Raw genomic sequence first — 64,990 nt, forward strand, 5'->3', positions numbered from 1 at the left:
TCAAGTCCAGAACCATAGGTGCAAAGTATCCTGGAAAACGTAGTTGCTAGCCTCCATCCTTTTATGATACAGGAGAGAATAAAGAAGAACATACGTGAAGCCAATTGCCAGGAATATCGTACCCAGGATACCACCTGATCTTACAAGTGAGAAAAGAAAAGCTTCCCCTGGATTCTTCCCTCTTCCTCAACTTCTACAACCAGTCACTTCCCAAGTTATCTTCTAAGTACATCCTCTTCCTTCCAGCTCAACTGCCATGTCATACACAGCCCAGGCTGCTGTCATCTATCGCCTGGATTACTGGCATGGCTTCCTAACCAGGCTTTTTCAAGGCCTCGACCATCACCAACTTGTCTTCTAAACTGCCTTTCTGAGATGCAAATTCTTTTGTCAGTTGCACGCTGTTTGGTACCTGGTTTCCCGTGAGCTACAGAATAAAGCACAAGCTCCTCTAAATGGCTCACAAGGCCCTTCATGACCTGACAGCTACCTTCCTCCCCAGGCTTATGCCAGATTCCCTCCTAGCTCTCGTCCCTCTGCCAGTCCTGCCATTTACCCTCCAATCACTCCAAATTTCTAATTCCCTGCACGCGCTCTGCGGCCTCACAATGCCATCTTCACACGTTACTTTTCTAACTGGCAGACCACGTTCTCCTCTGCCTAGAGAATAATTTTTCCTCGTTCACACACCAGATTATCCAGAATTATTTATGTGACACCTAAGATCATTAATCACTACGTACTATTTCAGTGCCTATATTGGGGAACTTAAAAGGCCAGAGAGTAGATGCTCTCAAGTGGAATTGGCGTAAGATGCCCTAGGCATTCAATTCAAGGGCCAAACATCCTTCAGTAGATGACAGTTTGGTTTACATTCCTCTCTCCAATGTTCTCTGAAGGTTTCCTTTTAAGCATTACTTACAGTTGAAGAACATCTTACAGAGCGCTTTTGTAAATGAGTACCTACTTACCAACTCAGAGCTGAAGTGTTTTACCTTAACGTCTGTGCTGTCTAGGATTTTGTGCAATCCTCGTGTTCACCTAATTTATTGAGGACTGGATATTGGTGTGGACACTTAGGGTTCTCAGTAAGATCTGTTACCAAGCAATCTAGAAGTTTGACCTAGAGAGAGCATTTATATATTGGCTTCTCAGTGCTGCCTATTCTATGAGCTCCAAGAGAAGAGGGACAAATGTACACTCATCGTTGTAAACCCAACACTAATTACAACAGGAATGAATAGGCATAAAATACATTGCTGCAGAATGAATGAATATAAGGGGTCTGCATATTGAGTACATGAGATCTTCAAGATGAACTCAGCCCAATGACCGGTGAGAAGTGACACCAGTGCCCAGTAGCACTTGGTAACAGCACTACTGCTATTCTTCCTGAGAATGGCTTCTACTGCTGGTTTTGGAAGGTCGGTATCATGGCATAAAAGATCATCATGAAGAATGTTTAAATGCGGAGAGACACTTTGCTTATATAAATACCTTTTAAAACTTTATGTTCGTCTGCCTTACTGTATCATCTATTCCTATGACATATTGGAGAAATGAAGAAACTGCCTTTCCAAGGCTTGCGTGGACATACCAGAGTCTGTATTTCCGGCAGTTTCACAGTTGGGGTGGGTTTCCGGCTACTTCACCCGGAGGCCCTCTATCCCTATTTTCTTGTAGTTTTCCAGGTACCTCGACACACCTCTTGCTCTCCGTAAAGGGTTGGAACAGCTCAAAAAATAACTCTCCTGGAATTTGATGCCCATATGTATTTTTATTTACATCAACATTGGAAACTGTAGTATTCTCTAGTTATGCTGAAAGTATGGATCACGTTGTGTGGTCTTATTTGCTTTTGTCACTGTTCGGGATAGTTTCTAGAGGATGCATAAAGAGATTTGGATGTGGGAGACTTCCATTATCCTTAGAATACTGGGTTCCAATTTTTTTTCCCCATAACCAATTGATTTTAGAAACCCTCCATGTTACAAGAGATTAAGGGATGGCAGCATGGCAGTAAGAATACTTGCGACTGTCATACACCATTTCTACTTAACAGCAGTGTGACTGGACATGTGCAACCTTATGAGTTTGGTGATCAAGTAATAACCCAGTTCACAGTAGTCTGTATTAAGGCCTAATCATTAGCTAATGGGTGTTTCTCAAAAGGCAAATTATTCATCTCGGAGAACCTGGCTTTGTTCCAAATCCCAGGGGTCTTCTTCAGTATGCGTCATACACAATTAGTGATGTATTTTAAATGCACTGGACCCAGTGAGTCAAAAGCAGTGAAGTGCATAGCTGCTTGTATTGTTGCATTTACCACCTGGGTTTGTTTTGTCCTGGATCCCTACTCAAAACCCAACTTCTTCAAACTTTAACATTTATTCATTTTTGAGAGACAGAGGGCGCAAGCAGGGTAGGGGCAGATAGAGAGGGAGACAGAATCCGGAAGCAGGCTCCAGGCTCCAAGCTGTCAGCACAGAGCCCGACGAGGGGCTCAAACCCATAAACTGTGAGTTCATTACCTGAGCTGAATCAGACGCTTAACTGACTGAGCCATCCAGGCGCCCCTCAAAACCTAACTTCTTATCACTGATCATTGTAGCTTTTCCTAATGTATTTGTGTTCAGATTATAGTTCACTAGAGATCTTCATTTTGGTTCTGAGAAGTTATATGTCTTTTCACTTTAAAAAAAGATGAGGGGCGCCTGGGTGGATCAGTTGGTTAAGTGTGCGACTTAGGCTCAGGTCATGATCTCACAGTTCATGGGTTCAAGCCCCACATCAGGCTCTGAGCTGACAGTGCAAAGCCTGCTTGGGATTCTCTCCCCCTCTCTCTGCCCCTCCCTGACTTGTGCTTTCTCTCTCTCAAAATAAATAAACTTAAAAAAATTAACTGATCGGTAGGTAGATAGACAAACGGATAATCACATTGTGTCTGGGGTAAAGGGAACTTTTAAAGTGTGATCTTATCTGCTTTCTCATAATCACTTAGTTTTTCGTATACCCTTCCACTGTTTGGTATGCAAATATAAGCACACGCAAATGTTTTCTTCCTCTATACCCAAAATACAACATATTATATTACACATATTTCTGAAACTTGCTCTTTTTCACTTAACATTGTCTCTTTCTATATTAGGAATAAAAGTGTCCTTACTCTCTTTTGTACAACTTCTTAATATGCACAGTGTATTATTTTATCAGTCCCCTAATGATGGGTATTTGGGCTACAAAAATGTTTCAATGAATCACCTTTTTACATATATCATTTTGCACACACATGCAAGTATATTCCAGAATTAGGATTGCTGGGTCAAAAGACTGAAGTATTTGTGATTTTGGATAATAGCTGCCAAATTCTCTTTATATGAATTATACCAATTTATAATTCCAGTGGTAATGTATAAGAATGCTTGTTTCTTTAAAATCTTACAAAACTTTACCAAACCTTTGAATTTCTGCAAATCTGAACTTCTAGTTTGCACTTCTGAGATAAAGCATCTTTTTATACATGTAAGTGCCACCTGTTCTCTGCCTATTCATACATTTTATCCATTTTTCTCTTCAGTGGATGCTTTCTGATATTTAGAAATATTAGAGATTAGCCTTTTGTGAAAATTACTTGCAATTCTTATTCACATTTATCATTTGTCTTTTGACAAATGGTACTTTCTTGCCATGCAGACTTTTTAAGTTGGACTTATCAATCTTTTCTGGAATGGCTACTAGATTTTGAGTCATAGTTAGAAAAATCTTTCTTAATGTAACCATTGTAAAAGAATTAAACTAGAGAATAAGGCTAAACTTTCTGCATAACCTTTTGATCTGTTTACAAGGGATTTTATGCAAAATGGATCATGGCTACATAATAGGACCTACTTCTCAGCCATGGTCCCTTGCACAGATAATGTGATAAAGGACTGTCTTTAGAACTGTTTCCCTGACCAATGAGCTATATCAAATAGCCAAGAGGTTTATCAATAACAGCTTGTGGTCTACGAACTCAGGAAGCCCTTATTTGAATCAAAGGCCTTATACAACCTATAAGAATTAAAGCAGGAAATAATTAGCAGCTATGTTCACAAGCTAAATGAAATTTCATATGAAGTCTGAACAAAATTAATTGCTCATTTATAATATATAAATGGAGTGTTTGACATGAATGTACTGACTTTCTAGATTTCTGCTTGAAGGGAGAAGAGATGAAACACTGAAATTAATAGTATATGATGTATATAATTATATCCAAATAATATCACCTCCCATTTTTGAGTGCCTTCTATTTGTCAGATGTTTTACTTTTAACATTATAACGTACAGATCACCATTTCAGAAATGGAAGAGTATGACCCAGACAGATCAATAAACTGTGCCCAAGTTCAAAGAACTGTTACTTGGCAGAAATAAGCCAAAGCTTACATATTTTCCATATTACTATGGGTCTCCATATACACTGTGTGGCTTGTAAGCTTTCTCAATTGCCTGTGTGTGTGTGTGTGTGTGTGTGTGTGTGTGTGTGTGTGTTTTAATGAAAATGTGGGATCTTGTATTATGACGATTTGGACCATTACAAACATTTCTATGAAAAACTATAGTAATCTGTTTATTCTGGCTTGGAGTCTGAGTAACCTCTGTATCCCAAGGATATTAGCACAGTAGCTGACTGAATAAACATTCCACGTTTGCTGAAGGAGTGATATGAGCCTGTAAATCATGGTAATTAAGTTGCAAAATCTACACAATTCACAGTTATGTCAGGAAAAAAATTAATTTTGGTTTAGTATCTATGTTCATTTAAATTAGAAAATCTAAAGCAATAACCTGGAAAGTATTGCATATGGTTATATGGAATGAGCCTTCTATACAGAGTGTGAGAAAAATGAGACTAAAGTTGACCCCTGAAAAACATGGGAGGTTAGGAGTGCCAACCACCCCCCCCCCAACACACACATAGTTGAAACTCCACATATAAGCTTTGACTCCCTCAAAACTTAACTAAGAGCCTACTGTTATCTGAAGCCTTACCAGTAATATAAAGTCTACTAACACACATGTATTACATGTATTATACACTATATTCTTACACTAAAGTAAGCTAGAGGAAAGAAAAAAATCGTAAGAGAAAATACATTTACAGTACTGTACTGTATAAAAAATCCTTGTGTAAGTGAATCTGCCCAGTTCAAATCTGTGCTGTTCAAGGGTCAACTGTAATTTACTCTCCACATAACCTCTTTATTTTTTTTAAATGTTTACTTATTTGAGAGAGTGAGAGGGAGTGAGCAGGAGAGGGGCAGGGAGAGAAGGAGACAGAGAATCCCAAGCAGGGTCCACACTGTCGGCACAGAGCCCAACAGCGGGCCTCAAACTCATGAACCACGAAATCATGACCTGAGCCAAAATCAAGAGTTGGTCGCTTAACGGACTGAGCCACCCAGGCAACCTTCCATATGACTTCTGCTAGAAACTTTAAGCTAGTAGAAGAAATTATCTACAACTATTTCATATTCTGTGTATGCAAATTCCATGTCCTCTGCAGCTATAGAATGAGTTAATCGACAGAGTTAACAGTTGGTATCTAAGACCAGAAAAATTTTTATTTCATTTTCAATTATGTAAACCATCATTAGAAATTCATTATAGGGGCACCTGGGTGACTCAGTTGGTTAAGTGTCTGACTTTAGTTCAGGTCATGATGTCATGGTCCATGGATTTGAGCCCCACGTTGGGATCTGTGCTGACAACTAGGAGCCTGGAGCCCACTTCAGATTCTGTATGTCTCTCTCTCTCTCTGCCCCTCCCCTGCTCCCACACTTTCTCTAAGATAAATAATAAACATTAAAAAAATTTTTTTTGAAAAGAAATTCATTATAAATATACCTTACCAAACCATTAAACTCTCAAAATTACCGGATTCATTAAGTATTAATTAAGTAAAAGAAGGAAACTTCACTGGTTTTACCAACAAAATATTTCTATTGGCTCCCGAAAACGATTTTGGTTACTGTGTTTCACTAAACTAACAATCTTCTGTACGCAACATCCTTTGCTTTGGTCCCATGAAAAGCTCAAAGTGATTGTGAGAGCTAATTTTTTTGTGCTTACTAATAAACAAAAATAAAACACATGCATATGAGAAGCATCACATATTTAATGTCAAAGAATTTGAATTCAAGTACAAAAATTAAACAACACATGATTTCAACATTAAAAAACCATTAACACTTATTATTCAAACAACTATATAGTGAATGTCAAAAACAAAAGAAGCATAACTATAAAAACCTGAACTACATTAACAGCAAAATTATAATTTATTACTATAACAAATAATTAACTAAAATATTTATAGTTGTTTTCAAGGACCACAATGGTATACTGCTTTTTCTTGGTACTGCATAAAATTTGCATCTTAATCTTTTGTCCCTTCATTACTTTCTACATAATAGTTAGATGCTTCTGGTTATACAATTCTTATAATCTCTAATATAGATAGTGATCCTTGGTAATCAAATCTAGTATAACCATTCTCTGCAAGTGCTTAAATATTTGTGAAATGCCATTTAGCAAAATTATTATGCAAAAATTTAACTTAAACTACTGGGTTCTATTTCCCAGTCAGGAATTAGAAGTATTTAAAATCCCAAAAGTTTAAAAAGAATAGTAGTTTGCTATACCTTTATCAAGGGTAACCACTGAGTAACTTTTTAAACTTAGCATTTTTATAAGTTCTAGAACTGTAGGTTATTCAGAATTACGGTTGATGTTTCCTATGTTGAAATAAATATATATTTATCATTTTAAAACCAAATGTGTAAACCCGATTCTAAAATGAAACTAAAGTATTTTAGTTTGCATGCTTTACAAAGAAACTTTCATACTCATGTTTACAGTATCTTCTTCAGAAGAATGAGGCCTGATTGGAGATATATAGTCGCTGTCCAACATGGCTGCCATTAGCAAGTGATATTGTTGGTGACAAGGGATAGCTTGGATAAGAATAAGGCCTTGAAGTATAAGGAAGCACGCTGGGAGTCGCAGAAGAGAGGGTAGCACTAACAGGGGAAAGACTATTTATTGAGCTGCGACGGAAATTGTAGTCTGTAAATAAATACATGAACAATTATGCTGCACATCTTTATGGATACAAATTTAATTCAAAGAGACAAAGCGTTAAAACTATAATCACAGTTTAACATAATGTCCTAACATCCGAAATCCTGCTAATACTATTTTGCTGGTAAAGACTGAGCATTCACTGCATTGCAAGTTCTGATAGTTTTATCAGCCAGTATTATGTTTCTTTCACTGACTCAACGCTTCAGAGATATTACTAGAATGCGTTCTTGGATATCTTTTTCTTACATATCTTTCAATTATAAGCTTTGTGTCTTTTTGATCACAGAAAAAAAAAAAAGAGAACCTCTGATTTCTCTTGCTCCACAATGAAGCTCCTTTTAAATTTGGTTCTGATGCTAAGGGGTAGTCCATGGAGAAAAGATAAAAAACAGCAAATTCATATTTGCTTATTTTTTCTTGAAACTGTATTAGGCATCAAACCAGACGAAGCATTCTCCCCTGGACTGCAAAAACATTTGGTGTAAACTAACTGACCAATATTTCATTATTTAAATACTAATATAAACGTTTGTATAACTCAATACACCAATGTAACATTACAGTTCCTACTTGTACCATAAAACAATAAAATGAATCATGTTTATAAAATTAACTTCAAGAAACCATTATCAACTTAGAGTATAGAAAAACCCAAAAATTAAAACCGAATTATTTTTTTAAAAACCAATTATATTTGAAATATTACTATTCCACAATAAACATTCATCTTATGCACCAATAATTTCCTGCTTCATTAATTATAATGTTTATATATGTTTATGAATATTAAAGACCAAATTGGTAAATCTTGTACTTTCCAAAAACTCAACTATGTTCTTTAGGGTAGTAGAAGCCAAGGGTCTGACAATGACTATAAAATGATTATTTATAAAAGTCATGGTGTTTCTAGGAAGGAAAGAAAAGGAATAAGGTAATCCAATGTACAAATACGGTTTTTTTCTATATTTTCCTGGTATTATAGATGAGGCCTAAAACACTGAGCATTAACTGAATGTTGTCATGGGACTTAATATTTAGCCAACAGGAATGAGACCAACTGCAGGAGAGTAAGCTCAAGCAACATCAGTAAGGACCTAGTTAAGAAAAAAAATGGAAAAAACAAAAATCAGTTTAAGATAGGTTTAATTTCTAGCACCATAAAACTCTAACTTTATTAATTTTATAATCTTTTTATTTTTTATTAATGGTACCCATAAAATTAATAAAAGCAGTCTGTTCTGAGAAGAAAAATACATTAAAAATATCCAGTTCAAAATACTTTCAGCATTTTGAAATTGGATAAAGAATTACTCTGATACCATTTGCTTTTCTAATATCCAAAGTAGGATAAGTAGGTATCACAGAATTATTTTTCTTCTCTTAAAGGATCCACTTTGCCTGAAGGGTATGGTATTTAGTATTGACAGAAACCTTAATGCTCCTATAACTCAATTGCTTAAAAAAAAAGTTCTGATTCTCTCCTCCTAAAGATTATTACACAAATATAGTCAATTCCTTATTAGCCGTGTATCTACAATACAACTAGCTCTTTCAATTTTTAACAATGCAGCCACAGACAATATAAGTTAGAAAAACAGATCTTTTAACTGTTAGACTTCTCAGGGAAAATGTAGTTTTCAGAGAAATTACTTTCACTTGGGGCTGACATCCATTCAACAGTTAATGCAGCCTATTCACTGAAATATAAATAAAAGAGGTATCTTCAGGAAATCATTTCACAAAGAAGACAGCCAGGCAATTGGCTACTGGCATAGTACTTAGGTCTGAAAATGGGCATTCCTAATGGTCTCCTAGGTAAAAACACACTAATCAGCTGTGGTCTTCTCACATTTCTAAAGAGACTAAAGTACAAAATTAAATGTTGATTTTGAAGACTTTATTCATATAGGATAAACCAAGGAAAAAAAATTTCCCCCTGATACTACAAAGCTTAAGGAATGAAAGCTTCAATGTTTGTTAAGATTTTACAAGCATTTCAAAAATAAATTTTATTGCAATATAAGAATCTAAACATATTCAGAAAAACACATCTGGGTGATTAGAAAACACATTATCAAATAGTAACTAGTGACATAAACTTAGATAAGTCATGTTTTCCTTAGCTCTAACACACAATATATATCACAGAAAATAAAAATCAGAAAGAATCACTGACTTTTATAAAATAACAAATTAATAAGTGAGTCAAAATTCCTACCACATACTTAACTTGCCCATCCCTGGTTTTGTTTCCCAATGAACATCCTTAGCTCTTCAATCCCACTGTTTCTGCCTCAGACTGGGATCTACACTCCCCTTTCCCTTTCTGAAGGGAATGATACGAGTTTTACACTCAGAATTACTCAACTGTCTTAATATTCTTTTTAAATTAAGGTATAATTTACATACAATAAAATGCATACATCCTATGTGTTCATTTCAATGAGTTTTGATAATTGTATAAACTTATGCAAACAATACCTAAAACAAGATCTAACACATATCCACCAATCCAGAAGCTCCCTGTGCTCCCTTTCAATCAATAGCCCTTCTGTTGGAGGCAACCACTTTCTGATTTCTCACTATACCTTAGATTTGCCTATCCTTAAACTTCACATAAAATGTATTTTTTAAGTTCTTTTTATGTCCAGCTTCTTTCTCTCAATATAATTTCTAAGATTCATCCATGTATGTCATGTATGTCAGTAGTTTATTCCTTTTTTATTGTTCATCAGTATTGTTGTATGTATATGCCATGTTTTTTATCCATTTACCTGTTGACAGATAAATATTTGAGCTGTTTCTAAACTCTATTATGAATAAAGCTACTATGAGCATTCTTCCACAATTCTTTTTGTGGATGTATGTTTTCATTTATTTTGGGTAAATAACTGGGATTAAAATTATTGGATCATAGGGCAAATAGATACTGCTGCACCATTCTCCATGGTGTGACCATTTTACATTCACACCAGTAAACTATGAGAGCTCGGGCTGCCCCACATCTTCACCAACATTTGGTATTTATTGCTAGAGTTTTTAATCAGAACTATTCCAGTAATGTGAAATGGTATCTCATTTTGGTTTTAATTTGGATTTCCCTTGTGACTAATGTATTCAGTGCCCATTTGAATATGTTCTTTAGTAAGATATGTATCCAAGCCTTTTGTTCATTTTTATTGGTTTGACTTTCTATTGTTGATTATTATTAATAAAGTTTTTAACTAATCAAATTCTCTAATTCAAAATCATAAACCAGGGATTGGTTGAGTCCTCAGTAGCCTCTAATTCCAACCACCTCTTTTCACTGAAAAATGACACAGACAAAAGACGGTTGATTAAGTGACTGTTCAATATTCCCAGTGTTGAAGAAAAACAAGTTAAAAATTAGGCCTCCTAATTCCTAGGAAACTATTCTACTTGACCAAACTTTTTCACTCTGGCAATCTTGAGGAAAGTATATCAAGAGGTTGTCATGGCTAGGGGAACAGAAATATAGTAGATGGTGCGCTAAGCTACCTGGCTGCAGCTTGCACCTGCCCAGCCTAACACTTGTATTTCAACCCACACAGCTCTGCATTCCCTTGTTTTATATGCTACATGTTATCTAATAATTTCATTTCAAGAAAAGGCCCTTTTACAAAAGAAAAAAATGTGTGAGAATAACTTGCTCTAATATAGAGATAGCATTTTGATCAAATCCTCTAGAATTCTGTATTTATATCTTGAATGAATATAAACATTTTCACAGAATAACTTTGATCTATATAAAGACTAGCATATAGGCTTAACCTTACGTGCCAATTCTAATCAAGTAGTATGGCTAAAAGGATCCCAAATTCCAAATGATTTGGAAGCTGAGTCTAGAATGAGCAGGAAAGTGAATAGTTAGTAACTGTTGTGCCACTGACAGGGGAGCAAGTGCAGAGACTGGCAACACATTCGCCACCTACTTGTCAATCCCACTTTTGTAAGCGATGTAAGTTGGTCTACTACATTTCTCTGTCCGACACAAGAGATGAATACCACCAATACGTTTCTCAGTGAAAATCTATGCAATGGACGTAAACTGCTTTACTCCATTTGTGTCTAGTTTTTTTGTTTTTGATTGTCTTACACATCTTGAGCAAACACCATGGATTCTCTGCTTTTCTGCTTCATATAAAGAGGGAGGAATTCCTTAATAGAGACCTTAAGTTGTGTTCAATGAAAGTGTCTTCTTATATACTTATTTTGGCTTTTTCTTTTAGTTCGTTTCTGACCACACTCTTCAATTTTCCGTTAATAAGTATATTCCTCATAATTGTTTTTTTCTTCTCCTTGTTAACTATTTAAGTTCTACCTTCACATCCACTCCCTCTTTCTGATGTACCCTTTTTAGGTGTACAATTCAGTGTTTTTTAAAACATTCACGAAGTTGTGCAACGAACACCACTATCCTTTCTCACCTTAAGGTGATTTTCATCACCTTAAACAAAAACTGTACCTATTAGCAGTCACCCGCCCCCCCAATCTCTCCCCCAGGCCTAGCAACCACTAATTTTTCTGTTTCTATTGATTTGCCTATTCTGGATTTTTGATATAAATGGGATCATACAATTCATGTCATCTTTTTTTAACTGACTTCTTCACATAACGTTTTCAAGGTTCATCCATGTTGTAGTATATATGAGAACTTCATTCATTTTTATATCTCTTGCGTGAACATACCACATTTTGTTTATCCCATCAGTCAACGGACATTTACTTTGTTTCTACCTGTTGGCTGTTATGAATAATGCTGCTAAGGAATAATGTGTACAAAATTTTGTATGGACACATGTTTTCCATTCTCTGGAGTAAATAACTAGAAATGGGATATGCTGGGTCATATGGTAATTTTTCCAATGTTTATTTATTTATTTTGAGTGTGTGAGAGAGAGAGAGAAAGAGAGAGAGAGAGCACAGTGTGCACACAGGAACAGGGACAGGGACAGAGAGAGAGGGAGAGCAAAATTCCCAAGAAGGCTCTGCACTGTCAGCACAGAGCCCGACGTGGGGCTCAACCTCACCACCATGAGATCATGGCCTGAGCCAAAATCAAGAGTTGGGAGCTCAACTGACTGAACTACCCAGGGGCACCTTTTAAGGTTTAAGTTAAAAGGTTTAACTTTTAAACATAAACATAAAATTTTATGTTTAACTTTTTTAGGTACTGCCAAACTGTTGATTTTATGTTTAACTTTTAAACATAAACATAAAATTTTATGTTTAACTTTTTTAGGTACTGCCAAACTGTTGATTTTATGTTTAACTTTTAAACATAAACATAAAATTTTATGTTTAACTTTTTTAGGTACTGCCAAACTGTTTTCCAAGAAAGCTATACTAATTTACCCTCCCAAAAGCAATGAATGAGAATGAACCACCCGATTACTTTGATCTATAAAATGCATTTCCCATGCCTTTAACACATATCCCTACCTTTAATACATATTTGAATCACTTCTTTAGATTTCTTTGGGATCTTTATTAAAATGTCTTTAAAAATTTCCTCACGTCACCATTTTATTATTTCAATTTCTAACATTCAAACAGCCATAACTGAAATGACTCAGTTACTTTCTTTCACTGTACTCTAGCTGCCAAAGCGTTTTTTTAACAGGATTGTACATACCGCAGCACAAAAACATGACTGGGTTCAAACAGAGATTTTAAATACTGTATTATAATGTAAGTAACATTTATCATTATTTTGTACTCTCCATCCTAGTAAAAAATATCAAGAGCTAACTATGACGCAGAGGAAGGAATTTTCAAAATTGCTAATTATTAAACAACTTGTAGCCTATGACATACTTAAAAGTCATTAACTAGAAATTTTTAAGTAATACTTTTGGCTAATACATGAGTTATTAATATTATCAATACAACAGTTATTATCAAATTTACTGGCATTTTTACCTCTATTTACTTTCCTTATTACAATTAAATTCTGACCAAAAAACCCTATTTTTATCCTCTACTTAATTTTTGCTATAGGCGACTGACAGCAAAGAGCAAGAGGAAACATGAAGTGACCAATGTTTTTTTCTAAGAAAGACTAGGCTCACAGAGTAACTTAGGTCAGTTCTTCTGTTTTAAGAGGATATTTAGGAGGCTTTGAGAATGCTAATCTTAGTAATGGCAGCTAGATAAGAATGAAAGTTATTATCTCTAACTCCTTTCTTATAAAGTATGTTAGTTCTCTGTTTTTACTAGAGTAATTATATTTCTCAGATTCAGTTTTGGGGTAGGGTAAAAATCATCTGCTTTTGTTTTTAACCCAAGTAATTTTTTTTTTAATTCACAAGGTTGCTTTTCCATATAATTTTGAAAGAATAATTTGGGTTTCAAATTCTTACTGTGAAACTTTTGACAGCACATTACAATTTACATAATTTTCAGATATCTGTAATTTTATTTTTAAGAATTAAAACTGTTTCATTCCAAATTATCTAAAGATTGTAACTTAAACTACAGTGCCAGCAATCCGGTCACCTGGGAAAGAAGGCCGAAGGAGTAACGTTACATTAGGGATGTCAGAAATGTTTGTTTCTTGATTATGATATCATTTTACAGATGTAGACATAAATCAAAACTGACCAAAGTGTACACTTTAAATGTGCATTTTATTGTATGTAAATTATACCTCAATAAGGTTATAAACAAAACCCAAGCATTTCTTTGAGTTAGTTTCAGGGTTTCATAACCTATATCCCCATACAATTCAAGGACTTCAAAATAAGAATCCCTTAGCCAAATAAAATCTTGAAAAAAATTTAGTCAAAATGGATTTAACACTTACACAGATTGCTACCACAATGATTTTCAACATGCTAATAAGCATTATGATTTTTCCAAGGGCAGTATATAGTACACAGTTTTTCCCAAATTTGTCTGACCTTAGAAAGTCATTTCACTGAACAACTTTGCAAATCACTTTGGGAAGAACTTTTAATGGGGCCAATATGTGATAGGAAAACACTGAAAGCAAAACAGAAAAATTCTTGAACTATGTTAAACACAGTGATCACAAATTCAAATGCCCTCAGGGGCTAAAATGTAACAAACAAACAGAGAACTCAAAGAGGACCAAATGTAAAATAGGAGTCTAGCTATTTGTACTGAAATTAAACCAAGCTGCTTTCCTTGCAAAAAACGAAGGAGACCAAACCATATCTGGAGCTTCCAGTTTGCTACCTCTGTTTAATAGATTATGTCAAATTCCTTTTAATGACAATTTCTAAACCATTTGGAAAAGATTAACAGAAAAGGAACTGGTAAAACAGAAAATTATGATCTGAGCTACAGTTTATCTAGGCTTCAGTATGGCTCAAAAACTGCAGTTCCCTAGAAAAACTATCTAGGCAAAAGTAAAGAGAAGAAAAAAAGCCTTAGGAAAGATAGCAATTCTTTTCAAGTTTCATTTCTATCAGTAAAATTAGTCCTCATCATTCAAAATTTGAACTACAAAAACTTTTAAGAAGAGGTATTTCTGAGAATAGCAACACATACTTGAATTTATATGTTAAGATCTATAAAAATAAAGTTATATGCCTCAAGCATAATAAATAGATTTCCTTATACCTGAAGTGTGAATTCTATTAGGAAGTTATACTTGAGTACTTACTAAGTGCCAAAAATAACTCTACAACATCAGCACTACCTTAATCTTTATAATAGCCTTACAATAAGTACTATTATTTTCTTCTTTAACAACCAGGAAATTAAGGCACAGAAAGATGAAATACCTTACTCAAAAACACAGAACTAGTACATGGATTCTGCTCAGGGAACAACATTCTTTTTGCCTCAACATGTGAAAAGGAGTCTGAATGGTCTGAATGGTAGTCATTATTCAAACTATAAACCACCTTTAACAACCTACTAAAACTTCTCCTTCTCAATAGAAGGTTGGAAAAACTAAAGAGTGAATCCTAGTAAACATAACTTTTATTCTAAATGGTATCAAAAATAATTTTGGTTTTATTAGTTCAAAAATATAGATAAAAATTCTTCAGAGAAGTTTGAGAAATGCTGAATAATCTACATATGACATTCACTCCCACTACATCTACATTAAAATACTGTTTATCGTGTTTGGTGGTTCAAAATGTTACACTAGTATGTTTATAAGCTTTAAGAAGACCTGAAATATGGAAACTAGTTTAACTTTTTAAAACTCTGCTTAATGAATCTACAATTAAATAAAGTTATCATAATCAAAATATTTCACAAGCTTTCATTCGACAATTTAAAATATATCTTCTTATAACCATAAGAATAACTTGTAACTGACTTTCTGAAAACTAAATATATCACTTAACATTCCTAAAGACTTTTTCTTACCTGTTTATTTTCTCCAAATTCTTCTATATAGGTCCAGGCTGAAGAGACTGTGTTCCCTGTCTGTAAGCAGTGAAGACAGAAAAGAATGGAGTCTTTAGTTATCCCTAATCTTGGAAGTGCATGGAATCCTTGATAACTTTAGTTAAAAACCTTCTGATCAGTAAATAGGAAAATAAAATTAGAGAACAAAAGAAACAAGTGACAAATAATTTCTGAATTTCTGCAAAGATGAACAAAGAGAAAGGTATTCTAAACAAAAAGTCTGAGTTAATACATTACCAAAAAAAAAAAAATCTTCCTATACAAATTAAGTCCTTATTAGTTGGTTTTTCCAAGAAATACTACTCTACTAATAAAATAAAGGACTAAAAACAAATAAGACTGCCTAACTTCTGGTAAGTAGATAGCCAAAGAACCTAAACAAATGTGAAAAATATCAAAATCCTTTCCTTCGGTCTTAAAAAGATATAGATGGCCAAAATAATACTAAGCTTAAAAAAATGTTATTAACAGCTAAACTTTATCTACTTGAAGCCTAATGTAACCATATCTGTATAGTACAACTTTGGACATTCATACATGTTAGTGGTTACCTCTTTATATCCCTTAAAGTTTTCTGGTAGGGATGTACATCCAACTCCATGCTAAGATACTGTGCAAAAAAGTATGAACAAATGAAAATGTTCGATGATCCACACAGAATGACAGATTTTTAAATAGCCATCTTAAAGAGTACTCAGCAGAAAAAAAATTCACAGTATTTTCTTGATTTTTATATGATGAAATTAGATAACTTCAATCAACCCTCCTGGTGAGAATTAGAAAATGTAGGTAATTATTAAAAGCAAAAATATCCATCTGAAAGCACTGAGAAGGACCAAGAAAGACAGTGAAGAATTATGGGACCATAATCTTGGATTAGAAGGAAACCCAAAGTGGTTTACACATCTTTTGGAGGTGTGTTTCCCCTAGAAGGACTGACCAACTCAAGAGGGATCTGACAGACAAGGGAAGATAACAGGAGACAGACAAATTTCCGTGCCTTTTAAAAGCGCAAAATTAGAGCTGCGGAGCTAGTGATAAGGCATGCCTGGAATCTGAATAAAACTGAACTAGAAGTAGACCAACTTTTAAAGAGACTAAATTCAACTTCAATTCTTCCCAATTCCTGCCTGGATTAAGGCAATCTGGGATTGCCAGTCCCTTGGCCATCTTTCTGAAGCAAAATAAATCTCCTCTGAGTAAATGTAACAACATGCTAGCTTTCAAATTACCTCTATATTTTTCATATACAATATCTGACATTCAATCAAAAATAACCAGTCATACAAAGATAAAACAATGTGACCTAAAACCAAACAGAAACAACAGTTAACTGTAACTGATCTACAGGGAATTTAGATAAAGTTTTCAGAACTGAATATTAATAACTATGCCTAACATGCTAAAGGAAATAAAAGACTGAAAATTTTGAAGAAAAAATACAAAGCATAAAGAGTCAAATGAAATTCTAGAACTGAGAAATAAATCCAAATAAATGGTTTTATCGGCATGTTAGACACAGATTACAAAAAAAAAAAAAAAAAAGAATTCATGAACCAAACAAAAGGTCTGAAGAAAATACACAGACTAACCATACAAAACAATGAAAAATGTAGAATACATACATGGGATACACTAAAGAGGTCTAACATAGGTGTAATTGGAATACGATTATAAAAAGGAAGAAAAAATGAGACAAAAGCAGTATTTGAAAACAGATTAACTTGGAACTTTCTAAAACAAATAATTAACATTAATCTACAGATTTCAGAAGTGGTGAAGGGTCTCAGTTAAGATAAAGACCAAGAAAACAATATGTAAGTCCATCACCATGACACTTCCAAAAATCACAAAGAGAAAATATTAAAACTTTCCCAGGGATAGGGTTTATGGTTAAAAGGAGCAGTAAGTAAATTACCACTGGCTTCTCAACAGAAACCATGGAAGCCAGAAGACAGTGAGTGGAATTATAACTTCAAAGGGCTAAAGGAAATAACTGATTTTAAAAAAAAAAGTATATATATATATGTACATACATACATATATATATATATATATGTACATATAATACCCGTACCCGTATATACAGTTTGACAGCACATAACAATTTACACAAATGAAAAGGTACGTAAATCACAGACATATTCAGGTAAATAAAACTGAGATAATCTGTCATAAGCATATCCACACCAAAGGAAATATAATGAATGTTCTTTGGGCAGAATATAAAGAAACAATCATAGTAGAAGTTTAGAGATTTAACAGGAAATGAAGAGTAAAGGAAATGATAAATATGTAAGTGGTAAATGAATACAAATGTATATTAACAAAAAGCAATTATAATTAGGTATGCAGTGGTTAAAATATACAAATTTAAAACATATGGAAATACCAAGACACTATACAAACTGAAAGAAGAAATATGAAGATTCTTACCTTGTCTAGAATGTGGTAAAAGCATTAATTAGTATTAGATTTCAATAAGTTAAGAGTGGATGTTGGAGTTTACATACATATATATGTAACTACAAAAATTCCATGTATTTAGAATTTTATACCCAATTTCAAGAAGAAATCAAAACAAAATATTTTGAAAAAAATTATAGGGGCACCTGGGTGGCTCAGTCGGTTAAGCGTCCGACTTCAGCTCAGGTCATGATCTCACGGTCTGTGAGTTCGAGCCCCGCGTCGGGCTCTGGGCTGACAGCTCAGAGCCTGGAGCCTGCTTCCGATTCTGTGTCTCCCTCTCTCTCTGACCCTCCCCCATTCATGCTCTGTCTCTCTCTGTCTCAAAAATAAACATTAAAAAAAATTTTTTTTAAATTATAAAAATAAGATGCAGCAAAATATAACTGATGTAGCTATAACCATACTTTATGAGGGAAATTTGTAGCCTGAATATACCTATATTGCAATAACAGAAAGGCTGAAAACTCTAAACTAAGATCGAAGAGAAAAAAAACTTCCTATTTTTAGGAGGAAAGGTCTGGGCCAATCTCACTAATGAACACAGATGTAAAAATCCTAAATATCAAAAATGAAATTTCGCAGTACATTAAAAGGACAATGTAGGATTACCAAACTGCATCTTTTCAGAAATACAGGGTTGATGTTACATTGAAACATCCATGCAATTCACTACATTAAATGAATAAGAGATAAAAATAATGTAATTAAGTAGATGCAAAAAAGCATTTGATAAAATTCATCACACAACTCATCCTTGATAAAAGAACTCTTAACAAACTAGGAATAGAAGGAAATGTCCTTAATGTAACAAAGGGTTTCTATTAATAAAGGCTACAACAGGGGCGCCTGGGTGGCTCAGTCAGCTATGTGTCCAAGCTCAGTTCAGCTCAGGTCATGATCTCCTAGTTCGCCAGTCCAAACCCCACAGGGCTTGTGTTGAGTCCAGAGCCTGGAGCCCGTTTTGGATTCCAGGTCTCCCTCTCTCTATGCCCCTCCCCCACTCATGTTCTGTCTCTCTTTCTCAAAAATAAACATCAAAAAAAATTTTAATAAAAATAATAATAAAATAAAAGCTACTACAATAAACATCATACCTTAATGAAGAAATATTGAAAGTTTAAAAGGATACCTTCTATCATCATTTGTATTCAATGCTGGACAAGCGGTTCTAGCCAGTGCAATAAGGCAAGAGAAAAAAGAGAAGTTTAAGGATAGAAAGGAAGGAAAAAGTTCATCATTTGCAACTGACATGACTGTGTAGGTAGAAAATTTTAAATAATGTAGGATCAAACCATTAGAATCAAATAGTTTTATTCAATACATAAAAAAATGAATTGTATTTATACAAACAGGAACAATCAGAAATCAAAATTAAAAAGCACCTTTTACAATGGCATTGGAAAACATTAAATACCTACAAATAAATCTAATAAAAGATGTAGGAGAAATTTACATGGTAAATTATTGAATGTTTGGAGAAATTAAAGAAAGCCTAAATAAATGGAGAGATCTATCATGTTCATGGATCAGAAGTTCCAATACTATAAAATGTCATTTTTTTGCAAATTGATCTATATAGAAGCAATTAAATTTTAACCAGAGTCCCAGTAAGACTTCTTTTTGGTATAAACTGTGTATAAATTTACAATCTAATTGTAAAGTTCATATGGAAATATAAGGGCTGAGAAGAGCCAAGGTAACTGAGGGGAAAAGAAAGGATAAAGATACTCTCTATACCAAATATTAAGACTTTTCACAGTAATGTAACCAAAACAATGTAGTAAATTAAATTAGATCAATGGAATAAAGAATCCAGAATAAGGCATGTATGTGTAGATAGGTGTGCATGAGTGTACATACACATACATATACATAACATACTTGATTTACACTAATGATGGCATTGCAAAGCAACAGGAAAAGAGTAGTCTTTTCAATAAATAGTGCTGTGTAAATGATTATACATATGAAGGCAAAATAAAACTTGAACACATACTTCACACTAAATTTAAAGGATAAAAAATTTCTAAGGGGCACCTGGGTGGCTCAGTCGGTTGAGCATCTGACTTCAGCTCAGGTCATGATCTCACGGTTCGTGAGTTCGAGCCCCGTGTTGGGCTCTGTGCTGACAGCTCGGAGCCTGGAGCCTGCTTTGGACCCTGTGTCTCCCTTTCTCTGCCCCTTCCCCGCTCACACTCTGTCCCTCTCTCAAAAGTAAATAAACATTAAAAATTAAAAAAAAAATTCTAAAATATCTCATGAATTTGAGGTAAGCAAAGTTTTCTCAAGCAGGAAAGAAACTACTAAGTTTAAAAGATTGATAAATTGGGGCGCCTGGGTGGCGCAGTCGGTTAAGCGTCCGACTTCAGCCAGGTCACGATCTCGCGGTCCGTGAGTTTGAGCCCCGCGTCAGACTCTGGGCTGATGGCTCAGAGCCTGGAGCCTGTTTCCGATTCTGTGTCTCCCTCTCTCTCTGCCCCTCTGTTCATGCTCTGTTCATGCTCTGTCTCTCTCTGTCCCAAAAATAAATAAACGTTGAAAAAAAAAATTTTTTTAAATAAATAAATAAATAAAAAATAATAATAAAAGATTGATAAATTGAACATACTAACAGTAAGAACTTCTGTATTTTTCAAAGTATATACCATGAATAGAGTAGAAAGGCAAGCCACACAGAAGAAGGTATTTATTTTCAAATGCAGCATATTTTGTTTCAAATAAAGCACTTATAGTTTTTTCCCAGAAAAACACCAGATAGTAAGTTCTACAAAAGCACGTGTCTTTAGCAGATCATGTTTGTCTGATCAGTAAGAATTTGTTTTTTCCATCATTCACTCTCTAATCAATGGACTGACATCACTGCTACAACCCAGCTTGCTATTGAGCCTCTGACCTTTAGCCACATCTTGATTTTCCTAACAATGAGTTAAGTACTGCCTGGCTAAAATGCTGCAATGTCTTGATGAGAAAAAATAAGTAGATCAGGCAAAGCCATGGAAGTTATAAAAGCAAGCTAGGGCTAACTAGAATTAGTAAAAATGACTAAGAGAGGATGACACAACCCTATAGGATCTGTATATTCTGACCGACTCTTCTGACAACAAACTGGGTCAGCACCTCAGGCAGGGAACCAAAACTGAGTGAAAATGGCTTTTCTCTCTCCTAGCTCAGGCCACCAATGTCAAAGGTATTTGTAAAATATGTATCCGACAAGGGCTTGTATCTTAATAAAGAAAAAAACAAACAACCCAATATAATACAGAGAAAAGAGACTTAAAATAAGACATTTTCATCAAGAGGATACCTTAATGCCCTATTATCTTATTAAAAGATGTTCAATATTATTAGTAAACAGTGATATAAAAGTTATAATCTCAATGAGATAGTAATATATACTAACCAGAATGTTCAAAATTTTCAAAAACTAAAAGACCAAGTGTTGGCAAGAATGTGGGACAACCGAAACCCCATATACTGCTTGTGAAATGTAAATTTATACAATCACTTTGAAAAGCTGGCATTATGTACTAAAGTTTTAAAAATATGACCCACTTTTACTCCGAAGTATTCAACAGGAACGTATGCAAGAATCTTCACAAGGGCACCTGGGTGGCTCAGTCAGTTAAGCATCTGACTTCGGCTCAGGTCATGACCTCACCGTTCTTGAGTTTGACCCCGACATCAACATCAGGCTCTCTGCTCTCAGCACAGAGCCTGCTTCAGAACCTCTGTCCCCCTCTCTCTCTGCCCCTCCCCTGCTTGCACTCTCTCTAAAATAAACATGTAAAAAATTGTAAACAAAACAAAACAATCTTCACAGCATCGTTATTCAAATAGCCCAAACTGAAAGAAAGCACCTCAAACTTCTACCAACAAAAGAAATAGCACCTGGGTGGCTCAGTTGGTTAAGCATCTGACTTCAGCTCAGGTCATGATCTCACAGTTTGTGAGTTCAAGCCCCATGTCAGGCTCTGTGCTGACAGATCACAGTCTGGAGCCTGCTTTGGATTCTGTGTCTCCCTCTCTCTGCCTCTCCCTGGTCATGCTCTGTCTTTCTTTATCTCAAAAATAAATAAACATTAAAAAAAAGAAATAGCAAATAAATCCTAACATTTTGATGGAATACTGGAATCCGTGAGAGTGAATGAACAGTACTGCCACAACATGGACCAATCTTTATTCATAATGTTGAAAGAAGCCAGACAAAAAGTATGTAAAATGTTGTATAAATTTCAAAAACACAGAAGAGAGAAGGATGGTTTCCTTTGGGAAGAGAGAAGGTAATGTGTGGGTGGGGCTACAAAAAAGGAGCCTTTTGGGGTGTTGATATTTTATGTCTTCATCTGGTAGTTAAACAGACATGGTCCCTCTGTGGTAAATCACAAAGCTCACAGTCACAATTTGTGGACTTTTCTGTTTGTACATAATGTAATAATTTATAAAGTTAAAAAAGGAGGGAAATCACAACAGTTACCATTTGTGTATATAGTGATATACATATATGAGAAATTGATCATTTATAGTTACAATTAAAAAATAATACCACCGATTATAATACAAGTATGGTCAAGATAAAATAAAAATGATTCAGGGGCGCCTGGGTGGCGCAGTCGGTTAAGCGTCCGACTTCAGCCAGGTCACGATCTCGCGGTCCGGGAGTTCGAGCCCCGCGTCAGGCTCTGGGCTGATGGCTCAGAGCCTGAAGCCTGTTTCTGATTCTGTGTCTCCCTCTCTGTCTGCCCCTCCCCCGTTCATGCTCTGTCTCTCTCTGTCCCAAAAAATAAATAAATGTTGAAAAAAAATTAAAAAAAAATGATTCAGAGTAATTTAAAAACTATAATGGTGATTTTCAGTAGAGGTGCTAATTGAAATTATTACTAAATATGGACTCAGACTTCCCTCCATATGGCTTTCACATACTACCACTTGTAGTTTTACAATTAATTTTTTGTTAATCTTTAGTTAAATTTAACAGGAAAAATGCTGGGATTTAAACTGTAAATCTAAGACAATTACATTTCTGTTAATATACAGAAAAGATGATGATAATCCTCAAAGTAAAAGTAAAAACCATCAGCAGAATCTCAAGTAAATGTCAATACAAGGTTACTGCTAGTACTTCAATTTGCCATTTGTTAGCATCATTCCCTTGAAAAAGTATGACTGTTAATAAATATATTCCAAGAAATTACCTCAGAAGAATTTTTTTCTTTTTTTCCTTTTTTTTTTTTTTTTTTTTTACTTTCAGCTATATAACACAAGTGATTATTTAGCTAAGGGATTATTCAGTAATCAAGACACAAGGAAAAACTACGGAAACAAAAAAGCATGTCAGAAAGTCAATGGGATACATTAAAGCTCAAAGTTCACAGACAGGATCTTGTTTTCTATAAAACTGCAATCATTAGATACATTATTTTTAGTCTTCTGTTATGTAGGAATAAAGGCCAGAAAAGATAAACTAGTAAAACTCTTGCTAATTGAGGTATTGATTTTCATTGTATCCACAAAGACCTAACACTGTAGATACGAATTGTTCTATAAACATGTGATGAAGTTTTAAAAGTCACTTAAGACTAATCATATGAGCATACTGTGTATCTCTGAAGAAGATTTTACTGGTTATCAGTTTGAAAAAGAATTCTACATAAATTTTATAGTAACTGGTATGCAAAATGAAGAACTGTTTTTCAGACTCTCAGATATGGCATACTGCCATTTCTTTTCAAAACAGAAAATAACTAAATGCACAGGATTCCAGTATATTCCAAATAAGGCATCTATGTTAGCAACCTCAATTTTCAGGGCTTTTCCTGCCTTTAGAAAAATAAACTGAAAGAACTCCATCTTCTTAGTCTGTACCTGTGTAGAAGAATGAAGAAGAAATGCAAGCTATTATAACCTCAAGTTTAGAAATAACATACAATAAGCTACTGCCAATTATTTTCCATTTGTAGAGGCTTAACAAATGCTATAGATGGCACTAAATATAACTGTGGCTTGCGTAATGAACTTAGGCTATCAAATGGTCAATGAAAAGTATAAAATTGTATGTAATATGATCTAGTATATTCTATATTACTACAATCATAATCTCCTATTCTTCCACTATACAAATTTCATTTATACATATAAATAAAATATATACATCTTTAACATAAAATAACCCACATGACTCAGCCTATATATTAAGGGTTTCACTGTTTTGAAATACTCATTTAATCAGCATTTTAAAAACTAGATACTGATTATTTCTACTTAATTGAAATATAAATCTATAGTGTCCTGTTAACCACCATGCATAATGTAATTGTTCTGTACCTACCAACTCAGACATTTATTTTCCAATCTTTTTTTACTTTCTGCTCAAAGCACAGGCAAACTTTATTTTTCCTAAGAATCATTACCTTTTAATCTTACAGCATGTACATCATTTTCAATTATTTGAAAAGCACGACATGCTAAATATTAAATGCAGGAAAAATAATAACAAATTTAAAAAAAACTTATGTACAAAGTCCCTTGGCTTTACAATCCTGATGGATCAAAAATTTTATAACAGTAAATAGTAATATAAAAATTACTGAATTGTTGAGTAATATTATGAAGAACAAGAAGTACCAATTCTCAGTTACTGTGTCTAAGAAAAGCTTAATGTAAGAGGTTAAGTAAATGAAAGCAAGTAGAAGAATATTCTAAGCAGAGTGAACGACACTAGGAAAAGCCTGGAAGTACCAATAAGCATGGCAAATTCAGATGATCAAAACAAAGGGTATTTGTCTATGGTTAGGTAAGATGGGGAAAAACATTAGAACATTCCGAAAAAGAGAATGTGGAGTTCAGAGGACCTGATGGTACCACAACAGCAAGCCATTGGTAGGTTCCTAAGCAAGGAAATAACAATGAAAAAACACAGTTAAATATAAGTGGAGTGAAAAATTATATGGATGAATCATGTATTTAGATGTTTTGAATATAATCAGAGAACAAAATGAGAGTACCAAGCAACAAGGGGACCATGAAATAGATAGAAACAAACTCCGCCTATTTGAAATTCTGTCTAGCATCTGATAGATGGAAAAAAAAAAAAAAATTTTATCATCCACCACCTTGATACAACATATACTACTGATTGTCAATGCTTACCCTAAAGTAAGCTTAAAAATCCCAAAGTTAGCTTGTAAACAAGGTGTGTTTATAAGATCTTTGTAATTTAGAATGATTCATTTAGGCTTGAGAGATTTCTGAGGTCCGCACTACACTCAAGTGGTCTAATAAACCGGCTTGAAGGGCTGATAAGATAAAATGGTCTCTGAAAAGGAAGTAAAGCATGGACCAAAGACCCATCTCATTCATTTTAACTTTTACAAGCATAATTGGCCGAAAAGATCCTACAAATTCAGTCTGTTATCATATGCTTAACATTAGACTAAGGTCAGTTTTTCACTAGAATCATGTGAAGTTACAAAGAACAGCCTCTTAGCTAACTGAGGGATCCTGGGCAAATTATTTAATCTACTAAAGACTCAAGTTTCTTCATCTGTTACCTAAAAAGGTGTAGATATTAAAGTAATATTGACCTAAAAGAGGCATCAGAATAATATATAAAGGCATTTAGTATAGTACCTATGGTTAGTGTTCAAAGAATCTTAACTATTCTTACTATTACTAATAATATTTATTATCATAAGTGATTGGAAACTGTTGGATTTGTTTTCTGAATAAATATTATTTTTCAGTACTTATGTGGCACATTTTAATATACAAAAGGCACTATAATGGGCCTTTTAAAATTTTAATTCATTTAATACATACAATTACCCTTCGAGATAAAAACTGTTAACACTCCCATTTTATAGATGAGGAAACTGAAGAACAAAGAGGTTAAAATAACTTTTTCCAAATAAGTAATGAAGCTGGGATATGGACTCAGGAAATCTGGCTCCAAATGCCATGCTCTTTTAGTCTATGAAGCCTATATGCTATACAAAACTTAAAGTAGTGAATTTTATTTTGCTGAAATTCTTTCTAAATGCAATATACTATTAGCTGATTCTCTCATCTCAGATTAGGTCAGGTCATCCAACTACATCTTCTCATACACCCTGTACCTCTTCACAATGTTTACCAGAACTGTAACTGAGTATCTCTCTCAATGGAATGTAAACCCTATGAAGGCAGGCAGCAACTGGGTCTGATTCACTACAAATCCTCAGGGCTTTATAAAAGCAGTGTTCAGTATTTAGCTAATGAACATACATATTAACGAGGATTAACAGTTAATAAACCAAGTATGAGAAAAGAAAGCCTAAAAGAGTGAATAATAATAAACAAAAGGGTTATTCATTTAAGAATAAGAATGCCAAAACTTTAAGTCAAAGTTTCAAAAAGTACATTTTTCAGAGGACTTCAAAACAGCAAGCTAATATACTCCAGGCACTATTAAGGAAGATAATTCTGAGTTAAAATAGTCTAGTAAAGAATCTTACCTTTCCCCATACATTTAGCAATGTAAACATTTAAAATAAACATTAATTTTTTTCTTTTTTAACTGAGTGATACAGAGTTTTTAGTCCTTTAAAAACTTACACAGTTCTGGGTTATATTAAATCATAATCTGCCTCCCTGAAACTTTCCTCTATTAGATTTAATTCTAACCTGTGGAGCTTCATATTAAAGTCTTTCTTCCATGTACCAGCTCTTCAAACATTTAAAGACAGCAATCATATTTCCCCTATAAATATTAGTATTTACAGTCTAAATAGCCCCAAATTCTTTAGTTGTTCACTGTCCTACTTCACATTACAGAGTTTCCAGGTCCTCCATAGTTGTCAAGGTTTAATTAAACTCTGGGGCCCAAAAGAAAACATTTCAGATACAGTCTGAGCAGAATAAAAATATATGGTCTAGAAACTACACAACTTTATTACCCTGAATTACACTAATTTGAGAATCTCTATAGTATAATGACTCATTCTAGTTTTGACAAAATAATTCAAGTTCTTCCTCTTGGCTGACTAGCTAACTTTCATTCTTTGGCAGCTTATTTACTTAATTATTAAATAATGTTATAGAAACAGAAAAAGGTGTAATATATAAATGTACAGGTCACATTATTTAAAAAATAAAAACATGTACTCACCACCCAGGCTTACAAACAGAAAATTATCAGTAACTTAGAAGTCTCTCTTGCATCATTTCCAATTTCTCCTTCTAACCCTGAAAGTAATCTTGACCCTAATTTTTTTCATGATCCTATTTTTTAAGTGTTAATCATTCCCTTGCTTTTCTCTTTGGTTTTGTCACATATTCATACATCCCTAAACAATAAATTGTTTAGTTTTGCTTGGCTTTATTTTCCTATTCATAATTCCCCGTTGCTTCAATTCTTTCAATTTAAAATTTGAATCCTTTTGTATTTTACATACTTTTAATAACCCATATCTTTCATAGAATGAGGTAAGATTAAAGGGAATAAGTCATCCATTACCAGTTAAAAAAAAAAAAGAAAGAAAAAAGAAAAGACAGAGGGAAGATAAATATTCTACTTAAGTCCATGCATTCCATCAATATGAAACAATGCCATCCCTCCCCAATAAGAAGCTGAGCTGAGGGTAAGTTTCCAACTTTTCCTATTGAGTTTTATAATAGGATACATAAATTCCCTGAACTGATGAACTATACATTTAAACAGCATCTCAGGATAAATATAAATAAATAAGCCAATTATACTTGGATTATTTAGTTTTGGTTTATTCATACCCCATATCTAAATATAGATATTTGGGAGTGGACTACAGAATTTTTCTTGTCATAGAAAAACTCTCAATATAAAATATCAAATTAAAGAAGCTGAAAAAAAAATTACCTGAAATCTCAAGGTAATGAAATAATTCCCTCATTTACCAATTCAAATTAAAGAGTGGTTGACATCAACAATCCATTTTCAGAGGCTTTAGAGAATTAACGGAAGAGTTTGTCTATCTCTCTCCCAAGTCATGTTGACTAATGTAGTAACTCCTTATTTGCACATAAACTACAATAAATAAAAATAAGTAAAAGGAAATAAAAGTACAAAGATTTTTAAAAATCAGAGAGGTGAGATTTTTAAAAACGCTGGAATATAAATAAAAAGTAGATGACTGGAAAAAGAGCAGAAAAATCCCAGATATCTTAGATGCACTGCAATACAAGAAGTTAAAAATCTTAAGTCTACTACTAAGTAAATCATACGGAAAAAAATTTATGAAGTGAAAAAAGAAAAATAATCCTTTCATCACATTCAGAAAACCCCCTCAGAAGCTAGGAGAGTGCTTTCATAGGGCAAGCAATCCTATTTTTGCTTAACATGTCCTTTTCTCCTCTTGTTCTTAAGGGAGAAGGAGTAACTTTCCAATACTCTGGTATCATCACTATTTCTGTACTTGATAAATCTAAATTTCATACCAATGAATCTCTAAAGGATTCTTGATCACACAATGAAATTTGATTTGTGAGCTCTCAAGGAAACAGGTAGACACATAGTAGACACAGGTAAGAATCATCCCGGCTTGATTATTTCTTTTACTTTTGGTAAAAATTGTAACTTTATAATGCAGAATACAACGTTAAACCTAGTTTTCCATAGACTCATACTGGCTCACTTGGAATCCTATAAATTCTGTGCCCAAAATAATCTATAATTTTCATAATTCATAACTACGGATTTAGTCACCCTTGAACTAAACATTAACATAGCAATGGAAGAAAAAAAAGCCATACACATATATGGCACATAAGCTGCAAAATGATTTGTTTACCCCATAACCTGGCCAGTAAACAAGCAGACTGGAACATGTACTGCTGAAACAAAGGTAACAAGAAAAAATATTAAGTTAATGGGCTTGCTCTGTAGTCTTATAAAAATCTACACAGAAAACAGGATTACAAAAAAAAGTTAAAAAAAAAAAAGTAAAGTATCTCTATTAATAATATCCTTAGAAAACATAATAAAAGAAAATCAAAATGAAAAGCAAAGGTTAACATAGTTATCTACGGAATAAGGAAGATAGAATTGTATATCCTAGTTTACATTTTCTTACTCAAGTTTATTTATTCAAATGCCAATCCCTTGAGTTGTATATAAAAAACAAGCTACACAGTTTAAACACAAAAGAGATGTTTCAGAGCGCCCTCACCAAATTATCAGGCAATAAAATTACAACAGACTGTTCTCTAATAATTGCATTACTATCTACTTTTTAACCTAAACTTACAGATACAATCATAGAATTCACTAATTCACTATTAATGTGGTATATAGATTGTATTTACTGAATCAAAACAATGCAGGAAAATCATTTTCTTAAAATATGAATTACATTATGTATAAAAAATCCATATACACGTCATTTTTATAGTTCAAATGTCACTTACTATGAGATAAGTAATGCCTCACATGTAACTAGCATCTTTAGGCCAATACTACAAATATAAGGAGCAAGAAAATCCAAGTACTTATTAATATTCTGGTGATTTAAAACTTCTAATTAGATGGGGAGACTAAAGGTTTTTTTAATTTTGTTTTCTTTTGTTTTGAATCCCCAGAGGTAAGTGCACCATTTTTGGAGGTAATGCCCTACCATGTCTTACATAGAGATGTATTACTCTAAACAGAGGATAAATTGCTCTAGAATAGATGATATATCTGAAATTAACTAATAAAATTAGATATATTTAATCCAACCAAAAAGCCTGGAAGCAACCCACACTGAATAATTTTCAAGTAGCTAAAAGCACAGATGATCACTTGAATAAATTCATCACAGTAAAACCATTTTCCAAAACATCTTCTGTCTCCATTCACTAGTCCACTCACTAAATTAATACTGCTTACAGCATAAGCAATTATCGCCTACTAAATTTTAAATAGGAAGCATAAACAAAGGCATGACAGGCAGAAGACTAAGTGCAGCTTCTCATACACATTTTACTGATGCTAACCACCCACCCCTGCAAAAAAATAAGCCATAAAGAAGAGCAAAATCAATATAACATTTAAATTTCCTTTCAAAGCCACGCTAAAAAATATATTTAGGTGACATCATATGGCAAAATTATACACTGCTGCTGACATCTAAGAATTGAGTATACATGCAAAGTTTATTGTGACATTTGATACAAGAGGGGAAAATTTACAAACCATTATTTTTTAAATATTAAATGACAAAAACAGATGTTAAGTTTAAAAATAAAACAGTAGCTACTGTTAAAATGTGTATAAGAACAGGTATTTTAGGAATGTATTAACCAAAGATACTAAGAAATTGTAGGTTAAAGGATCAAACATGATCAAATAAATGTATGAAGTAAATGAAATCACAGATCACATTAGCCGGTTAATAACATGGAACAACGGGAACAAATACTGGTCACATGTATGTTTTAATACACATTATTTTCCTAGATTGTTACAAAAGAAAACGAATTTCCAAACTTTTAAGTAATTAGGTTGTTTTATAAAATCTTGGTTTTGATTATATTTAATTGTCAAATTCAGGGAAGGAAAGAACCAGAAAGCAATTACTTGTCATCATGCAAATAAAACAGGTGACTGACTCTCCTTTTTTTTTTTTTTTTAACCAGATGTTCTGCTGTGAAGTAGACAGATAAAAGCTTTCAATTATATATAAGAAGGGATATTAAATGGATAGTTAATTCTTGCAAAAGCAGTTCTTGGTTTTAAGACTATTTGAATTCAAAAATGTACTTTGGTACACATAAAAAAAACCAAGTATTATTTTTAGTCCTTCGTAAGATTTTTGTCTGTATTTTAAACAAAACCATAAATCGGGGGGGATAAAGGAATCCTTAAAGCTCACCAAGTAAAACCCTGATATTTTATAAGTGAAGGCACCGAGATGCACAAAGAGTAAATGATTTTATTTGCCATCTAAGGTTACAGTTTGTTGGTGGCTGAGGCTACAGGTTCTTGTACTTTTTACTCAATACTCTGTTTAATAAGCCGCTTCTCTCACAGTACTAACACCATGATAATTATGGTTCATTAATACAAAAGTGTTAGTAAGGTAAGAATCACGAGTAACACCAGATTGATGATATTTCAGGAAAATACAGTAGTTTCAAGAGGAACAGAAATGTATTTTCAAGAGCAGTGGGCCCACTCAAAGGGCAAAGACACATAGTTGAGTTAATGGAATTTTCGTCTCACCATTTGGTCATATGAAAATAAATTAGTGTATAAATGTTGATGCTAATCCTACTTCTTATTTAACTACGTGAATTTTAGAGCAAATTCAGCAACTTATTTTTGTTCTTTAAAATATCAATTTGAAATGGTGCCATCAAAGTTAGGTCTGTAATTAAAGCTGGAAAAAATAACTTCTAAAAGTATTATTTTTAATTATTTATAATAAATTTCATTATAATAGGATACAACCATTATGTTGTATTTAGTGTCTCCCAAAACTATTTCCTAAATTTAAAAATAAAATGGAGATGGTGTCTCTTTGTTTCAAAGCAATTTATTAACAAATTTTTAAAATCAAAATTATATTTTTGCTTTCTGCCCATCAATCTGGAAATAATGATAGCTCATAAGAAAAAAAGCACCAATTATTTTTCAGATTAAAACACACATCCTGCTGTGCCTTCTATTTTATAGCTTTCAACTAAGTTACAAGTGACAGCATAAATCAAAACCTAATTTTAATGATATTGAAGGGATAGCAAACATAATGGCTATATCATGCTTAGGATATATATATCTAAATATTTTACCACTCCATGACCATGAAAAAATTAAACATCCTAATGATGTACGTCATTATAAAGTCAAATATGAAAAACAATATGCAAATCAGCCACAAAATGAAGATGACCATAAAATGACACATAAAATAGTCCACACAAATTAGGTTGGATTCATCCAGAAAAAATTACTTGCTCACAAGAAAAGCAACTAAAGCCATCATAGCTGTACCAAAAAAAAAAAAAAAAAAAAAAAAAACAACTTGCAAAGTTTTAAAAAGCAATACTGATGAAATTTTAATTAACTAATATCCACATCTTTTCAATTTCTAATCCTTAAAACCTGACTGAAGTCCCCAAAGCAAACACTATACACAACTGTTTGCCATTAAACCCACAACCATGCTATTTTTCTAACAGGTATTTCCCCGCATTGTGCCCCTCTCTGCCTATAAACTCTCCTCAAGATCTACAACTCAAAATCAGGTAGGAAGCATGCCCTTCCTCTGTATTCTCAAAACAACTTATGCAGAATTTGTATCTCTGCCTTCTTCAGTATACCATGACTCTTAAGACCAAAAACCATGTTTTCTTTATATTTAGCTCCTGATTGCTTACAGAAGTACACTTAGCCCTCATAAGAGGCATATAAGAAAAATTGGCTCTTTGAATTTCTTCAGTGAGAAATAAAGTTTTATTGCCTAAAAAAATAAAATAAACTTCATCGGTCATAGCCAAAACAACAGTACACAAGTCAAATGAAAATTAACGGCACAAGCTGGACTGTGACAGAGGTTCTTTACTCCTGTTTGAAAGCTTTGTGTAGTAAAACTGCCACGTGTGTCAGTATTATACAAACATGGAAACAAGAAATTCCTTGCCTTCGATTAGTTGTTAATAAATTATTTAACAAAGTGCATTTGCCAATACACAGAGGCTACCTCCCTTCTTCCAGTAACTTTTCTCCAGGACTTTCTTTCTTCAAAACTATAACTCTCCAGGACCTTCCTTTATTTCCTCAATTTCTGCTTATCCCACACCCAGGTGGCAAAGAATCCTCTAAGGGAAAGCAGTGGCAAAATTGGAAGGCCCGTATTCAAAACAGAGGCACAGTTTTAGGAAAAGCAAAATTATTCACACTGATAGTCTAATCTATTATTAAACAGATACAAAATTATGAAATAGAAAATGATTACTTAAAAAGATGTGACTCTGAATGACCCATGATGTCTCCATACATGAAATATGTAGAATAGAACCTATCTATCTCTTGGCCCACAAGTATTAAACCCACTGAGTATCCCACTTATTATAGGCTCCTAAATATAAACAAGTGACAATTAATTTCTTATCCTGTTAGTTAGGTGATCAGTTTCCAGTGAGGTTATGGAGGTCATTCTATGACATTATGAAGATGAAGATAGTCTCCAATTTTGAAGTAAAAAAAAAAAAAAAAAACAAAACAAAATAAACAACAGAAAAAAATGAGGGTTCAATTTTGGCATTAATCCCAGATTTCAATTTTTATTCTATTAGGGGTATTCTGCTTAAAACAGAGCTCACTTTAAATGGGACCAAAAAACCCAAAATTTTTGAAAAACTGATTTTAAAGTACTACCCATTAAGAACTTTTGGGGTTCTGGTAAGACCATTAAATAGTCATTAGAAGTAAACTCTCTAACTTCTAGTGCTCATTTAAATGCCTGTTAACTCTTCAAGAAAATTTCTATTTTCCTAACACTAATGATAATCATTTAACTAAATAACTAAATAAAGGCTATTTTTTTCTCTTTTATTTTTCAAACTTCAAAAATGGGCATGGTAATACTCAAACAATGTGGATATTAAAAGTACATTCTTATAGAAGTCTGAAATAAAAAGGTAAATGACTTTATCACATATAATAGTCAAAGATCATCAAGGTAAGACTAAATAATAACGCTAAAAATAGCATTAAACTGATGCAAAATGAAGCAAACTAAAAAAAAAATTACTACACACACAAAGAAAACATCTTAAAATAGCAGTTAAATTATCTAGAAAAGTAGGTTCAAATTATTTAAGAAAATAGAGCCAAAAGTGATTTCATACTCAATGAACGCTATTTGAGAGACTCCAGGAACCAATAGCAACCTCTCAAGACCTCAGAAAAACCCAGTGCTTGAAACACATAAATATTTAGCAGGATATGAACAACATATCACCCCTCCCCCTCTAAGAACACACCACCAACAACAAATGGTCTCAACCCTTAGCCACCCAATAAAAGCTTGCAACCTCTGAAGGTTCCTATATCTAAATATAGGAATTTTTACTCAAAAAAGGCTTCAACTCTTTGAAGCCCAGAGGCTCCAATGTTAAAAGAAGTAAAAAGCAAACCAAAATATTGCCACAACAATATTCAACCTATATCCTTATTTCCCATAGAGCAACATGTAACATCCTGGCTGTCTATAGTTCCTGTCTTACTTTAACAACCTCCAAATGTCAGGCATGTGTTTTCTAATCAAAGATTCCTAGACCCTTGATTTCTGAGTCTTACACTTCCCTAAATTCTCTCCCTACTTCTCCTCTCACAGTTGCCTCTAACTCAATCTTCGCTCATATTTTAGTCAACTGCAATAAGGATTTTTATGTTACTTCCTATAGACAAGGCCTCAAGCCTTGTGTAGTGCATCCAAACAAGCTTTAGTATTTAATCAAAAGTTTTGGCTTACATTTGGGTCTTAGGTCTTCTCTCTGATCGTAATTAGAAACCGAGAAAATATATGAAACACAAATTGTCCAATTTTTTATTGTAAGTGGCTTTTAGACAAGGTTGATAAAATCTGAAATAGATGACTAAAGCAAACTGTGCCCTCTAAGTATTTCATTTACTGAAGCTAATTTTATCCCTAAATAACATAATCAAGTTGGGAATACTATACCTAAATAGGGGTTTTCTTTGGGAACTATAAGGTCAATACAAGTTAATTATGGTCCGAGGACTCAAGTAAAAACCATGTTAATAATGGAATTAAAAGCTGATGAAAACCCTCTGGTTCCATATAATATCTTCTTTATGGGATAACAAGATGAGCAAATCACATCTAAACAGAAAATCTGACATAAACTAAGATTATATTTTAAGTATCTTAGAAATTTCAGTGAAGATAAATTTGTTAAGGGAAATGAGTGGGGGCAGAAATATGCTTCAGTAATACCATGTTAGGTCAGACACAAGTATCCTGGGAAAATCTTGCTCAGCCAACTAATTATCTATATTCCACTCCAAAAAAATAATTTGATCTATTTTTCTCTAGGAACCGTACTTTGAATTATTTGCTGCCCATATAAAGATAAACTAAACTTAAATTGCCCATATAAAATTATCTTTAAACTTCTTATTGAAAGAAAAAATAGAAGGTTTCTATTTTGTGTATTAATGAAAATTATACATAAGAATTTACTCGCTTGTATGACAGTAAAATTCCCAAATATTTCCAACTAATAATTGAGGACATTACTGAAAAGTTTCTTTCCAAGAAACCCTACCATAAGTCCTAATCATCAGGATCTCCTAAAAATATGCATACCATAGGAGTGACTACAATGGATAAGCACTGTATAAAATCGATCCAAACAATACATAAAATTCCCTCTCCCCTTGAAAATGGTTTTCTTTATAGACTGCCTTCTCTTGACAAATTTGATAATATCAATTTTAAACAGATATAAGCTCCAGTAGTATGGTTCTGCAACCATATAACAAATCAATTTTAAGCTAAGAGTTTGACAATTATAATCAAGAAATAATTATAATCCTTCGTAGGAAACTTTTCCTTTTTATTGTTATTTTCAAGAAACCACTATTCTTCTACCAAATATTATTTCAGGTACAAAATAATCACCGACTAAAATCCGTAGCTTCGTTTAAAAAAAAAAATAGAACTGAGAAAAACTGGTTGTAGAGGAGAGACTAACATAATAAAAAACAGAAGTACTAAAATACCAGAGTGGTATTACATCTCTTCCTTCACAATACCAAATATTTTGTTACCATGTGACCCAAAGGCTTTTTAATTATCCCTCAAAGGCTTTAGAAAAACTTTTTTTAAAGCATGAAATTAGAGAGAACGGTCATAAACATCTCTCAGTGATGCTTTTTGTCTTTCATGAGTAATGACAAATTTCCAGATTGGTGAGCATAAGGCTGTGTCTACACATGACCCATCTGAAATACGTCTGATTTTACTAATCTCTACCCCCACTCCCCAAAATGATTACTGTGTAGACTTCACCAAAGATGCAGGGACAAATTACTTAGAAACTGGTTTAAGTAACATCCTATAAGTTATATAGAAAGTATTTCAAATGAGGATTAGTTATTACAAAAACAATAAATTAATGAAATAGGATCATGAACTCTATAAAGTGAATCAAAACCTATTTTCCCCTAACTAAAGTTTAAAAAGCTAAATACAGGAATATTATACAGGAGAAAAGTCTCAACAAAATTTACCATGAATTCATAAAACTGAAGTAAAATTTATGTTAAATATCACTGTTGAGTTCAAAATAATTTATAATAATAGTATTTCCTAATTTCATACTGTACAGTATTATTTAAAGTATTTTTAAACTTACCCAAATGAAGTAGCGTAAACTGGGCTGCCAGTTCCTTTGCATCTTCTAAGGTAGTACAGAGTTTGTCAGGCATAAAATAACTCTGGGATCCATTTGCAATAGCAGGAATAACAATTTTATATACCAAGAGTACTTTCCCATCTTGACTTGTTGTTGAATATAAATAATATTCTGGTGGTGCCCAATTATTTTTGTTGCAGTAATAATCCAAATGCATTACTGCAGAATTGAAATGATTGGATTTTAAAGAATACATACTAATTGGAGTAAGCTTTGTTCCAGGAAAAAATGGATAAGTGCATCTTTCGATTTCAGGAGGACTTGGGCTATGCTGACCATTGAGACGAGCTGGAAGAGTTGGTGGCTTGCCTAGAGTTTTGGGGTGGCTCTCTTCTTTGTTAGCAAACACAATCAGGTTTTCAGAATTAGGGCTAATCTGGCCATTAAGGTGCTGTCTCCAAGTGCTTTCTTTATTTACTGGTTTTGCCAGTGTTACCTCAATACTTGCTCCATCAATGCATTTTCCATTCATAACAGACATAGCAGCCACTGCATCTTCTCGGTTGAAAAAGTGAACAAAAGCATAATCTCTAAGTTTCTTTACTCGTTCAACTGCACCAGGTTTGAATTTGTTGAATTCTGCTTTAATTGTTTCCTCTGTAGTTGAGATCATTAAATTTCTTACATAGAGAACTTTAACTCTCTGCATTGTTTCCTCGTCAACCTCTTTCTCTGGGTCAGCCCAATCTACCTGAATGGTATGGCCCCATAGTTGGAATGTACCTGTAAAAGAGAATAAATTACCCTGAAGACAGTTAAAACAACTGAAAGTCAAAAACTATTAAGTGGGGCGCCTGGGTGGCTCAGTCGGTTGAGCGTCCGACTTCGGCTCAGGTCACGATCTCACGGTCCGTGAGTTCGAGCCCCGCGTTGGGCTCTGGGCTGATGGCCCAGAGCCTGGAGCTTGCTTCCAATTCTGTGTCTCCCTCTCTCTCTGCCCCTCCCCCGTTCATGCTCTGTCTCTCTCTCTGTCTCAAAAATAAATAAACGTTAAAAAAAAAAAAATTAAAAAAAAAAAAAAACTATTAAGTAAAATTTTCTCCAAAGAATCAGGAACTCACATACCCATCAGTAGTAGTAAACATTAGTTTCTCACAAGAAAGTCACATGAAAAGTTTTTACCAAGGCAATCCAGCCAGAACTTACAGAATTCATTATAAGAGCAAACAGAACAAATTTAAGAGCAAAAGAACAAATACACTTCAAAAATAGACCTTTATCAGAAGAATTATAGGTACTATCCTTTGGATTTTTATCAAACAACAATAAAAGTGTATACATTCAGTAAATTAGTATATTATTATAGATAATGACTCTTCTTGTCATTTAGAAGATAGGAGCAACTTCTTGTCTTTTAGAAGCATTTAGTTTACTTCCTTATGCAAAACATCTCTATACCTCTTTAAGGGCATTACACAGTTTCAAAATATCGAACTAAGAAGTGCTGTCACTTTTCCATATTTATAATAAGACTAATACGAGAAAGTAAACTTTAAAAGGTCAAGTTTACCTGGAATTAGTTTTCTCCTAGCCATAGCAGCAGCTCTGTGAGATTCATATTCAACAAATGCAAAACCACGATTTTTGGTCTTATCAGTTGCACTTGGATAAACAATGACATCTACAACTCCTTCTGTAACTTTCTTCATTTCATCCAAAATTTCTTCTTTCTTCTTTTCCTTAGGAATAGCTCCAATAAATAGCCTGCAATTATCCAAGCTTACACACACACCAATAAACTTCCCTGGTCGAATCTCATAATTATTAAGAATTCTGATGGCTAACTGGGCTTCTTCTTTTGTAGTGTACATCACAAAAGCATAACCACGATTTTCACCACTAAATTCCATCATAAGTCGAAATTCATATATCTTTCCAGCTCTTTCAAATACAGGAACTAACTCATCTTCATACATATCACGAGGTATTTTTCCTACAAAAACTTCACAGCCTCTAGGTGGAGGTGGACCTTCCCAACCTAAAAGACAAAAATAAACAAAGTCTAATAAGATATTTTGATACACCATTCAATGATTCAGTCATTCCACAAATTTACAGTGCCTCCTATGTACTGTGCACTACTCTAGATGTTGAGGATACAACACTGCACAAAACAGAAGACCCTTCCCTCATAAGGCATATATATTCAACAGAGAACATGAACAATAACTGATAAAGGCTATGAAGAAAAAGCCAGAAAAGAGTTGATACTTTTAGCAGTCAGGTAAATCTCCTCTGAACACATGAGGTTTAAAGCAGAGACCTGAATGAAATGAGGGAATAAGCTTTGAGAATATATCATTACAAAGAAAGCAAGAGCTTTATACATTAGAACAACAAAGAGCACACGGGCCTGTATGACTAACGAACTTGAAGCAATATTCAAGTGGTAGTGCCACTGACTAGAGGCCAAGATTTTAAGTGTGATAGAAAGCTAATGGGAGGGTGCTGAGCAAAGAAACAGCACTGGCTACTAGTAGAAAGGCAAAACAGGGGCGCCTGGGTGGCGCAGTCGGTTAAGCGTCCGACTTCAGCCAGGTCATGATCTCGCGGTCCGGGAGTTCGAGCCCTGCGTCAGGCTCTGGGCTGATGGCTCGGAGCCTGGAGCCTGTTTCCGATTCTGTGTCTCCCTCTCTGTCTGCCCCTCCCCCGTTCATGCTCTGTCTCTCTCTGTCCCAAAAATAAATAAACGTTGAAAAAAAAAATTAAAAAAAAAAAAAAAAGAAAAGCAAAACATATTTATTTTGCTGTTTGCATCTGGTTTGCCTCTAGTATAAACACCACTCCTGTACTCACTGCTCTTTCAAATTCCTCCCCAAATGACCTTTAATAGCTAGAATACTCTTTTCCCCAGTAACCCAAACCTGACTTCTTTATAAACCCATCCAGAAAACCTAAAAGACTCTACCAAGATACTGCTAGAACTGATACACAAATTCAGCGAAGACACAGGATATAAAATCAACATACAGAAATCTGTTGCATTTCTGTACACCAAAAATGAAGAAGCAGAAAGAAAAATCAAGGCATAGATCCCATTTACAATTGCACCAAAAACCGTAAGATACCAAGGAATAAACCTAAGCAAAGAGATGAAAGACCTGTGCACTGAAAACTATAGAACACTTATGAAAGAAATTGAAGAGGACACAAAGAAATGGAAAAGCATTCCATGCTCATGGATTGGAAGAAAAATTTTGTTAAAATGTTCACACTACCCAAAGCAATCTACAATTTTTTTTATTTTTTTTTAACATTTATTTATTTTTGAGACAGAGAGAGACAGAGCATGAACAGGGGAGGGTCAGAGAGAAAGGGAGACACAGAATCTGAAACAGGCTCCAGGCTCTGAGCTATCAGCACAGAGCCCAACACGGGGCTCGAACTCACAGACCATGAGATCATGACCTAAGCCGAAGTCGGACGCTTAACCAACTGAGTCATCCAGGCACCCCTCAAAGCAATCTACATATTTAATACAATCCCTATCAAAATACCACCAGCATTTTTCACAGAGCTAAAACAAACAATCTTAAAATTTGTACAGAACCACAAAAAACGCCAAATAGCCAAAGCAATCTTAAAAAGAAAAAGCTGAAGTATAACAATTCAGACTTCAAGCTATGTTACAAAGCTGTAGTCATCAAGACAGTATGGTACTGGCACAAAAACAGACATGTAGATCAATGGAATAGAACAAAAACTCCAGAAATGGACCCACAACTATATAGTCAACTAATCTTCAACAAAGCAGGAAACAATATCGGATGGACAAAAGATAGTCTCTTCAATAAATGGTGTTGGAAAAACTGGACAACATCATACAAAAGAATGAAACTAGACCACTTTCTTACTCTATACACAAAAATAAATTCAAAATGGGTGAAAGACCTAAATGTGAGACAGGAAACCATCAAAATCCTAGAGGAGAACACAGGCAATAACCTCTGTGACTTTGGCTGTAGAAACTTCTTACTAGACAGGTCTCCAGAGGCAAGGGTAACAAAAGCAAAAATGAATGACTAGGACTTCATCAAGATAAAAAGCACAGTGAAGGAAACCATCAACAAAAAGCAACCTATGGAATGGAAGAAGATATTTGCAAATGACATACCAGATAAAAGGTTAGTATCCAAAATCTATAAAGAGCTTATCAAACTCAACACCCAAAAAACAAATAATCCAATTAATAAACAAGTGGAAGACATGAACAGACACTTCTCTAAAGAAGACATCCAGATGGCCAACAGACACATGAAAAGATGCTCAACATCACTAATCATCAGGGAAATACAAATCAAAACTACAATGAGATACCACCTCACATCTGTCAGAATGGCTAAAATTAACAACATAGGAAACAACACATGTTGACAAGGATGTGAAGAAAAAGGAACCCTCTTGCACTGTTGATGGGAATGCAAAGTAGTGCATCCACTCTGGAAAACAGTTACAGAGGTTCCTCACAAGTTAAAAATAGAACTACCCTACAACCCAGCAATTGCACTACTGGGTATTTACCCAAAGGATACAAAAATACTGATTCGAAGGGGCACATGCACCCCGATGTTTATAGAAGCATTGTCAATGATAGCCAAATTATGGAAAGAGCCCAAATGTCCATCAGCTGATGAATGGATAAAGAAGATATGGTGTGTGTGTGTGTGTGTGTGTGTGTGTGTGTGTGTGTGTGCATATATAATGGAATATTATTAAGCCATCAAAAAGAATGAAATCTTGCCATTTGCAATGATGTGGATAGAGCTAGAGCATATTATGCTAAGTGAAATAGTCAGACAAATGCTGTATGATTTCACTCACATGTAGAATTTAAGAAACAAAACAGATGGACATAGGGGAGGGGGAAAAAGAGAGGGAAGCAGACCACAAGAGACTCTTAACTATAGAGAACAAACTGAAGGTTGTTGGGAGGGGAGTTTGGGAAGGATGGGCTCAATAGGTGATAGGTATTAAGGAGGGCACTTGTGTTAAGCACTTGGTGTTTGTTACATGTAAATGATAAATCATTAAATTCTACTGGTGAAACCAATATTACACTATATGTTAACTAACTAGAATTTAATAAAATTTTGAGAAAAAAAAAACACCCAACTTCCTTCTCAGCTGTTTCTTAACCAAGAGCAGAGTTGAAAAAAATGTAAAGGTCAAACATGCATAACACCTATAATATTACACATTATTATGTGTGCATAACATATATAATAATACCTCTTTTCTCTCACAACTATAAAAATGATTACTAAGGTCTTAAAGCAGTTATAATAAAACAAAACTGATACTAATGATACATGCACCTAATGTACATTAAAGATACAATTTTTTTTAACATAAATACATCCACACCTGGAGGAGGACCACCAAATTTCCTTTGCCCATTTTCTTGAACCATGTTGTAACCAGTCTTTTCCATCAAAGCAAGTAATGCTGCTTCATTCTGAGTACCAGTTCTGACTTTACTGCATCCATTTATTCCATCTATGTTTTCTTCATTCATGGTTGCAATTCCTAAAACAAAATTCAAAAAACAATGTTTATGACATGAAGCACCAGGAATCTATGAAGGAGTCCTCTAGGTTGCAAAAAACCAAAAACAGTGTGGCTGCTAACATCTGATGATCACTGTGGTCTTGCCCACTAAGTCCTGCTCTACAGCAGAAGCTAGAAATTCCATTTAATGTCACTGATCAATTAAGCAGTACCTTTAGAAGGCCTAAGCTACAACAAAGGGAGGCAAAAGTGGAAAAGAGAAAAAAACACAAATAAATGAAAAGGAGTTAGAGAAGAGAAAAGAAAGCAGGAGTAACAAAATAAATATACTGCCATCAGTGAATACATTATCACTGCTGATCTATATGGCCCAAGGTTTATTTTATCATACAGGCCAACTGGATTTTACTGTGCCTTACAATTCTCAGATAAATGTAGCCTAATGCCAATATAGCTCATGTTGTCAGCAATCTCTAAGAACTCCAACAGTTATCAGAAATTGAACAGACGCTTGGAGTAAGTAAACAGAATTTCAAACCAGTCCCTGTTCCTAAAAGAAGCTACTAAAGAACGTAGGTTATCACAATCACTTGTCCTCCGAGCAGAAACAGGAACTACTGTGTTTTCCAACTAGCAGCAGCTAAGAATTACACCGGTGGGTAGGCAGGAACTAGAAAGAACCGGAGACCTCTGCTGACCACTGTACATAAAAATGTGTTTTTAGTTTTTTTAAATGAATTTAATTACAATGTCGTTAGGTTATCAGAAAATTCACACTGATCCTAAAGATTATTTTTTTCTGTTTCTTAATTGTACGTCTCTCTCCTTTGGTACTACTATGAACAAATACAAAAATTAAAATCCACAGTCTGGGAAATGCACTGGGAAAGCCATTTTGGCTTTCAACAGAACTTTGGTAATTATAAATGGAAACTAAGTCACTGTAGCACAGCATTTCAAATTCACCTCAATTTCACACTTAGTTCTGCCATTTTCTAGCTGTGCAAACTTGATCAGCTCATTGTTTCCTTGCTTATTATAAAATGGGAGTACCGGGGTGCCTGGGTGGCTCAGTCAGTTAAGCAACCATCTTCAGCTCAGGTCATGATTTTGCAGTTCCTGAGTTCAAGCCCCACATTGGGCTCTATGCCAACAACTCAGAGCCTGGAGCCTGCTAAGGATTCTGCGTCTCCCTCTCTCTCTGCCCTTCCCCCACTCATGTTGTCTCTCTCTCTCTCTCTCTCTCTCTCTCTCTCTCTCTCTCTCAAAAATAAATAAACAGTAAAAAAAAATTTTTTTAAATGGGAGTACCAATATAAGTTATTGCAAGGTTGCTGTTAGGATTCAGTGAGGCAATGATGTAAAAGTCTTGTTAGAATTACCTAAGGCCAAATAAAGGTTAGTTTTGATTAATACTAGAGAGGAGCTTTTCACACACCCACACTGAACTTTTCACACACCCACACTGTTTTTGCTTTTTTCAGAAACATTTTGTTCATTTTCTCAAAGGTTGTGTGGGCGGGGGGTGCGATATGGTAGACACATATCTAGGGAAGAGTATTTGCATCTCTACAGTGGATAGAGGATAGGAATGCAGAAGACATCACCAAAGAATCACTGCTCTAAAGTAAGTGAAACTGTCACTGTAGTTATACTCACTAGTACTTAATATAGCACAACAGCTCTGAAGCCAGACTGCCTGTATTCAAATCCTTTTTTGCTTACCAGCTATAATTTTCAGTAAGTTACTTAGTCCTTCTGTATCTTAATTTCCTCATCTTTAAAATGTGAATAATAGGGCACCCGGGTGGCTCAGTCATTTAAGGTGCCAATTCTTGATTTCGGCTCAGGTCATGAGCTCATGGTCTCTGAGATGAAGCCCACGTTGGACTCTGTGCTGGCAGCACAGAGCTTGCTTGGGATTCTCTCTCTCTGCTCTCTCTGCCCCTCCACAACTTGCTCTCACTCTGTCTCAAATAAACATTAAAAAAAGTTTTAAAAATAAATAAAATGAGGATAATAACACTGCCTATCTGATAGCCTTAATGAATATTAACACAAATACTAATTTTATGCATATATTGGAACCTTTAAAATCACTAACATCTATGAATAACTATAGCTTAAAATCCAGATATTTATCTTTACAGTAACTGATTTCAGAACAAAAGTATGACACCAGACAGAAAGAAACAGGCTGAGAATAAGACTCAGAAGTTCAGTTTATTTAGTAGCCTATTATAAAGCCATGGAATTTCTACACATTACCTCTAGTTTGTACAACTACTAAAAGAGAGTCTCAACTTTGCTAAAAGAAAATACTATTTCCACAGATGAAAAAACGCAGGCTAACAAAGAAGTTATCCAAGATCACAGAGCCAGAAAGCGGCACAGACAGAATTCAATTCCAGGTCTGCCTGAAGCTAAATATCCCCTCCTGCCAAGAAAATGATTTTGACATACCTTTTGCCGCAACATTACCTTAAAAAGTCCCTCAAAAAACGAAGAAGCATCCAAACTGACTTTCATGCAAGTGGAATATGCAGAAATTATAAATTAATACACCTTAGTCATGTGACTTCTACAGTCCTTCCTAGTTGCAAAATGTTTTCTGAGCGGTGAATATAGCTACAAACACATTTATATCGCACACACCACACACACACAATCTTTTTACAGTCTTTAAAGCTCTTTCCAAGCTAGTATATTGCATTCAATGGAGTAATTCTGAAGAAAACGAGGCAAGAAAGTAGCTCCTGGACCCCTATAGTTTCTACCTGCCATCTACCTAATTTCCTTAAACTTACCAGCCCAGTTTTCTTTATGAAGCTAAGATTCATTTATCAACCTGCCTAATGAATGTATTGAGAATGAGATATTCAACAGGCATCCTGAATTCAACATATCCAAAACTCAATGTCATTTTAACTTCTAAACCTGTTTAAGTTCCTTCCTGTTTTACATCTCCATCAATTCTTCCATTCAACCAATAAACAAACCACAACAAACATACTCCCGTCTCCTATAAACTATCACAATCAGAGTTTCACAATCTGAGTTAACCCAGAGTCTTCCTTTGATTCAGTCACAAACACCTGCATATTTTACCTCTGAACAGATCTTGAAATCAATCTTTTCCTGTCCATCCCCACAGCCTGTTCTCAATTATGTGTTACTGGAACCAGTACTAGATTCCTAACTGTTGTTACAGGCTTTAGTCTTGTGCCCTGCAAACAAAATCTCCATGATGCTGTTAAGGTGATATCTGATCATCTTAAATTGTGAATACAAATCAAAACTAAGGGGAAAAATTAGTAATCTTAGAATCAAAAGGCCTTTCTAAAAAATGAACAAAAGAGCCTCAAAGGAAAATATTACTGTATTATTTTTACTACATAAATATTAAGTATCATCTTGGAAGGCAAAAAGAACAAAACCAAGACAGAAAATTATAAACAGGGAAAAAGGATCTGCAACACACATATTTAAGGCTACTTTCAAAATAAAAAAAAGGGCAGCATGGTGTCATAATTAAAAGCAAATTCAAGTATCTAAATAATGGCTTAAAGGCAAATCCTGGTTCTCCCCCTTATTAACTCTGACTTTGGGCAAGTGTGGCTTCAGTTTATTTGTCCCTATAAAGTAGATAATAAGAATTTCTACCTCACAGTGAGTGTTGTTGCCAGGATTATGGAGAAAGGGCTTAAAACAGTATTTTGGATATAAGCACTATAAATGTATTTACTATTTAATATACAAAAATAAATAAATTTAATTTCTAATAAAATATTGTCTAATAAATTAATAAAATAATAAGAAAAACACAAACAGCAGACCAGGGATTGCAAACTCAGATTCATTCACTTGTTCAACAAATGTTTGCTGAGTACCAACTGTGTGCTGGTACTTACTATTCCTTATGTCTGGGATACATCAGTAAATAAAAGAGCGAAATCCCTCCCTGGCATAGCCTGTTAGCCAGTGGAAGAAAACAAGCAATAATTAAAGTAATAAGTAAGTAATATATGTTAAAAGGTAATGTGGGGGCTTGGGGAGCAGGGATAGGGCACATGGAAGGGATTAACAGAAAACAGAAGACAGGGTGCAATTTTAAAGAGGATAGCTATGGGGCGCCTGGGTGGCACATTTGGTTAACTGACCCAGTCTTGATTTCAGCTCAGGTCATGATCTCATGGTTTGTGAGATCGAGCCCCACATCAGGTTCTGTACTGACAACATGGAACCTGCTTAGGATTCTCTCTCTCCCTCTCACTCTGCCCCTCCCCTACTTGTACTCTCTCTAGCTCTCTCTCAAAATAAAATAAATAAATTTTAAATAAATAATAAATAAATAACTAGTACTAACCTCAATAAGAAGGTAACATTTGAGCAAAGAATTAAGAAACCTACCTATGCAGTTATTTGGGAAGAGCACTTCACACAAATAGAAAAAGGAGGACAAAGGTACAAGGCAGAAGTGTGCATGACACACAAAAGGTACAGCAAGGGGATTGGTACGACAAAGCCAGGAAGACAATAAGAATAGTAGGAGATAAAGTCAGAGAGGTAATAAGCTGCCACATGACACAGACCTTGTAAGTCAGGTAACGAAGGACTTTGGCTTTTATTCTAGGTTAAATGAAGAGCCACCATAGATTCTTGAACACAGGAGCACTATCATCTTTCCTTTTAAAAGGATCATTTGGCTATTATAGCGGAAAGGCAAAAGAAGTGGGGTGCCTGGCTGGCTCAGTTGGTAGAGCATAAGATTCCTGATTTCAGGGTCATGAGTTTGAGCCCCACGTTGCATGTAGGGATTATTTAAAAATAAAAACTAAGAAAGAAAGAAAGAAAGAAAGAAAGAAAGAAAGAAAGAAAGAGAAAGAAAGAAAGAAAAGAAGAGCAAAGGTGGCAGCAGGGAGACCAAAGAGAAGACTACAACTAAAACTCAGGTGAGAAATGATGGTGGCATGGACCAGAGAGGGTGATGAAGGGGAAAAGAAGTAGTCTCTGATATGAGATACATTTTGAAGATATACCTAACAGAATTTTCTGATAGACTAGATATGGATTGGAAGATAAACAGAGAAGTCAAGGATAACACCAAAGTACTCGCTAGAGCAATGAGAAGCAGAAAGATGAGGAAGGCAGAGCTAGAAAAGATTTTAGGGATAAGATCAGAGTTCAGCTTTGAACATGGTGAGTTTTTGTATCCACTAAATGACCAACTTGAATGCCTACAAGGCCCTGGGAAGAAATGTTAAATGAGCATAAAGGCCAAAAACAAGACTCTAAGAAGTGCTATGCACCATTTGAAAATGGCAATGACTACTCAATTCTAATAAACTGTTTCCATCTTCAAATCCAGTTTGCCCAGTTATGCCACATTTTCCAGTTTTAAAGAGAGAAGCCAGAAATGGCAGATTTTTATGTGAAATCTCAATGTTTAAAATCTGAGAACCAAAGAGCTGAATTTACCACAAAAACTGCAAAACTGGTGTTAAGTGTAAACTGGTGCAGCCACTGTGGAAAACAGTAGGGAGGTTCCTCAAAAACTTAAAAATAGAACTACTGTATGATCCAGTAATTCCAGTACTGGGTATTTACCTGAAGAAAACAAAAACGCTAATTTAAAAAGATACACATGCCTCTATGTTCACTGCAGCATTATTTATAATAACAACGATAAGGAAGCAACCTAGGTGCCCACTGATAGAAGAATGGATAAAAAAGATGTGGGGTGTGTGTGTGTGTGTGTGTGTACTATACAGGTATAATATACAATATACCTATAGACCATACTATAGGAAGGTAACTTCCTACCAAATGAAAGTATTCAAACATGGGCTAAACATGCTGTGGAGATTCAAGCAAAGGGTGTACTACTGGACCATGTGGCTTTTACCATCCCTTCCAAAATTTAGTACAGAGAGTGAAAGCATAGAAGCTGCCTTAAAAGGATTTATAACCCAGAAAACAGTATTATCATCATCATCCAGTTAGGTGTCTTATGTTTCAAGCCTTCATTTTCAGGAGCAATATCTCTATAAGAGGCTCACGGCTCCTTGAAAACAGAGTACTGCATAGTCAGAAAGACAAAATAAAACAAACTGAAAATTACTTCAAATATAAAAACAGTAACAAAAACTATACAGACCAAACAAAACACCTGCCGACTTTCCATCTTTTTAGTTCTGGGCTGCATAAGGGCAGGGATCCCATCTGCCTTGAATACTTTCCCTATTACCCATACAGTGTTTGGTGCACAGTAAATACTCAATAATTTTTTGCTGGATGATGGGTCTAACAGAAAAATCCTTACCAGGACTTCATATACTGTTGACAGGTACATATTAAATTGGAATTATCTTTTTAGAGGGAAATTTGGCAATATTTATCAAAATCTAAAATGTATATAAACTTAGTAATTACTAAAAAATTAACCTACAGATATAGTTGCACAAGTATGCAAAAATACATGCACAAGATGTGCACTGAAACATTGTATATAAAAGCAAAAATCTAGAAAAAGATTTAGTTGTTTACACAGAGAGTACTGATTAAAAAATTATGGTATAGTGGGGCACCTGGGTGGCTCAGTCGGTTAAGCATCTGACTCTTGGTTTTAGCTCAGGTCATGATCTTGTGGATGGTGGAATCGAGCCCTGCATCAGGCTCTGCACATGCAGACCCTGCTTGGATTCTCTCTCTCTCTCCCTGTGTCTCCACCGTCCCCAGATTGCATGTGTGTGCATGCTCATGCTCTTTCTCTCTCTCTCAAAATAGATAACTTTAAAAAAATCTTAAAAAAATTATCATAGATCTGCATTGCTGATATGGAAAAATATTTAAGAAATATATAAGAAAAGTATGCCAGAGAACAATATTTACTGGTTTACCAACTGAATGTTTTGTTTGAAGATACTCAAGTATACATTCACACGTTTTATAGGCATACAAAAATTTTAGAAAAACTTAAGAAACTTTAACAGTAGTTACCATTGGTAAGTAGGAATGAGGAGTCAAAGCACCTTAATGTTTCACTTTTCTGTGACTGTCAAGAACATATGCTACTTGTATTAAAAGCAGGAAGCCTTTTTGGGGGTTTTCCATTGTCCCTTACATATAAAATCTAAACTCTTTAAAAAGCCATAAAGGTCCTTTCCTAATCTGGCCCAGCCTACGTCTCCAACTTCATTTCTTACTCTATGTCAACAACAATACTTACCTTTTTGTCATTTGTCAAATGTGCCAAGTGCTCACATACCAGCCTTTGTGTAGCTTGTTCCCACAGTCCTGTCTCACTCTCTTTGCCTTTCCCACTCCTAACATTTTCCAGAAAAACCACCCCATGACTCTCCCTTTCGATGCTAAATTAGGCATTCCTCTATACTACTATCACAGAACACACCTCAGAGTGCTGGTCTGTCAATCCCTTCTACCACCTCCCCCCCTAAACTCTGCCAGATATCAAGAAGGGTCTAGTTTTTTATTTCCAAATCTCTACCACCATGTACACTCCCTAATATGTGATAAATGTTCAATGAATGAGACAGAAAGGGAGGGACATTGTGATTTAATTGAAAATAATGGACTTGGGTGAGAGAAGGCCTGAGTTCTAGTGCTTAGTCAAGAAATCTCTGGATAAATTACTTTACAGCCTTTACCTTTACTTTCCTAATCTGTGAAATTCCATTTTATGTCTATTTCTGCATTCATATATTTAGCACCTTATATACCCTGCATGATGATAGGCAGTTTATATACATTATTTCATTTAGTACTTACAATAACTCTGTGAGATAGGTACTAATCTATTCTATTTCAAAAATAAACTGAGACTAAGATAAAGTTACAGTGCTAGGAAATTGGTAGGGTAGATATTCAAACCTGTCTGCCTAAATATTGGGCTCCTGAAGGCCTACTTTATATTACCTTCATTTTTGATATTCAATAATCTGAGATCTTCAAAAAAACGATGTGATTTGCCAGGCGCCATATAAGTTGCAAAATCAGTACCTGAATCCAGGTTTTTTCAGATCAATAGTTATTCTTTTAAATATGATTATAACAACTACTCAAATATTTATGGCTTCTTTAAAAAACTACAGCATGATACTTTTTAAAACTATATTACCGTAGAGGGAAAAAAATCAGTCAAAAAATATTTTTGGAAAATCTCTAATAAAATAATTTCAAATTTATTAAAGACCTTAAAAATCATCTCATTCAACCACCTATCTGATATACAATTCTCTTTTACAATATGGGTGCAAAGCAGTCACCTACCTTATTCTTGAATTCTTACAAGAAACTCCTATTCTGTAGAACAACTTAACCTTGGTTAACTCTTTAAGAAAGCTCTTTCTTGGGGCGCCTGGGTGGCGCAGTTGGTTAAGCGTCCGACTTCAGCCAGGTCACGATCTCGCGGTCCGTGAGTTCCAGCCCCACGTCAGGCTCTGGGCTGACGGCTCAGAGCCTGGAGCCTGTTTCCGATTCTGTGTCTCCCTCTCTCTCTGCCCCTCCCCCGTTCATGCTCTGTCTCTCTCTGTCCCAAAAATAAATAAATAAACAAAAAAAATAAATAAATAAAATCCTTAAAAAAAAAAGAAAGCTCTTTCTTATAATGATCATAATTTCTTCCCTTGTAACTTTCAGAAATAGATCCTCATATCATCCTTCTGGCCAAACTGAACATGCCTCTTTTATCTAACTGCACTTGAAAAATTCTTCTCCTCTTCTTCAAGCTAAACATTACCAGTTCCTTAAATCCAACATTTTCTAAAATGATGTCCCTTAGAATACTATTCTAGGAGCTATTAACAGGCCTCAAAAATGTGTTCCATACCTAAATAACATCTGAGAATCACTATACGTCTCTCTTAAGAGTATCACAACAAACATTAGCATATTTAAGGCCATGAAAAGTTTCAGTTAAAACCTTTCAACTTTAACTCCTGCTTCTTAAACATTTCAACATGACACCCTAATTCTCCTTGCTACCTGTATTAACTGCCTATAAAATTATTTGGAAAATGCTGCCTTAACTGCTCTTTACAGGATACAGTTTGTTCCCTACGTTCCCTCACTGTCCTCTTTTTCCTTTACAAGTATGGTGGTCAAAATTACAGAGAAAGATTCCATCAGTGTTCTACACAGCTGCATGATACTGATGGTTGAATGAAGCATACTATCAACAACACTGGGGTTTTAATTTTTAAAAACGTAGTTTTTAAATATATATAAGAAATATATACCCAGGGGCGCCTGGGTGGCTCAGTCGGTTAAGCAGCTGACTTCGGCTCAGGTCATGATCTCGCGGTCTGTGAGTTCAAGCCCCGCGTCGGGCTCTGTGCTGACAGCTCAGAGCCTGGAGCCTGTTTCGGATTCTGTGTCTCCCTCTCTCTGACCCTCCCCCATTTGTGCTCTGTCTCTCTCTGTCTCAAAAATAAATAAAAAACATTAAAAACGTAGTTACATATGAAGAATATATGTGATATACTGAAAAAACGTTTTTTAAATAATAAAGCTATCCTGTAAAAGACCATCTCCAGAGAAGGTAAAAAGATGTTCAGCTTTTCCTCAATTCCCCCTTCTATGTCCATTACTATGATGATTATATATATGACTACTATGATTACTATGATGAACTATGATGATACTGTCTCTGTTCTCTTTCCATCATTTTTAGATTCTTCTAATTTTCTGGCTTCACATATTTATTAAATGGCAGAATTAGGAAGTCTGTACTGTCAGCTGGGTACCTTACACTATACTCCAGGAACACACTTATGTGACATCAAATCCAATAAATAAATAAATTTGTTATTAACAGGTTCTGTTAAGAGTTAAGGTACTCTTTAACAATCAGAACCATCAATGACATAAAGATTAATTAACCAAACCAACTTTAGCCTTTTGTCTTTAAAAAAAAAAAAAAGGCAATGTCCTTCTATCATTGCTTTAAAATTAAAATCATTTTAGGGGTGCCTGGGTGGCTCAGTCGGTTGAGTGCCCAACTCTTGATTTCCACTCAGGTCGTGATTCCAGGGTCATGAAATGAAGCCCCACATTGGGCTCCACACGGAGTTTGGAGCCTGCTTAAGATTCTCTCTCCCTTTTTCAAACAAAAAGCATTTTAAATAATATAACTACCTTTTTCCTCCCTTTAGGATTGTTTTTATTCTACTAGGCTTTGACTATACCATCATGGAAGATTTTCTACTAAGAAAATATTAGAATTACAAGTGGACCATAGACCACCTCCAATGTTATACATAGAAAATCAAGAGCAACTAAAATAGACTTGCTTAAGGTCACAAAACTAGTAACTGAAAAGACCTATGGCTCAAACCTTCGGACATCAATAAACTCTGCCTCTGGCTCTTTTCCAGAATTTAGTCCAGAGGGACCTTAATGGCCTAAACATCCCACAGGACATCATACTGTCCCATTACACTAAAGAAAGACATTAAGTTGATACAATGTGGAGAATAGGAAAGTATGAGATTTATATTTTTTTAAGCATGCTGCAAGGATGAGGAAAAAAATAAGACTAGTTTAATATGCTGCCTTACATATAAAACAATTGTTTCCATTTTACCCAAAATGTAGAATTTAATCAATGCATAGTTTTATTTTTCTGTAACTCATCGCTTACTCTAAATGGCCGATTTGTGCAATGCAAACCACCCCTGCAATTACTTACAGACATGTATTTTGGGTCAATTCATGTCTCTAAAGTTGTATTTTTAAAGATATTATATTATCTAGGGTGTCACGTTGAAACAAATGGCAGTCCCCACATTAAAGACTCTTTTTAACATACAATGACTAGAAACATATGCTAGACTTAGTACATTTAAAGAAATCTCAATCAAAATATTTTAAAAACTTAAAATTAGGAAAGTGTAAGAGTCACCAACCTCACTCACTCTCTCTTTAGAAAGGAATATGTTTTATCTTAAAGCTTTCAAAACAAAGGTAACATACACACATCTCTAATTCAAAAATCAAAAATCTCTAACTTTAATACCATATTTAATCTAACAAAATACATTTCTAAAAAGGCCAGAAATCAAGAACCTCAGATAATTAAAAATCAAATCTAGGGGCGCCTGGGTGGCGCAGTCGGTTGAGCGTCCGACTTCAGCCAGGTCACGATCTCGCGGTCCGTGAGTTCGAGCCCCGCGTCGGGCTCTGGGCTGATGGCTCAGAGCCTGGAGCCTATTTCCGATTCTGTGTCTCCCTCTCTCTCTGCCCCTCCCCCGTTCATGCTCTGTCTCTCTCTGTCCCAAAAATAAATAAACGTTGAAAAAAAAAATCAAATCTAAAACAGGCATACAACAGCCTAATATTTGTTCTAAACTATTCCAGAATCAATCTGAGAATTACCAAAACTCCAAGGAAGTATAGCAGCCCTATACATTATGACAAAGCTGTCATACCAACTGAAGCTTCTAGGCTCAATTAGTACTGCTGACCCAAGGAATCTGAGTAAGGGAAGGAGGGTCCTAAGCAAGAGAATGACACAAACAGTTTATACAAAAAGTAGTGGGGAAGGGCAGATTAAAAGCTGTTGTACCATAAATAAACTCTAGTTTTCACAGATAAATCTTTTTTCCTAAACTTTGGACTTTCAAAGATTCCGTTCCAGCTCAATTTCAAAAGTAAAATTAGAAGAAAAACTAAAAAGAAAAAAATTTTCGAAGCTATAAAGTAGAAGGCCAAGACGGCATAGCCAATCACAGGATAGAGATTCGAGTAACAATTTGAATCAAGCCTTTAGCTTTAAATGCTAACTATATCTTCACTAATTTTAAGAACCGTAATAAGTTAACAAAAATAGAAATTTTCAAATTTGTACTGCCTTTCAAAATAGAAAATATACTATTAAAAAATTACTAGCACAATTTTAGCAAAATATACATGAAAATTAATCACTTATCTAAAGAAATTTGTGTCAGCTGTGTTCAAACTACTTAAACTGACCCTTCATCTTATGAATTACTGTAAAAATTTATGAAATGAAAATGAACATTTTATAAATTTTATTTTTAAAAACTGCAATAGTGGGGCTCCTGGGTGGCTCGGTCGGTTAAGCATCCGACTTCAGCTCAGGTCATGATCTCATGGTCCGTGAGTTCGAGCCCCGCATCAGGCTCTGTGCTGACAGCTCAGAGCCTGGAGCCTGTTTCGGATTCTGTGTCTCCCTCTCTCTGCCCCTCCCCTGTTCATGCTCTGTCTCTCTCTGTCTCAAAAATAAATAAACGTCAAAAAAAATTTTTTTTAAATTAAAATAAAAACTGCAATAGTGTAAAAAATTAATTTTTAAAGTATTAAAACACTTGTATAGAAAGCATATTAGTTATGGCATTCCTTAAATTATGTGGTATTAAATTCCTGATTTGTTCAATTGTTATTGAGTATGGAATGCTGAGACCATGGTTGCCAAGTCAATGGAGGTTTTTTAAGTGGTAACTCATTTTAGTGACAGACTGCACTATTTTTATTTTCCACATAAAATGAGGATTACTCAAAAGTGTATGGATATAGAAGTCTAACATCATTTCAGAATGAAAGGGTATAGATGGATTGGCTCAATTCCATTTTAAGTTATTTTTATTAAATAATGAGGACACATGATTCCTAGAAGTTAAATATATAATGAATAAAAGTGTTGGTACTGGGTGTTTCACAACTTTTAGTAATACTGTAGAGAGTACTTTTTAATTATTTAATTAACAATTTTTTAAATATTGCATTGAACACAAAATTCTTTGAATTTAGTATAAAGATACCTACAATAGAACCAAAATTCTTGTATGCTACTACACAATAATACAGTGATATTCCTTACATAAAGCAAAAGGAAAAGGAAAGCTCCTATAAGCTTTCATCCAAAATCTATTATAATTTGAACATAGATATCACATTTTCTTCTCTCACTGATTTCGTTTTAGCAAAAATCAGGTAGTAAAATAAGACACGACCCAGCATTAATATACAAATCTGGACAGATTTTACATCAAGTATTCGATTTGTATTCACAAACCCTCCTTAAACCGACATGTCTGTTTTTTAACAACAAAAATGACACCATTAAAAATAGGAGGCTTAATATCAGCCCATAAATTGGGCATATTGTTATTAATATTTCTTAACTCATAACAGATCCAATAATACACATGCTTATATTTCACACGTTGATATGTATCATAATCTTTGGCAATAATGTTCAAATCCAATATTCTACCTTCTTAAATCAAAATTAGCAATTAAAGCAGTGCCTTAAACAGAAACTAAAGCACTGCTAATATTTAGCAATTGCAGCACTAATAGCCATCTTTATGTCCATTATGGCACACAGGTGCAAATTTTTAAAAACGAATGTTTTATATGTGCAACCTGGAAAGAATATCATTACAGATGATTAAGGAGCTTTAATTCTGAAAGGCTCTGTATGGAAGTCTGTCCAACTGCTCAAATATACATTGTAGTGATTCTTGAAATGAAAATATCTTCCTGTTATTTAAATAAGGAAAATACTACCAACACGTGAATATGTTATTTATACATTGAACACATCCTGCTGCCTGGTTCTAACGCCATTATCAAACACAAAGCGAACAGATTTCTAAAGAGAAGCCAAGTCTTAAAAAGCTCCTCCTGATAGTCCCTCTACGATACTGGCCTATATTAGAATCGTCGCCTGTTATAAAGACTATAGATTATTTGTCAAGAATGTAAAGAGAGAGCTTAAAGAAACTTCAACATTAACTAAATTTCACATATAAGGCAACTGGTGCCCAAGTAATTGGTCCTGGCTTCCCAAGGATCTCACAATTAACATCAATGCAAGGATTATTAAATCCCAGGTCTCCTGACATCAGGTTCAGTGGTCTTTCTAGGACCCCCCCTCCAAAGAAAATATTTAAAAGGTTTGTAATTAAAACTATCTGACTTTAGGAAACACAAATGGTACTACTGCGTGTACTACCGTCCATGGCTGCCTGCCGCGGCGTGTCGCGGGAGTGAAGGGGGTCAGTTATCTTTCCCAAACACCCACAGCCTTCCACTGTTCAAGACCCTACACACAAGAGAGCACTTGGGGAATAAACAGAAATAGTCAAAGGCAGAGGAAAGTTCGAGGCTCATCCCAGTTAGAACTCAATGAAAACGACGACATGATTGCCAAATCTCACCCAGCAGTCGGGACGCCCCGGACGTCGTCCCAAAGGCTCTACAGGGGACGCGCGGGCGCCACAACGGCCAGACGCCCTTGACGTGTGGCGGTCGACAGAGGCAGTGCTAGGAGAACATGGAGGGCAGCAGGTGGGAAGCGGCCGGAAGATGTCGGGGAAGAGCGGAAATAAAGCAGAGAGAGGGCAGGGCCCCCGAGGGGCGGAAGGAGCCGCCAAGCGGCCCCCGACGACAACTGGAGCTGGGGGACTGGACGGCTGGGACCACGGAGCGCAAACTGTGACAGCAAGAGCTATCTGGTCGAAAGATGCCCTCTGGGGCTGGGGAACCGCGTCTAAGACTCTAGCCCTCCCTATGCTCGACGGGGCAGGGGAGTGAGGGGGGCGAATCCCGCAGACACTGCCTCCAGAGGGGCGTGAGATCCCACTGCCTATCTGGCGTAACAGTGTATCGGACTGGGCCTTTTGTGGCCGGAAGGCGGGGTCTCCAGCCGTTACTAGCGGTTTGGTTGTGACCCCGCTGTCCCCATCCCCTCCTCACCCCTTCGGGTCTTCAAATGTTGGTCCTAAATCCCTGGGACCAACGACCACAAACCGCCGCCACCGTTTCGGGGACCAATCGGTCGGAGCGGGGGAGGGGGGTCGCCGTAGCGGGGGAGGCCACCGGGAAGAGCTCGAGCCGTCCTCGCGCCTTGGTTTGTCTCCCAGCAGGCGCTGGGGCAGTGGCCTAGGCAGCCCCACGCGGAGTGGAGCCCCAACCAATCAGTGACCAGCTTCAGGGAGGAGTCAGGGAGTGGAGAGTGGGCGGGACGAAGGTTTTTACCCGAATGAGGCTCTCAGAGGGGCGTAAAAGTGCTTGGAGTGACAGGCACTTTAGCCAATTGGGAAAGGAGAGCGAGCCTTAGGGGGCGGGCATACATGTAGTGTTGCCAAAAGAAGATCCTGCATGTTTTGTTAGGGTGTGGGGAAACAAACACTATGATTTTAACATACTCCTTTTACTTAGGGGGAAATGTAGATACATTTTAAAGGTTCTTCTCATTTGACGGAGTTTTCAAGTCTTAAACTCCTAGTTTAGACGTCTTTCAGTGTGGGGATGGGGGATGGGGAGGTATAAAGCTAATCTTGCTGAGGATTTTCAGATAGGACGAACATGTAGAAATTAAGTGGTTTAAATGCCTAGGAGAATGGGCTGAATCGAGAGACCTAGTAGGCCTGATTCAGGCCTGATTCAGTTTGGGGAGAGATGACATTGTCAGAGCTGAAGAACCAGGTACTACTATCATTATGTAAAACCAACTTTCTTAGATACAGTTGTGGGTTATTCTGCATACACGCCTTTAATTTTGCTTCCTTTGAAGATAGAGCTTGAGTTTAAATGGCAAAGAAAGACGGCTTTAGGCACCAATTCTGTAGACTAATAGACTCACAGAATAGTAAGACTGGAAAGAAACTAGATCACATAGTTCTGCTTTAACAGATGAAGAACTTGACGCCCAGAATAATCCATTGGATTACGCAGTAACACTGGTGCCCTAAAACCCAACTTCGAGGTGCTTTTTTCCACACTAGTGATTTCAGTTTGTTGTCTCCACGAATAAATGTACTAAATTTTAACAAGCCGCGCGTATGTACTACCCCTCCCCCAACGGTAGGAATTAGCAAGGACTCGGACAGCTCTGAGCTAAAATCCCTGTTATCATTTTGTGGGTGTGATACAACTTCTCTGAGCCCCAATTTAAAATGGGGGTTGGGAGGATTAATTAAAAATAATGTTGACAAATATTGAGCACTTGTGTGCCAGAGGCAACTGTAATCTAGTTTCGTATATTAGTTCATTCTAGCAGTAACTTTGGCAAAGGTACTAGACCCGTGTAGTTGCATGTTTCAGGTGGAGAAACCCAGAAAGAGAGCTTAAGTAGTTTGTTCAAGGTCATTCAGCAAGTAAGTTTATTTTGGCTTTGAACCCTGCAGATACAACCATTAGGCTATACTGTCTCAAAATGTGTCCAGAAACAAGTGGCATAATGCCCAGAAAATGTTAAGCGGAAGCTTAACAAATACCTTCCTAGACTACCCTTCTGTCAATAAATACCGCCAATCTCATGTATATAGGCTATATGCCTATACAAATAATAATGATAAATTAAGTAACTAGAAAATCTAGACATAGAATGTAACTATTTGGCTGCCTTTTCTTTTTTTTAACATGGCAATTCTTTACCTCAAGAACTGCTAAGGTGATAATTGTTCTATCGTATTGATTACTATTTGTAACTGCTCATGCATTTCTCCAGAAAGAGATTACCCACATTATTTATTTTCATGTTGATGCTGTCTCATTTCTCAGTAACTCTAAATACACGTGTTTAAGGTTAAACTAGATGAAATTGTGTTAAGACATATTAGTCTGAAAAGTTCACACAACTAAACAATTTCTAGGAGTTGCTGTAAGATCCTTAAAACCTCACTAGGTGGAGATGTTATCTTATGAGATACAAAAGATGGTTCCTGGAAGTAAGTAGCCTGGAGGATTATTTTACATTTCTAGCTTTCTTTGTTTCCTTCCACCCAACACTCCCCCATATAAAGAAAAACAAGCAAAGGCTTCTGAATAGGAACTAGTCAGGCCATAGAGCCTTGCTTAGATGAAGACAGTGCTATTTAAAGATGCTTGCAACACTTACATTGTATGTCCTTTTTGGTCATGTTTCTTCTAAAGATGTATTTTTGAAGCTGTATTTTTCAAATGCTATAAAAACTATATTCTCTGTATGTACAAGTAAAGGAATGACCTTTAACTTTATTTCCAAAGGCTCATAGAAAAGAGATTAAATACCTTTAGAATTAGAATTCTTTTTCAGGAATAAATTCCAAATTAGGGTCTGTTATAAGTTTATTTGCAAGTTTATGGGAAAAGGAGATCCAAATTAATAGGAAGAATGAAAATAAGTGATAGAGACATATTTTTTACTGAAAAGAAGCCTAAGGTTGGATACTTGTTGGTAAGGGAGAAAATAGAAAGGGACCTCTACATGACTGTGGGTCACAGGAAGAAAAAATTATCAATAAAAATTGGAAGAGATATAAAAACTAGAGTTGGTTAAAATAGTCTGGATATCATGTAAATGTGGTTTTTCTCATATGAACTGTAGTTTCTTGGAATAAACATCTTCATATACCTTCTGTAAAATACAAACCCCCAAAAAGGAAGAAAAGCAATGAGAACTCTGTATAAATGTTTAAAGTCCAATTTAGTCCTAATAAGAGAAATGAAAGGTCAATGGTTTCATACAAAAGAGCACCGTGTAGTATTAGAGATTCCTCCCTCCATATTTGGCAATGTTGGCCCGGATCCACCAAAAACATGGCAACGGTTTGCATATTTATAGAATTAACGATCTTTCTACAGGACACAGCTTGGGAACTAAGCACTATCCTTTCATCTGATGACTCTTCATTCAAAATGATATCTCAAAACACTTTCAGAAGTATTGGGCTTTTATTTTTTTAATCTCAAAGTAAATGGGTTTATTCCAATTCACTGACCCTTGTTTGATGCTTTCTGCTTGACAGATTAATTTGAACTTTTGATGACTATGGGATATAAATGTCAGCATCAAGATGGTTATAAGGTGGAATAGATGCTTTTCCCAGTGGTGGTGATGGTCCATCCCGAGCCATCTTTATATGCATTCAGTGTACCTCCTGTGATTAACAACCTATCTTTTCAAGGCAACAAATTAGAAATAGATATTTTGGGGCATAATGTAATGGTCTGTAGAGGGACCAAACCTGTAACTAAGACCTCACTTAATATAGGTGCTGATGGAAGCAGTAGTAAAGCCAAACTTTGCTGATTGGATTTAGTTATTAGTTAACATCAAGATCCAGTCATCTAGTTATTATTTTTTTAATCAACTACAATATTATAAATAGTGTTAGACAATCCCAGAAAATCATCTTTTTTCCCCTTTGAAAAATACAGACTTCACTCATCTGAAAAACTAACATATGTCAAAAATAACTTTTTGATTAAAAACTTAAACACTTGGGGGCACCTGGTTGGCCCAGTTGGTTGAGCATCAGACTCGATGTCAGCTCAGGTCCTGATCCCACCAGGGCCATGGGATCGAGCCCCTCACTGAGCTCCTCGATGCTGAGTGTAGAGGCTGCTTAGGATTCTCTCTCCCTCTGCCCCTCCCCTTGGCTCATGCTCCCTCTTTGTCTCTCTAAAATAAAATGAAAAAAAAATTTTTTTTTAAACACTTGGTTACGGAGAGAGAGCGATGAACTATTTCCTGTGTTATCTCACTGGAGAAGCTTATCTCATGGGAGCAACTTTCGTAGGTAACAAATTACAGTGGAACTAGAGCTGACAGACACCCTTGCATGTTTGTCCGGCTGGGCGAGCCAGAACAACTTGCCCCAAAATCACAGAGTCAGTTAGTGGAAATACTGGATCTCCAGCTTCTCTCTTCTGACTTTCAGGCTTAAAACCTGGCTCTCACAGAAACTTTTAAATTGTACTCTTAACTTCCACAGCATTTTTTTTTTAAGCCATCATAAATATATTCGATGAAGAAAATCATTTTGGCTGAGGACAACAGGGTCAGCTTTGGTTCTGGGACATTAACGCACCTGGCCGTAAAGGATGTGTGAGGCAAAGCTGTTTCTTGGGTATTACATTTCTTTCTTCACACTCGATGTGTGGTACCCTCCCAAGGTGACTCCAGCTCTGCCTGTCTAACTCAGTTATTGTCTTAGCAGAAGAAACAGAGGGGGACTCCTTGTGTTTGCCTAGGAGAGCGTTTTGCATTTTCTCAAATGAAGGGCACTCTTAAGGGGGAAGTAGAATACCATTACAATCCACAATGCAGTCTGTGTTTTAAATTAAAGCATCCGATCTTTCCAATAAAACATTTGCTTTAATTTGCATCGATCTGCTTATATGTAGAGATCTACAGTCTCCAGGGCATGCTTGAAATCACTGGCCTTTTATGTTTTGCCAACTTTTACTTATTCCATTCCTATCCTCATTCTTAATAAGTGGGATACATTTCCCTCTCAACCTGCATCTTATAGCACCACTGATTTACTAAGCCCTAGGAAGAAAGAAAGAAAGAAAGAAAGAAAGAAAGAAAGAAAGAAAGAAAGAAAGAAAGAAATTACATACATAAGGGATCTTATTCTGTTGGGAAAATGTATGTAAATGTAAACTGTGGAAACAAGTACAATGTGTAATTCTGATTTTCATCAGGACTGCCCAGTGTACATGGGACAGGCTAACCAGACTGGATTAGAACTGCTTCTTTGGTTCAGCCCAGCAGCCTTATGTAACCCAGACATGGGGCTTTAGTACTGGAATAATTAAGAGACAGAGGAAGTCAGTAGTATGTGCTTAGAGGGCTAGGAAGTGGGTGAATAGTATATATGTCAATTAGAGGTATAGAAAGAAAGAAGGAATGATCAGCAGAATGACTGTAAGATGTAAATTCAGAATGCTTTGTTTTCAGAACAAATATTAATAGCATCAACTCATATTATTGAAATTTTACACCGGTTTGTTTTCCTTGCTACTTGCTTACTACATGCAACAAATTAAATATATTTCTTAGTTTATATTTGTAGAAAAGTCTGTTTCATATATATCTTATATGGAGGATGGTATTGAAAAAAAAAAGCACTGGAATTAGAGCCAAAAAATCTATATGCCAATTTCAGCTCTTCTTTTTCCAGTTGTATATGGCCTTGGTCAACTCACTTAACCTCTCTGAGCTTCAGTTTTCACGGTTGTCAAAGAGTCATAACACCAACTGCCTCACAGCTAGGTAGCGTAACATGAATTAGCAAGGAAAAATACCAAGCCCCGTAGCATCCACTTCATTTGTGGGATGGGGGATTTTACGTGGCCTCTTTAGAATTTTTGGTTGTTTGTTATTATAATTTTAGAAGTTTAAAACTAGACATTTAGGGGCGCCTGGGTGGCTCAGTCGGTTAAGCGTCCGACCTCAGCTCAGGTCATGATCTCACAGTCCATGAGTTCGAGCCCCGCGTCGGGCTCTGTGCTGACTGCTCAGAGCCTGGAGCCTGTTTCAGTCTGTGTCTCCCTCTCTCTCTGACCCTCCCCCGTTCATGCTCTGTCTCTCCCTGTCTCAAAAATAAATAAAATGTTAAAAAAAATTTAAAAAAATAGACATTTAAAAAATTAAGTGCGGGGCTCTTGGGTGGTTCAGTCAGTTAAGTGTCTGACTTCAGCTCTGGTCATGATCTCAGTTTGTGGGTTCGAGCCCCGTGCCAGGCTCTGGGCTGACAGCTTGGAGCCTGGAGCCTGCTTTGGATTCTGTCTCCCTCTCTCTCTGCCACTCCCCCGCTTTCTCTCTCTCTCTCTCTCTCTCTAAAATATAAATAAACGTTAAAAAGTTTTTAAAAAATTAAGTGCAATGTACTTTCTCACAACTCAGAATTGATTACTGTTAACATCCGGTCATATTTGCCTTAAGTCTTTTTTTATTAAAAAAAGTATATATACACATGTACACATAAGATAAAAATTAAATCCTCTTAGGCCTCCCATTTATTCCCTTTGCCCACTGATTGGTTCATTTATTCAACATACATTTATGGAGTGCCTACTATGTGCCAGGCGCAATGCTAACTGCAAGGGTGGGAATTCATGATGAACAAGACAGATGAAAATCCCCGCCTTCACTTTACGGTAGCCACAGTGACTTCCTGATTATTCTTGACTATACTAGGCAAACTGCTGTCTCAAGGCCATTTCTCTTGCTGTTCCATGACCTTGGAATGTGCTTCTTACACCTGGCCAACTGGCTGGCTATTTCATCCTCTGTATGGCTTTATTCAAATTCCCCTTTCTCCGTAAGACCCTCCAAAACCATACTGTGTAAATTACATCCTTCTTCCTCATCACTCACAAGCTGTATCTATCTCTGCTTAATTTTTCTCCACCATCTACCTCTCTCTATTTGATCTGGCTGTTATCTGTCTCTCCTACTAAAATACAGGATCCAGGAAAGCAGAGATTTGTGTCTATTTTATCCTTGCTGCATCTCCAGTGCTTAGCACAGTGCCCTTAACAATTATTTGTCAAGTGACACAAAAGAGTGAATAAAGGACTAAAAATTAGAGGCACCTAATTTCTTCTCAAATTTGAATGCTTAAAGTGACTAAATGAAAGTATACTTCCTATGTGATTTGCCAAATTACTAAAATGTAGAAAAACATTATGTCCATCTCCCTGCTTCTATGGAAAAACTAGAGTACTGATTTTCAAAATACAAGTGAAATGACTTTCACAATATCAGGATTTAGAGAAGTTATGGATAAAGAATTTTGAAGCAGATAGAAATGGGACTCCAAAATTAGCTTTTGGACAATTTAAGCTGTTCTGTTTATTTATCCCTGGATTTGAAATTACCATGAATCTTAAATTCCTGAAGACCCCAAAGGAAATTTTACAGCCAGCCTTCTCCTTAGCCTCTTGAAGTATACTTGGCTGGCACAATAAAAGAGTCCTACACCAGGCATCAGTGAAAGAGTAGTTCAGGGACATGAGCAACATTGTTCAACAAATATTTGTCTAACACCTACTGCTCTCTAAGCACTTAGTAAGTCTAATGAGTTATATTTCAAAATACTTTAGTCACAGCAATACAGTGGAAATACAATGGGCTTTGGAATGAGACAGTTCAACATTTATTTATTTTTGGGACAGAGAGAGACAGAGCATGAACGGGGGAGGGGCAGAGAGAGAGGGAGACACAGAATCGGAAACAAGCTGCAGGCTCCGAGCCATCAGCCCAGAGCCCGACGCGGGGCTCGAACTCACGGACCGCGAGATGGTGACCTGGCTGAAGTCGGACGCTTAACCGACTATGCCACCCAGGTGCCCCAGGAATGAGACAGTTCAAATTCTGGCAGTGTAAGCTTGGCCATAAATTATTTAGCCTCTCAAAGTCTTCATTTTCATATCAATTACACATACAACAAAGTTGCCTGCTTTGAATGTTGGTAGTCTAGATGAAATAAGACACTGTATCAGTCAGGATAAACAGGATAAATAAATAATCCCACAAATCCCAGCTCAAAATGACAAAGGTTTGTTTCTCTCTTGAGCTACAATAGCTGTGGTTCTACTCCCATGCAGCCATTCCCTTACTCAGGAACACAGACTGATGGCGAGCAGCTAGATATCACATTGCAGGCTGCCCTGGCAGAGGGAAAGGACAATCTCACAGGGGCAATTAAATGCCAGATTTCAAACTGACACATATCCTCTCAACCACATTTCATTAGCTGGGACTGGTCACACAGTGCCACCAGCGAAGGGGCCTACGAGGTACAATGTGGGCACCTGCCTTTTTGCTGAGCAGCACAATCAACAACCACCACCGATATTAAACACTGAGTGTCTAGTGTAACATCTACCCCAGATCTGTCCCTTTCCTCTCTCTAGGCTACACCTTGCATGCCTTCTTGTTTGTTAAGCGGAGCTACCTCTATTTTAAAAACATTATCTTTGAATTCACAGACAAAAAAAGTTTTTTTGTTTTTTGTTTTTTGTTTGGTCTGGTTTGGTTTTGAGATCCGGAAGCATTTTATTGACCTGGTGGAGCAGAGATATTCATCTAGCAGCTCGATTGCAGATACTCCCCTGACTCTCCCATGTCCTTTCAGACAGGTTTGTGAAGGGGACCCTCTTATGGCAAAGAGACTTTCAGAGTCCCTCCAAGGACACCCAGGGCTTCTCTTGGTGTGGTCTGAGGCCTTAGTTGTGGGCGCTGGCTTTCAGCATTGCTTTGTACCTCCCTGTC

General features: G+C 35.5%; 1 protein-coding gene across 4 annotated transcripts; it reads right to left on the reverse strand.

Annotated features, from left to right (window-relative positions):
* Positions 1-6,144: 6,144 nt before the first annotated feature.
* Positions 6,145-56,859, reverse strand: RBM46 (RNA binding motif protein 46). 4 transcript variants are annotated; one of them, XM_043566925.1, is made up of 6 exons: positions 56,695-56,859; positions 41,809-41,970; positions 37,955-38,422; positions 36,385-37,167; positions 15,499-15,558; positions 6,145-8,222 (listed from the first exon to the last, which is right to left on the reverse strand). In XM_043566925.1, the coding sequence occupies exons 2-5, from the start codon at positions 41,957-41,959 to the stop codon at positions 15,503-15,505; spliced, it is 1,458 nt and encodes a 485-aa protein (XP_043422860.1). In that variant the 5' UTR covers positions 41,960-41,970; positions 56,695-56,859; the 3' UTR covers positions 6,145-8,222; positions 15,499-15,502. The 4 variants fall into 4 exon arrangements, with proteins under 4 accessions (XP_043422860.1, XP_043422846.1, XP_043422854.1 ...); XM_043566911.1 differs by lacking the exon at positions 15,499-15,558 and having other exon boundaries at positions 6,145-7,110; positions 56,695-56,819; XM_043566919.1 differs by lacking the exons at positions 15,499-15,558; positions 56,695-56,859 and adding an exon at positions 56,157-56,258 and having other exon boundaries at positions 6,145-7,110.
* Between the last annotated feature and the right edge of the window lie 8,131 nt (positions 56,860-64,990).

This window comes from Prionailurus bengalensis, chromosome B1, assembly GCF_016509475.1.
Source record: "Prionailurus bengalensis isolate Pbe53 chromosome B1, Fcat_Pben_1.1_paternal_pri, whole genome shotgun sequence".
NCBI lineage: Eukaryota > Metazoa > Chordata > Mammalia > Carnivora > Felidae > Prionailurus > Prionailurus bengalensis.

Bases quoted from the DNA above. Each gene is read 5' to 3' on its own strand.
- RBM46 (XM_043566911.1), bottom strand. From the start codon at position 41,959: ATGAATGAAGAAAACATAGATGGAATAAATGGATGCAGTAAAGTCAGA. The intron at 37,168-37,954 runs GTAAACTTGACC...TCTCTTTTACAG, and splicing joins TAGGAGAAAACTAATTCCAG to GTACATTCCAACTATGGGGC. The intron at 7,111-36,384 runs GTAAGTTTAAAA...ATTTATTTACAG, and splicing joins GTTTACGCTACTTCATTTGG to ACTACAATTTCCGTCGCAGC.